The sequence below is a fragment of the Rhinolophus sinicus genome, linkage group LG10 (assembly GCF_036562045.2).
Source record: "Rhinolophus sinicus isolate RSC01 linkage group LG10, ASM3656204v1, whole genome shotgun sequence".
NCBI lineage: Eukaryota > Metazoa > Chordata > Mammalia > Chiroptera > Rhinolophidae > Rhinolophus > Rhinolophus sinicus.
The window spans coordinates 6030045-6097796 of NC_133759.1; the positions used below are offsets into that span (position 1 = coordinate 6030045).

The following is a 67752-nucleotide window of genomic DNA, read 5'->3' on the forward strand; positions in this document are numbered from 1 at the left end:
CCTAGAGATGGGAGCTCTGGCGAAATGTGTGTGTGTGTGGGGGGGGGGGGGTAGGGAAGGAGGCCGGTCACATATAACAGGGCTGAGCTTCCAGCAGGTTTAGGCTGGATAAGCCCCTTTCAGCCTTACCCACAGGCTTAGCCCCGCCTCCAAATGGACATTGCTCAAACATTTAAAGAAAACCAGTCTAAAGGGGTCCCCCACACCCCACCTGTGTGCACCTCCACTACTGGAGTTTCCATCCTATTTCTCCATCGATAGGAAGTCTTCCTAGCCCTGCCCCCAGGTCTTGGCCAGCGCCAGGTTCCCCAGGAACCCCACGACTGTATTTCACAAGGTAAAAGGCCAGGAGACTCAGGTGTGGGGCAGAGAGCCGTGCAGGGTGCAGCCTCGCAGACCAGGGCCTGTCCGTCCACCTTCCGCCTCCTGCCTTGGATCCCGCCCCTGCCCTGGGAACCCGCAACACTGCCTGCCCAAGGCCGCGGCCCACCTCAGTCCCCTACCACCCCCGCCTCCCTAAATTCTGGCACCCACGCCCCGCCCACGGCGGCCTCCCCCGACTCAGGCCTCCCAGGCCCAGCTGAAGCCGGAAGAGGCCTCTGAGCGCGCTACCCCGCCTCTTCCGGGGCCTCTCTAGGCCGCAGTGCGAGATTTCGGTGGCCCTGCAAGGCTTCGCGGGGCAACGGCGCCTCCTGGCGGGCCTGGGGCACAGCGCGGGAGCAGAGGCCGGCCCGTTCCCTCACCTCCCCGCAGCCATCTCCTCTCCTCCGGATTAGAATTTGCAATCACCCCCAGAAAGGCCTGTCCTCTCGCCTTGTTTGCCTTCGGTCCCGACACCGCCACCGCCGATCTGCCACTCGGTGGCCAGAGAGGCCCTCCCTGCACAGAGCAGCAGCCTTTCAGCGTCCTCTCGATCGGAGCTCTCCGTGGCGTATTAGCGCCCTCGCCCTGCCCTGACCCCAAGCCGTCAGGCTCTCCTCCAGCTGTAGCCACTCTGGGCCCATCCTAAGATCGTTCTATGACACCCGCCTTTCTGCTTCTTCTGGTCCTGGAATCTTCATACTCTCTGTTATAGGGCACTCTCTCGCCTCTACCTCACCAAATTCACAGCGGAGATTAGATGCTGATTTGGGTAATTATCCTGGTGGGAACTCCCCCTGCACCCTCAAGGTCCGGCGGTTCGGTGCTCAAAGCCTGCGCCCAGCCCGGAAGCGGGTGCGTAGTGGGGGCTCCGGCTGAGTTTGACCCCAAAGACGTGGGCAGGATAAGAAGAGGAGCTGGGTGATACTTGGGCTCTCAGAACGCTTGGTCAAGGATGAGTCTGGGAGTCCAGCCCCTTCCTCCGTCTGGAACCCCTCCAAAGTCAGGCAGCCCGTAGGGCTACGTGTCGGGTGGTTCAAGGGGCAACCCAGACTTCGGACGTTGACCGCCAGGGGGCAACAGAGGCCGCTTTCTACCGGTTTGGTAGGATTAGGTCGCTGTCTGTAATCCTGTCCATGTCTGGCAGGGCCTGGCAGGACAGGTTTGCAGCCTTGTGTGGTTTTGAAAGCAGTTTGTTCTTTCAGAATTTTTTCCGGGGCTACTCTTTCTTTCTAAGTAACTTTCAGTCCATTATTACTGTTTGAAAGTTAGTTGCTGGATGACTTTAAATTGAGGTCAAGACAGACATATGAAGATGATTCCTCCGAGGGTCCCTCCATAACGTTCTTGGCTGCATCTTCCACCCACGAGGTTCCTAGCTACCAGCACGTGGCCAGGCTGGGCAGTTGTCACCCTGCATTCTCCCTGATGCCAACTATCCAACCTCCATCTACTGTCTTCCAGCTCAGTTTCTTCAGGGCCCTGACCCCAAAGTGCTTTACCTATCCCCAACCCACCATCCTACCAGCTTCTTCCAATCTCTTATCCTCCATAGCTGCTTCTTCCTAGTCTTCCTTAAAAGCCTCTGTTGGCCCTGCTCCTCTCACTTCACACAAGTTGTCTTTTGAGTTCCTACCTCTCTCTCTTCCAACCATGCCAGTCAGGTTCGCCCTTCTCTCCACAAAACAGCCCTGGTCAAGTTCTTCAGCGGCCCACATCTTGGTCTGTTCTCTACCCTCACCTCCTTGAGCACTTGATGCTGGCCTGGCTCCCGGTGCCCCCATTCTGGGTTTCCTCCCATCTCCTGGCTGTTCCTGTTCCGCTCCTTTGCTGGTTCCGCCTCATCACTCCTACCTCCTACCAAGAATGTTCCAGGGCTCAGTCTTGACTGCTGCCCTCCTCTGTCTAAAGTCACCTCCCCCATCTCATCCAGGCCCCTGGCTTTAAGGGTCCCACTCGCTCTGCCTCCCAGATCCAAAGCTCCAGTGCTGGCTGCTATACTGAACTCAGGTTACACACCCAAGTCAACGTGACATCTCCCCTTTGATGTCCATTCAGTGTTTTAAATGTTTCATTGGTAAAACTAATTTTCCTCCCAAGCCTGCTCCCTCAGTGGATGCTGTGGCAGCTTGGTCCCTAGACAGGCTTGGTGTCACTTTCAACTTGTCTCTGCCCCTCCTCTCTTACCCAAACCGTCAGGACAAGCACCTCTGCCTTCGGGACAAGCCCAGAATTTTGCCCCAACTATGTCACCACCTGGGCTGAGCCCCTTAATATGTTTGTCTAGAACAACTACAGTAGCCCTTGTGTGGGTGTCACTCTTGGCTTCCCAACCCCCGCCCAGAGTCTAGTATCAAAGCAGCAGCCAGAATACTCCATTTAAAACTTAGAGTTGCTACTGACTCCGATTTTGCCCCCCAGGTGTTTGGGACCCTGCACTGACTCATGTTTCCCAGAGAAAAATCCAAAATCCTTAAGGTAGCTGACAACATCTGGGCCTCTCATTAGCCCCACTTGCCCCTTCTATCCTCTCCCACGGCACCTAACATCAGCTACAGTTGCTTCCTGACTGCTCCTCTCAATGCCAGGCACATTCTTCCTCAGGGCCTTGCGCTGGCTGATCCCTCTGGCTGGGACCATTCCCTGCAGGAATCCACGTGGCTTCCTCCCTCTCCAAATCTCTGATCAAATGTCCTTTTCTCTGTGAGGCCCACACTGACCCACCTTCAGAGCCTCTGTTCTCCATCGCCCATACCTTGCCTGTAGTACTGAGCTTCTTCTAACAAATGATATAATTTACGGATTATGTTTCATGTTTCTGATTCGAATCCAATCCCCCACCCAGAATATAAGTCTTCAATTTGTTCACCGCTGTGTGCACAAGTACTGGCACATAGGGAATCTTAATAAAAACATGTTGAATGAACTAATGAATCCCTTTTCAATTGATCGGTGAATGTGTGCTTGGGCACACAGGCGAGCTGGGTGCGGGCGGGGAGACCAAGGCCCAGGCTTTGGTCCCTTTTCCTAGTCTATATTTACTTACTTTTCTGTTATAAGCAGGCATAAGAAAAGCAGTGAAAAGAAACATAGAAGACGTCTATGCTGGACTTTCTGGCTGTTCTATCATGTCAATATTCCAAGCAGAGCAATTTTTTTTCAGCGCGATATTTTAAAAGAAAAAAGACCTGGGGAAAATTTCCAAACATACAAAAATGCTTCATGATGACCAAAGGCCTGTGGACCCATCCTCATGGAGGCCGAGTGTCTGGGACTTGATAGCTAGGGATGAAAGTTACTCATTTGAAGTCATGCAGACACTTGGTTTTTGGATAGAGTGGCCACATTGCCCGCAGCCTCCCCCCAAGAGTCTGGAGCAGACATTGCTGGGCAGGCAGAGACGGATGGCCTCCCAGGGCCAGGGTCCTTCCTCCACCTCAGTTGTGTGTATGTATGGTGAGGGCAAGAGCAGGGGGAACTACTGTCAGCACAACCCCCTGTCTGAGAGGCCTGAAGCCAGGTCTGGGGTCTTAAGAGACTTCCAGGCAGTCCTGCTGCTGCTCTGACCTGCAGCTTGCTTTGTGGGGAGGGAGTTTGAGAAAAGACCCCAGGGTTCTGTTTGCAGGAGGGACCCTGCACTGTATTGCCTCCCTCTCCCCAGGAGCCCAGGGCCCTCGGCAGGGCATAGACCCATCTGATGAGGAAGAAGCCAGAGATCCCCAGAGGGCAGCCCTTCATGCCAGGGCATTCTGGGCTGCAGCCACCTCTAGGCCAGTGTCCAGCGCTTTTCTAGGGCCATGGGTCTCCTGGGTGAGTCCCCAGGCTGGAGTCAGGCGCCGGGGCTGATGGGAACCAGACTCAGGAAGCTCCCCTCTGACCGGCTGGCACTGCCATGGGCCTAGCAGCCACCAACTTGAGGAAGTTCTTTCTTCAGGGGTTTCCCATGCTGGCAGCCTCCTTGCCAGTTCAAACTGGATTTTTCCTGCAGCTTTTTCCTTGGCGGCCTCGCCAGGCGCAGGGTCTCTCCTAATGAGAATTTGGTGCCAAGGCCTAAGCAGCTCCATCCCGCTGGGTCCCAGCTGGTTCAGGCCTGCCCCAGGCAATGGGCAGCTTCCCAGCCCCACCCAGGCCAGGGCACCTGAGGCTGCCCTGCGTCCTTGCAGCTCCTGCCCCGCTTTGGACTCCCCCATTCAAAATTCAGGCCCCACATACAGGGACACATTAACCCACCTTTATTCACAGTGAGTTTTACTATTAATAAAAAGATCAGACTGACAGGGTACAGGGTCCCTGGACTTTTGTTTCCAGACTCAAGGCATTGACAAAGGGTTGACATGGCAGCCAGGGGAGGGCAGGGGGCCCTTCCACAGAGCTTCCGCAGCTGCCCCCAGCTCAGACCCTCTGTGTAGCTGCTGGGGATGCACCTCACGTTGCCTCCTTCCGGAGGCCTCTCTCTGTCCCATTTCCTGGGGCCTCATTAATTCCTCCCCACCTCACCCGTGAGAAAGCAGGTCTGTGCTGAACGTGGCCCAGGCCTGAGCACACCACTGGTTGGTTTGGGAGGTAGGGGGTGGGGTGGGCTAGGGGATTCACACCCTGTCCCCAGCCTCATCCCGGGGAAGAAGCAGGAGTGGCCTCTATCACCATCCATGTCCTGGCTCTCACTCTACTTTCCAGGAATCCAGGGACCGTGGAGATTCACAATATAAAACACAGCTGGTCTTACGTATAATATTTATAAAAGGGGGTTTGCCAGCCAGCCTCTCCACCCCTGCCCAAGGCTGGCCTCTGGGGTCTTTGGCTCCCAGAGACAGAGCCGCTCTGGGCCCCGTCTCTCTCTTCTCCCCACAGTGGAATGTGAGCTATGGCCCAGGCTTGGGGTGGGGGGAGTCCCAGCCTCCCCAGGACTGGTGAAGGGGCAGGGTAGGGGTCCATTGGGGGTACCCACACCAGCTTCACCCTCAAAAGAGGCTGTTGGCTCCAGGTATAGGGTGGGGGTTCTGCTTCTGGTAGAGGGGATGGGAGAAGGGGACAAAAGTATCCAAGGACCTAAGCCCAAGTGCCTGTGCGGGACCTAGGGGACAGAAACAGGGAAGGCAAGGGCTGTGGGAGATGGGGCTCCAGGATGCAGACTGTGGCCCAGCAGCAAGGTGGGGGGATGGCTGCAGTCCTGGGTTTCAACTCTATGTGCCCCTACAGGCTGTGTGACCTCAGGAGGCAGCTGTCATGCCTCAGTGTGTACATCTGTGCAAAGAGGATAAGGGGCTTGGGTTTGGATCTGAGGCAAGAAGAGGGGAGCAGAGGCTCACCATGCTCCCAGCTCAGGAAGCCTCTGCAGCCTGGAAGCCCAGCAGGGTAGTGGCCCAAGGGCCTTGGTCCTGGCTCTTCAACAAAAACCTTTCACAGAGAGGATGTGGGGCAGGGCCAAATGCCATAGTGTTAATCACGTCTTTCTCCTCCCCCCGAATGGCCACTGGGTGAAAGAGTGTGGGCAGGGCTACTAGGATGAGTAGACAGAACAAGACTGGGTTGTCCTAGTGGCTTCCTCCATGCCGGCTGGTCCCCGAGAGCCAGTCAATGATGATGAAACTCAAGCTCATGGTCATCAGCAAGAGGCCAAGCACAGCAAAACAAAGGGCCTGTGGAGTGAGAAGTCAGGGTCAGGTCTGAGATCAGGGCAGCCCCCTCAGCCCATGCCAGCCCACTGGCCTCCAGGCCCCTCGCACCAGGATTTTGGGTGTGGACCTTGCAGGTTCCTTCTCCGTGGGCACGATGCGGAAGTAGAAGATAGCAGGGAAGATGAAGATGAGGCATGGGGCGGATGTGGCACCTGTGAAGAGCAAGGCATGGCCACTGAAGGCTCCCGGCCACCTATTGAATAAGGCTCGGGGGTGGACCCTTCAACGAGATCAAACACTCCTTGTTGGGGTTGGGGTCTCAGCTTGAGACTCCACTAGAAAGCCTCCCAGATTCTGGAAAGCCCACCAGCCCCTCCCCTTTTTCTTTGCCCACCAGGGTGGAAGGCTAGTGCCGTTGGTGTCAGAAGATTCCTGTCAGTGAATGAAGTCAGCAAAAAGGAAAGGCAAGCCACAAGATACAGAGCCTTGAGGATCCGGGGCTCCTGGGTAGAGCTATTCCTGAAGGCTTTTCCATTGTTTGAGCCCAAACATTCTTTCCTGCTTAATTCATTTTGAGTTGGATTTCGGACATACACAACCAAGACTCCTGTCTATGATATCCATGATACTCAGCCCCAGGTCTGTGTGTCAGTGCCAGCAGAACTGGGTTGGGGAGTCAGTCTCCTGAGTTGGGCTACCCCAAAGATATCTCAGAATTGCTGACCTTCCAGCTCAGAGCCCCAACTGATTTGGGACAGTGGACAGAGCACCAAAGCTATAGTCCCATTATCCTGGAGCTGAATCAGGGCTCCCCACTTATCAGCTCTATGGCTCTGCTACTCCCTTAATCACCCTGTACTTTAGTTTCCTCATATGTGAAATGGGGACAAGACCCAATGACAAGACCTTCCTTTGTGGAGGCCACTGACCCCTGGGCTCCACATCGTGCGCCAGCAAGGAGAACTGACTAAGTGGTTCTGAGACCTCAGAAAGGATTAGAATAGCCTAAGAACAATCTCAGACGGGAGAACAAGCCGTGCATATGGCCAAAAGTCATCACTTAGATATAAGATCTGAGCTCAGGAATCTGCCAGAATTTGCAGGAGGGAAATTCTGTGGGGCAATACCCAGCAGGGCCAGATCCTCACCAATGACCCCGAAGATGCCCAGGATGTTGGGGGCGAAGATGACCAGCAGGTTGATACAAGTGAGCAGGCCAGTGGCAATGAGTGTGTGCCGCAGCCAGCTGAACTCCCGGTTTGGAAATAGCATCTGCTGGATGGCGCGGCGCACCTGTGGCGGGTAGGGAGGTCATCAACCTGTCAGCCCCAATGGTCCAGCCACCCAGCCATCTGCCCACCGGCTCACCGGAAACAGAACGATTGGCACTGTGAGTGTGACTGCCGTCAGCACGGCCACGCGCACGCACAGGATCAGCACGTCAAATGGGTCCACCTTGTTGTAAGTGTGCAGCAGCTCCGACTCCACCCTGTCTGTGGCAGGCAGGGAGGGTGGTCAGCAGGCAGCCCAGGCAGGGTGGGCTCTGAGGCTGGGTGGACCCTGACACTGGGGGATGGGGGGGTGTTAACAGACTCACCTCCACAACTGCAGGGCACCATTAGGCATCACACACCTAATGAGCGCCTATAGTATGCAGGGTGCCATGGCCACTGGCCAGCCCCTTGCCCCCCAGCCTGGCCTCTGCCTCCGCCCCCAGTGCAGCCGTACCGTAGAAGGTGAGGTAGCCGAAGAGGGCAGCCAGGAAGTACATGACATACATGACGGCGATGGATAGGTTGGAGATGTGCTGCATCTTCCTCTTGGAGGGGCTACGAGGGGCAGAGGAGGGGAATTGGTGCCAAGCAGGGCCACGCTACAAGACCCCCACGTGCCCTGGGGTCTCTCTGGCACCACAACCTCCCCATCTGGCAGCGAGGAAGCCTCCTTCTTGCCCCCAATCACCACCCGCAGCAGCCATGGAGACCTTTGACAAAATGACTTGGCTCCTGTCACTCCCTTCCCCGCTTTCAGGACCACATCCATTTCCTGCAAACCAGCGCCAGGCAGCCCTGCTCCCTCTCCCAGCCACGGAACCTACTCCTTGAGCTCTGTGTAGATGGGCAGCACCTCTGGGTGGCAGACGAAGGCGAAGGCCATGATTGGGATGGTGTATGCCGTCTGGGGGAACATGGGGACTGAGTCAGGGCAGCCCCCACACTCTCACTGGGCCCTGCCCTGCCCCCAGCCTGTCAGAACCTGTATGTTGAGTGTGAAGTAGCTTGGGGTGCAGAGGTCTGCAGTGCTAGTCTCCCCATGCAGCTGCGTCTTCTTGGTGACCTCCAGGAGACTGATGTTGCCTGTGACGTTGGCAAAGTTGGGAGGCAGTGGGCAGGGCACCTGGAACTTTTTGTAGATGACCTGGTGGGAGGGTGAGGGTGAAGGTACAGGACCAGGCTAGGCTGCCTGGGAAATCACTCTGAAGCCACATCTAGATCAGGACCGAGGGAACTGCCTTCTGACCCAGGCTTCCCAGAGAGACCTGCCCCCTCCCTCTGACAGAGGACTCCCCTAGACCTGCCCCTTCCCTCCACCAGCACAGAGGGCGACTCACTGCAATTAAGAAGAACACCATGCAACTGAGAGAGAAGCCACTGGAATAACCCAGGTAGCCTGCAAAGTGGGGGTGCTGTGAGACTTGGGGTCCCCTCTGGTACATCCTTCCAACATCTCTCTCCAAGGCCCTGGCCCCATCACACTCACCGAGCTGCCGCATCAGTGCCAGGGGCAGAATGATGGTGACAGAGACGAGAATGACCAGGTAGTTACCATTCATGTACCAGTCCCTGAAGAATGGGAGTGGAAAGACCAGATTAGAGTGCCCACAACCTCGGGGGGGGGGGGGCTGGCCTGCCTCCACCTCCAGTCGGAGTCACCAGTGGTGCCACTGAATGACCTCCAAAGAATACTGGTCTACAGCTCTGAGTCTTCCTGTCCCCATCTGCAAAATGGGCATGTTTTCAGCACCCTCCTTCTGAGTGAGGAGGACTAAGGCACGCAGTTCCTGCTTGGTAATCGTCAAGATCAGACTCCCTGCTGTTGTCTTTCTCAGGTCACACAGGTCTGGGTCCAGCCTCCCCAAAAAGTGGCCCCGAGAGGCCCAGGGAGGTGGGTGGAATGAAAAAACCTTGGCTCTGGGAGGTGGGGCATTTTCCATGGGGGTCTCAGGGACTTGCCAATAACCTGTGCTCCTGTGGTCCCTCCTGCATGCTGCAGCATCCTGCCCCACCCTCCCATGGGAGAGGGGGTGCAGGCAACTAAAGGGAGAAGGAATGGGACCATCTTTCAAGGCAAGCCCAAAGGCCAACTCCTTGGGAAAGGCCCCCCAGGGAGGGGGGTTTCTGGCTGTTTCCCTCTTGCTCTCAGCCTTACAGACCCTCTACTTGCCTGGGCCATGTTGCCCCCACTCACTGTCTTCTCTGCTCCCACTCACAAAATGTGGCTGTCATCAATGCTGGCCAAACTAATGATGGGCAACTGGGACACCGTGGGCTTAATTTCTTGGTGGGAGGGCTAACACCCAAGCCACAGTCAGGAGCAGCAGGCGCTTAGAGCTAAGCCTGAGGTTCTCAGGTCCTTCCGTACTCACAGGTGGGGCCCAGGGCCAGGCGGGGCCCAGCTCCCTCAGCCTCGGCACAGCCCCACATGGCCCTCCTGGGGGTCCCCCTAGGTGCTTCATAAACGGAGGTGAACTGAATGTTAACTCTGGTGGCAGCTCTTTGCCCCTCTACCAGGCTCTGTCTCATCTCCCACTAGCCCAGTCTGGTCTCCCGGGGTCAGGGGTGGACTAGGGGTTAGGAGTGGACTAGGGCCTCCCACCCTAACCCAGCCCCGCCCCACCCTGGGGCTCACGAAGTTTGCTTCTCCAGGTTCAGGAAGGTCTGTATGACAAGGGGTAGCTCAGACTTGATGATGTACAGGTAGCTGGACATGGCTGGGGGGAGAGGGGTGGGCGGGTGCTGGGGTCAGTTGAACCAGCCAGCCCCCGGCCCCCCGTCTGCCTGTGTCTGCCCGCAGGCCGCACCTCCAATGTTCTGCAACGTGATGGCCAGGGCCGCTGCCAGCTTTCCTGGGGTCCCAAAGGCACGGTAGCCCAACTGCTCATAGGCACGGATGCCTGTGGGCACAGGGAATCAGGAGAGTCAAGACTGCCCCTCCCAGTCTGCTCCTCCCTCACTGCAGGCTGGCTTGAGGCTCACCCACGATCCCTGAGGACTTGAGTAGCAGGTGGATGGAGTAGCTGGAGAGCAGGGCAACGGACGTCAACAGGAACCTAGGGAAGATGGATGAAAAAAAGGCCACTGGGGCTCCCCTGGCTGGCAGGGGGCGATGAGCTCTGGGAGGCCTGGGTGGGCGAGGTCGGTGGCCAAGGTGTCTGGACTCCCAACATGTGTGTTTGCAAGCTCAGCCGGCCCCAGGGGTGGTGAACACCACCCAGTTTGACCCAGGATGGACCACGACCCAGAAGAGGCCCTCCAAGTACCACCTCCCCTTGAGTTCTTGGAACAAATATGTTTTCCATTTGGCCGCAGGGCAGAGCTCCCAGGTAAGGACACGTGTGCTCACACAAGCCTGGCCGTGGGGATTGGTCCGTCACGTGTAAATGTGGTAGAAGGACAGACTCAGGCCTGTAAGGCTGGCCCTGTGTCGTAATCGCAGTGGGTTTATTGGGAAGTGAGGTATATTTGTCTGGCTGTGGCTGTTTCTTTTAGCCATGGTTTGGATTGAATGTAAGTGCCCACCCACGGCAATCTGGGCCTTGGGACAGGAAACTAGTGGGTCCTGGGAGGTCATGGTTGGCGGCTTACTGAGGGCTCCTGTCATTAGAAGGTTTGTAGACAGCACTCACAGGAAAAGGATGATGCCCGTGTTGGCCATGGCGTAGGCGAGCCCCAGGATGCCACTGCCCATGATGGCATTGCTGAGGTTGAACACTGACATCCCAAACGATGTCTTCCCCTCGAACTGCGGGCACACAATGAGATGGGGAGGGATGGGGGAGTCAGCAGTTGTGGAGGGCTTCTCAGCGTTCCCCTCATTGTCCGTCAGCCGCCCATTGCTGCCCCCGAGCACCTCATTACTGCACCCGAGCTCCCAACGGTGTCCCCAAGCCCCCCTCCACTGCCCTGGCTCACGTCAGTGAAGTGTGGCTCCTTGCTGGGGCTTTTCCGCAGGAAGCCCTCACCCTCAACACAGCTCTGCCGGGGGCCCTCGACCCTGCAGGCACAGGCCAGGGCAGGCAGCTCAGCTCCAGCCCCTCACTCTGCACCCTGCCCTGAACCACAGCTGGGTCCCCCCTTTGCTCACCTCTGGTTGCCTGCTGCGGGGGTAGTGACTGGATGTAGTCCTTCCGAGTGTTTGCCGTTGGGCACCAGCTCCACCATCTCTGTCTGCAGAGGTGCCTCCATGGCTCAGGGATCACCACCAGGAGTGCTAGCTCACACACCAACACTCAGAAGTCTGCAGAGCGGACGGTCCCTCTGATTACCCCCGCCCTTGGGCCCACAGCACAGCCTCCCACCGGGAGGAAGGCCGTAGAACATCTCCCGGAGGGTCACTCAGGACAGACACGCACATGCCACTCTGCCTGCTGCCTCCCAAGGACGTGCCTTGGGGGGTAGAGTTCAGACACCTGAGTTCTCCAGGACATCCTGAGGGGACACCTTAGCCAGTACATAGCACTCCCCCCGTGACACACATGCCTAGACAAGCCCTTGAGGTCTCAGTTTCCCCACCTGTGAAGTGAAGGTCAGCTGGATGACCTGAGTTCAGAGCCCAGTGGCGCCAGGACCCTCGTATGCTGAGTCCCAGGCTTCCAGGCCCCACTCTGGGGGTGGGCCCTGGACTGACTATCCCTCCCTGACGTTAATACTGGGAGACGGTTTCCTGTGCTGGCCCTGTGTGCCAGGGGCCTCCTAGCCAACCTAGAATGGCATGGCCCGACGGCTGGAGGCCTTGGGAGAGGGTGAGGACTGTGGGCCCTGTTCCCAGCCGCCCGGCGGGCACTGCTGGCAGCCAGAACAAAGGGCCCTCTGTGGGCTGAGAGCTGGCGCTGGGAACGGCAGGCGCAGAGGCTACCCGCCCCCCTGGAGCCAGGAGGCCTGAGGCAGTGCTGGGTAGCTGGACACCTGGGCCCTGCTTGCCTGGCTGCAAAGGGCCCTCAGGGGGCCTTCCAGGAAAAGGGTGCCCCAGAGCCCAGTTCTCTAGACCACACAGGCCTCACTCTCTACACAACCCTGGCCTGAGGGCCACGTTCTCCTTCAAGCCTCTCCTCCCCTACGAGGGACCTCCCCACCCTTAGGTGCCCCAGGCCAGGAGCTCAGGGCCTGGACCACTGGATCAGTCCCCCTTCTCTGCTCTTAGGGCATAGCTCTGCTGGGTGTCAAAGGAAGCAACTCCCCTCCTTTCCATCCCTCAGCCCTGCCCACTGCCCAGACAGCTCATTGGCGCCTCTCCTGTCCCTGGGGCTGGGAGCCATCCACCCTAGGCTCAGAAGGTACCTGAACATAGTGTCCCCCAAGATCTACAAGGACAGTCTGAGGGCCAGATGAGCCAGCAAGGGAGCTGAGGCCAGAGTGGTGACCAGGAATGGGGCAGTACAGCTAGGCAGGTCAGCCAGAACCTCGTCTTGATGGCCTGGCACCCCGTCTGCTTGGGAACCCTGAATCCTGCCCTGAATTCCCCATCCCCACTCCACATCCTGATGGTCTCAGGTCTGCTCTTGAACTTGGAGCACCAGTGGTCTCAAAGTTAGCACTCGGGGCTGTGTGTGGGTAGGGGAGGCTAGGCTCCGGTCTTGAGCCTCAGGCCCGTGTCCCAGAGGCAGCAGCAACACAGAACTGACCAGATCACCCCCCTCCCCCACACTTTGCCCCAGATAGTCCCAGGTCAGAGTTCAGATCCCAGGCATGTCAGTCCTGGGGACCACACCCCTGGCACCCTTGGATGTCCTCAATCTGCCTCTTCTTCCTCTGATGCTGCCCTCTGAACCCTTCTCTCCTCTAGCCCTGCCCACTCAGCAGCATGACATGTGAACACCTCTTCTCATGCCCTCTTCCCCTGGACCAGGGTCCCAGAGGTCAGCCTGTCTTCATGCCCCTGCCCAGAGCCTCACCATCAGCATCCCTTCAAGGATCCCAGCTGGGTGTGGAGGTGCCAGCGCCTGGTCTCCAGAGTCACTCCGGAGGGCCCCCAGCTCTCAGCTGGAGTGTGTTTGCCGGGCCTCCTGCCCTGGGCAGGCTGGGACAGGCCCTCCGAGTGTGCTGAGTCAGCAGCCTAGACAAAGTACCCTTCTCTGCCTTAATATCCTTCCCTAGCAGCCAGGCACTGCCTCCAGGGAGACCACAGCCCATGGCCAAGGTACCTGAGGTCCTGGCTCCAGGTTGCCCATTCCCCCAGCAGGACTTGGGCTTAGATCTTCAGGGCCTGTCTACTATTGCTGGGTCTCAGGTTAGCCTGAGATCGCAGAGATGACATGGAATACCTTTCCTCCAGTGGCTTTCAGTCTGGGAGGCACAAAACCCCCAAACACATCCCTTATACTATGGCTCCTGCTACAAGTGAGTGTGAGCCACATAGTGCTGGGACTCAGAAAGGGGGAGAGTGAGGCATCAAGAAAGGCTTCCTGGAGGAGGAGGTGATGGAGCCAATTCTGAAATTCCAGTGAGAATCCCCAAGGTGTGAAAATAGGAACTAGTGACTCCAGCAGAGGGTATAACATGGGCAAAGGCCCTGAGGTGTGGTATGAGGCAGTCTGTGAGGGTAGAATGAAGGTTCTGTGGCCAGACAAGCCTGACAAAGCCTTGAAGGCTAGGTCAAGGAGTCTGTACTTCATTCTAGTGTAGGGCTAAAGGCTTGGGGGGCTGGGGGGGCCTGGCACATGGACCTTAGCGATTCCTTGAGGCTGGCAGCCCATTTTTGACAGTTCCCATCCCTCAGGCCTGCCACATCCCAGGCTCCTTTCTATCAGGGAGTCAGGGTGGACTCAGGGGATTGTCCCTGCCTAAGGAAAGCTGCCAGCAGACCCTGACCCACTGTGGGGAAATCCCAGAGTGGACACTCTGAGTATGAGGCTGGCCTAGCCCTGCCTCACTGTGTGACCATGGGCAGAGTATACCCCACTCACGACCTGTGTCTTCCTGTTCTCCCGGGGTTCCGTGAGGTTTGGTCAAAGCTGAGGACAGAGCAAGAAGCTCCTCTGACGCCTTTGCCCCCAGAGCAGTCCATGGGCTCCCAGAGTCAGGCTCTGGGGTGGGGAGATCACTGTGACCTTGGGTGGATCATCAGAATGGCATCTGTCATGGGTGCAGCATGGGTTTGAGCAGTAAATCGATGGCTCAGGCCACTGCCCTGGGGCCTGTTTGCTCTGCTGGGAGATAAGGGCCAGGAGGGAACAGGAGCCACAGGGTTAGTGCAGCAGGTAACGCCCGCCAACGCAGGCATCACAGGGTGAGAATTCGTCAGGCACACTTTGGCAGGTGTTGAGTTGGCTAATTAAAGATTTCAAGGCTCAGGAATCCAGGCCACCACATACTGTGTTTCCCTGAAAATAAGACCTAGCTGGACAATCAGCTCTAATGCATCTTTTGGAGCAAAAATTAATGTAAGACCCGGTATTATATTATGTTATATGTTATGTTATGTTATGTTGTATTATATTACATTTTACCTGGTCTTATAGTAAAATAAGACTGGGTCTTAATTAATTTTTGCTCCAAAAGACGCAGTAGAACTGATGGTCTGGCTTGATCTTATTTTCGGGAAACACGGTCGCAGCCAGTGCCTGCCTGCTATGGGATGCACACCGATCTGCTTTCTTCCCCAATTCTCAGGGGTGGAAGTGGGTCTGCAGTAGCGGGCCAGCTACAGGGGGGCATCCACACTGCCCTTCCCTCAGTCCTATGGCCACATGCGTTGGTGGAGGCACAGACCCCACAGAGCTTGCTGCCTTGGCCTCCAGTTTTCTTGTGCCTGGGCAGCCCTAACCTCAGCCCAGGTCTCAGAGGAGAGGCAGCTGGCCTGGCATTAGGGTCCATCACAGTTATCCCGGGGGGCTCAGGGATGAGGGCTGCGCCCAACCCCCGTTCCAGCTCACCCATCAGCACCACTCCCTTCCTCGACTGAGACAAGGTGCGCCTTCCAGCCTGGTACCTCTCTGCTCACCTACTTCTCTAGGCTTCAGAGGGAAAATGCCCTCCTAGGACAAGCTATCAGTCAACAGGGAAAGAGGATTTGGTGGACATGTCTGAATGGGCACAGCCACAGGGATTGGTGTGAAGCTCATTCCTGAGGTCAGGGGTCTGGTAACAGGGTGTGTGGGAGGGTGTTCAGAACACACCCTGTGCCCCTCCTCCAGATTTCGATCCCAGTAGACTCAGTTCGCCATCTACTACTTCTTCTTTGTCAACAACACTGTGTAAATGGCTAGTGTTTGGCCAACACCTGGCTGATACTGAGGGGTTGGCATACGGGAAGGGCACCTCCAGGGAAAGGCAGATGGCCCAGAACATTGTTCTATTGGCCACACTAATCCCTCATACCCTAGCTCCCGAGCCCTGGAGTCTGCGGTTGTGTTTCTGTGTTCCGGGAGACCGGAAGTGTCTAGGAGGATCTAAGGGGCCCAGCTGGAGCCGGAAGGTGGACTTTCCTGTGACAGAGTACATTTGCTAGACACCCAACAGATGCTTAGAGTTAGGCCTAGCCCCAGACACCTAGGCCTCCCCTCCCACCCTGGATCCTGCTTGCTCAGGCTGCCCCCGGGAGGGGTTGCAGCTGGAACCTCTTGGTTCCAGACTGAACCAGAGCCAGCAGCAGCCCCCTCCCCCATTGCCAGCCTGCTGAGAGGGACGTGCAGCCTGAGGTCCAGCTGAGGCAGAGGACAGGACATCACGTGCCCATGGCCCCCCAGGAACAGGGGAGACCCCGAGCCAGCCAGCCCATCCTCCTCCCTGCTGACCCGGAATCCCCTGGAGGCGGCCAAATATTTGGACAGCCGGACTTCTGGCCCCAAAGAAAGCTGGAGCAGGGGCCTGGGGCAGCTCAGGACTCATTGGAGACTCCGATGGGGGGGCTAAAGGCAAGGTCAGCCTGGAGGAAAGGCTCCATCCAACGTCAGGAAGAAATAGAGAGGCAGAGGGAGGGAAGAGAGAGACAGGGAGAGAAAACACACACACACACACACACACACACACACACACACACACACACAATCCATGCGTCATGCATACTGATCCAGGCAGAGAGGCACAGGGAGACAGAAATAATGATGGATGTGGAGGGACACAAACAGAGAAAACTACAGAGAGAGATAGGTGGATAGACATTCAGACAGGGAGAGAGACAGACAACCAGAAATGGCCAACCAGTCAGAGATAGCCAGATGGAGAAAGACAAGACAAGACAGCAAGAGATGACAACGGACAGCCAGTGAAACACAGAGAGAGCCCCGGAAGGAGCAGGCAGTGGGGAGGGAGCAGGCCCAGGTGATGGGGCAGCACTCAGTGGGCACTGCAGGGACGACCAGGCAGAACCCTGGAGGACCCCACAAGAAGGTGGCCGGAGCATTTCCAGGTTCCCACAGGGCAGGTTATGCCCCCATTAGCCAGGTGCAGGGACATGCAGAGGGTGGAACTGAGTCCACTAGGGCCACAACGTCAGGCCCAGCTAGAAAGAGCCCCCTAGTCCAGCACCCATGGTTTGTCTACCGACACAATGAAAAAGATGCATGGAGACAACAATCAGTTGGAGTGACCCCATCCTCAACAGCCACGCACGTGTGCAGACGTGCCAGCTAAGAGGCTGTGTACAGGACGTGGCCCGCAGAGCGGAAATTCAAAACCAAGCCACCACAGGCCACTGGCCGGAAAGCCCCTCCTGCCCCAGCAGCTGGTCCTTCCCTTTGGTCCCCAGAAGCCCCGCCTGATCCTTTGGAGCACCTCACCCACCCCACATAGATCCAGAGTCAAAGGCCCATCCTCCACACACCAGACTGAATATTCACAGCCACACAGTAGGTACTCAGTAAATGTTAAATGCATGAAATGGGTTCAAGGTCCCTGGCAAGCCCCCAGCCCATCTCATCCGCTCCAAGTGGCGCCCGACCCCCACCAGCCATGTCTGCCCTGGAACGTCCTCCTTCAGGGACCCTATCCTGCCACAGTACACACACCCCAGCTTTCTGTGTACACAGATTCCAAACTCCTCGAAAACATGTTTTCCCCTCAAATTGAGTGCCCGTCCCCACACCCAGCCCAGACTTTCAGGGTGCACTCAGTTCAGTTCAAAAACCTTCCCTGACCCCACCCAGAAATCATGAATCACCCAGCCTGTTCTGTTGTGCCTCAGTTTCTCCATTTGCTTGGGGCTCGAAGGCTACTTGCTAGGGCAGCAGGCACCAGAAACAAACTCTCATGGTCTGGTCACCTGGAGCCCTGAACTGGGGAGGTGTGTGTGTGTGTGTGTGTGTGTGTGTGTGTGTGCGTGTGTGTGTGATGTGGGCCAAAAGAACCAGTAATGAATAAAGGGGTGGCTCGAGAAGCCAGTGAGGACAGGAGCTCTATGGGCCCAGGCAGAATAAAGTTCTGACACATACACCACTACCTCCTCCAGAGACACAGTTCCCTGCCCCCCGACGCCAAGGAGTCAGAGATTCATTCCTACTTCCAGTCATTCCAGCCCTTTTGGAGATGTGCCAGGCCTGGCCTCATCCATTCCCAATTCCTCCCACCTTTGGTGCTTCCTGCAGGAAGCCTTCCATGGTTGTGCAGAACCCCCGCCCCCACAAATGGAACTGTCCTCAGATCGCTGCAGCTTTCTATGCTCCAGACTGAGAACCTCTGAGGGATTTGCTTCCTTTCCTGAAGCAACTGAGCCCCCATGCCAGACAAAGTACTGAAGAGGAAGAAGTGGAAGATCCAACGGCCTCTTCCAGACACAGCACAGTGGCCCAAGACAGTCATGGAAGGAAGGACAGTACTGGCAGCCTGCAGGAAGGATGAGCCTGGGTATAGGTGAACCCCACGGTGCAAGGACCTTTGACTTCCCCTCAGACCTGTCCTAGAACCTATATACCTGGGCTCAGGGCTCAGGTCACTGTGGGGGAGAGGGCGGATCCCCTTAGGCCCCGCCCCTGGCCTCCCCCTCCCCCGGTGTAAACAAACGCATGCATTCGTTGTGGCCAATCGCAGGGGCCAATGGGGAGGGGCGGGCTTCTGCAAACCGAGTCCAGATCCTTTCCCTCAGCTGGTGCGCGATGCCTCCTCTCACACCCCTGCTTCGCGCAGGGAGGAGAGGAGCGCACATCGAGCCCCGCCCTCAGGCCAGGCCTGAAAACCACATGTGCCCGGTGCCCGACGTGCCCGGTGCCCGACGTGCCCGCTGCAAATGGCACTGGCTCTGGGACCAATATGTGCTCCGTGGCCCCTCAGGCAGCCTGGCCGGATCTCTCCTCAAGCCCCTGCCCAACGCAACCGGGATAAATATACCCGGAGTCCCTGCGTGCCTGCCGGCAGATTTGCCTGTCAGGTGTCCGTCGGGGCAGCGCTCCAGGGCCTGCTCCCGGCCCCTTTTAGGCCCCCCTCTGGGGCCCTCTCCAGCCGGTCCCCTTGGGCCGTGCCTCGGAAAGTCCATCGTGTGCTGTCGACCTCCTGTTGTCCCACCCAGCCCTGCTAAGAGGCTCCGAGGCGACAAGGTGCCTCTCCTGGGACACCTGCTCAAGCTCGGAGCTGAGTCCTGACTGGCGGGTCCCCAGACTTGCGTCCCGAGCGCGCGGGGCTCTGGCTCGCAGGAGGCTGGGGCGCCTGCCCCGAGGCGGGGCTAGCGAAGGGAGCTGCCTAGAGCCAGGCCACTAGACGGGAGGGTGGACAGTAGGGCTTGGCCCGCCCGGTAACCCTGGACTGGGGGTCGGCGCCCCCAGCGGTACCTGGCCTCACGGGTGGGGACGCGCGGTGCTCCGCTCCGGCTGGCGCTGTCTTCTCTGCTCCCGGCGGAGTGCTGCGGCGGGGGATGAAGGGCGCCCGGCCCCGCCCCGGCCCGCCCCCCGCCCGCCAATCCCCAGCTGCCCGCAGGAGGAGGGGCTGGTCTGGGGAGAGGCGGGGGCCCGACCGGCGGAGCAAAGGGGGCAGCCCGAGCGCTAAGGAACCCCTAGGTAGAAGAGCAGCTGCTCCGTGAGGGCTTAGTTGAGTCTTGTGGGGAGAATGCTTCAATCCGAAGCAGATTCCCTCTGAGTGCCCCCTTAACCCCTGAAATGCTCTGCCCCAATCTCCCTGAGCCAGAAGGGGCTCTTCAGCCAAGGGGAGTGGGAACAGGGCAGTGCTTAACCTCAGGGAAAGTGCTTGAATGAGGGACTTTCAGGCATCACTCAGGCTACAAAATGTGTTTCTGCCTGCCTCACCCTTCCCAAGCAGAGGTGGGGTAGGGGTGAGGAGGGGGGCTCCCTGAATCAATTCAGTCTTCACCCGAGATATTCAGAAGTGATTGAGGCTGGAACATGGGGGTAGGGGCAGTGAGGAACAGAGAGGAACCAGGCGTGGCTTGTGCTGAACCTTGCCTGGGATCTCCCTGGCTGTGTCCCCCATTTCCTTATTTCTAAGGAGTAGGAGACAGCTGTCAGTCTGCTCAGGAGAAGTGGTGCTTGAGACTTGGTGTCCTGGGGCAAGGAGTTTTAGGGTGGCCCTGTTCTCAGCTGGGGCTCCTATCCCACCCCTGCCTGCTTCTCACCCAAGACCTTGGTGCTCAGAGGTGGGTGGTAGGTGTTAAGGCCTCCAGGCCCAGCCAGCAGGGAGCTGGGGGAGGCCTTGACCTTGGGAGTGAGCTGGGGGGGGGGGGTTTCCTAGAACAGCTGTGTCCCTTGCTTCTCAGCCACTGGCTCTGATCCGATTAATCCCGTGGCCTCTGCTGTTCCTAGTCAAGCTGAATGTCTCTGTGTCATGTCTGTTCCCCTCCCTGGTGCTGGAGGGAATGGCCCCAGGCGACAGGCCTAACCCCTTCCCTGCCCTGGGCTGGGAGTCAGGACTCCCAGACTCTCTTCCTACTGACTTACAACACTATCACAGCCAAGCCTTAGCGTACCTCAGTTTCCTTCTGTGTCACAAGGAAATGGCTCTGACTTTTCCACTGGCCTGAGGGGAGTAGGTGAAGGGGCAGCTGAGAGCCAAGGGCAGGGGACTCAGCTTTGGCTGGGAGTGCCAGAGGCCTGGGAGGACTAAAGAGAAAGGCATTAGGATGGCAATCCCTGAAAACTTCAACCACCCACGCTCCTGCCCTGCTGAAGGCTGAAAATGGAAGGAACTGGCTTTCCCTCTTGATCTGGGGCTGGTGTAATCCCCAAATCAGAGCTTACCTTGGTCATGAGGGACCCCAAGACTCTCATCCTCCAAAGGGGCTTGAAGACTGCTCACAGGACAAAGTCAGATAGGAAAGGTGCTGCCCAGGGTCTCAGGTCAGCTCCCACCTCCCACCTACAGACATCCTGGATGCTCACAGAAACCATTTACAAAAGGCTGGGTGCTCCCATGGCAGTTCATGAGGGGCCGGGCTTGGATTCAAGGTCACCCAGCATGGGAGTATTGAGGTCCTCAATCCAGCATGGAGGGAGCAGGGGCTGGCTGGGCTGGGCTGCTGTGCGAGGCCCAGAGGCACCATGATGTGGGGTCCCTGGGCCAGGCCAGTTGTGGCCAGGCTGGAGGAGGGGCTGCCTGTTTGTTGATGCTAGGCCTGGGCCCTGGCCAGGGCAAACACAGCTCCAAGGCCTTTCCCGCCACCTGCCGAATCTCCCAGCCCCGCCTGTGGTGGCCGGACAGCTAGCAGCCAGGATGAGGCTCTGAGAGCTGCCGGATGCCTTCTTCCATAGACCAGAGGGACTGTCCACCCAGGCAGCCTCAGTGTTGAGGGCAGCCACCTGGAGTGGCGGGTGGGGGAAGCTTTATCTTCGCCTTTAGTCCAACCCCCACCTCTATTCCTCCATCTTCGGAAACTGAGACATAGGCCCAAGAGACTGCCAGACATGTGAGGCAGAACTGAGCATCCCAGGATTGCTCAGACCCTCCTTCCAGGGTCCTGGCAGCCCTTTGCTCTCCTCCTCCCTCTTCAGTCACATCCTCTCAGCCTCCTCTCACCATGCCACCAACTCCTTTGGCACACCATCCACACAATGCGCCAAGACCCTCTCTACCAGCGAGGCCCTTCACCTCCAACCCAGTCCTGCCCAGAGCCCAGCATCTGTATCCACGGACTCCTTGGACACCCTGCCTTACACCCCGCTGGTCTCGCTGACTCCTCCCAACGCAGTCCTTCTCCCAGTCGGCCTCTCCACCCCACCCTACCCGCTGCCCGGTGGGCCACACACTTTTCTGCCTTCCCTTTCCTATGCCTCTGTCCTGGTTCCCCACACTGGCCCACCTCCTCAGCAAACTCTTAACTGTCCTTCAACGCCCAGGTTGGTGTCTGGGCCACTCCTCCTCAGACACGAGCAGGGATTTGGTTGGTACAATACAGAGGGTGGAAGTATAGAGGGGATCCTCCTCTCCAGCACTTCCCTGGCCTAGGTCCCCAGAGCTGGTGACCTCTGGCTGAGGCCTGCCCCCACAGTCCTAGGGTGCCCTCCCTCTCTCCCCTGAGATCTGGCCCCCAGCTTCTCTGGCCACTGAAGCGGCTTAATGAGCCCAGGTCACATGGGCAGAGCTACTGCCTGTGGGGAGTGCCCAAGCCCCCAGTGGTCACCCAACCAGGCCCTGACGTCAGTGGCATTAACCTTCTGCCAGGCCTGTCTAATCTCTGGTCGGTGGCTGGGCCAGGTTAGTCCCGTCAGAGCCAGAGCTGAAGGCTGTGAGGGCCCTCAGGGGCACCTTGAGATTGCAGGTTGGGAAGGGATGGTGGTGGCTGTAGGTGTCTGCAGTAAATGCTTCGGACCTGCAAGATTCGGGCGTGGCCATAGTGTGGACTCTGGGCCAGCTCTCTGATCCTCTGCCCTGGACCATGAATCAGGCTTTGGGCGCCCATTGCTTCTGCTCTTTAGGCTGTAATTACACTGGTGTGGTGAACAGGGCTGAAGAGGCTTGCCGGCCATGGATAGGGCAGCTTGAGGCCAGGCGGCGTCCCCAACCCATGGGATCCAGGAATTTGGGTCCTGAATCCGACTCTGGGGTCAGAATCATACATGGGAGGGTACTGCCTGGAGGGTGGAGTCAAGCCCCTGCATGGTGTTTGGGCTTCTCTCTGCCCCTTGCCTAGGAAGGCTGGGGAGCTCATCTCATTTCCTTTCTTCCAAGACAAGGTGGCTCTGCAGCAGACGGCATTAACCCACGTCTCCTGACAGCTTCCTCCCTCTCTAGCCCACCACCTCCGGCTCCTGAAAGCCTCCTTCTTCCTCCTTGCCTCTCTCCATTGAATCCTGCTGTCATTCTCCCCTGCCCCATCTCACTCCAGTAAACTGCTCAGGCAGAAGGTCCTTAGTTGAGAGGAGCAGCCTCAGCTCAGCCAGGCCCAAGACCACCCAGTGGGGGGCCTAAATCATTGTCCAGAGCCTCATCCACCCTTCAGGCCTCTGAGCAGCACCAGCGTGGCTGCCCATACATGTCCTGGGCTCCCTAACCTAGCCTGTATCCCCCCACACCCTGTCTTGGGTCTGGGCACCCTCACTCTCCTTTTAAGCCACCCCCCTAAGGCTCACAACTCTATCCTCCACCTGGACGTTGAGGATGCTGCCACTGCTACCTTTTGCCCAGCCCCACGGATCTGTCTGCCTCCTGGACCTCTCCCCCAATGGTGGGTCACAGGTCTGGAAAACTCAGACCCTTCAACATTCCTCTGTAGTCCCAGCTTGGTGGGGGGGGCATCTCATACCCTTGGTCAACCGCACAGATCTGCACTCCTGTCGTTGAGCCTCACTGCTTGCAGATCCTGGCCCCATGGGGTAATGAGGACTTAAGTCTTCCTCATGGATCCCATGGGTCTCTCCTTCCCTTGCACACTCACACCAGCCCCCAGGAAAACTGTGCACCTATATACGTTTCTATGACAATTTTTTTTTCTATGACAATTTTTAATGATTATTTTTTCCAGAAGCAGTTTGGATAAATATTGATGATTTTATTTCCATTAAAGTCAGGAAAATAAAATTATAAATTCTGTTTAGGTATAAGTAAAATATTTCAGGTTAAAACAATGCTTTGAGTTTTAATATACCTACTGTCAATTATTTCAATGTTTTTTCAACTACTTTAAAGTTCTGTAAAAAAAAATTAACCATTAAAAATACATAAAACCATATATAGGAGTGGACATTTTTGCTTTTGCTTCAGGATCCAATGTGGCACCAACATGGCTTGGCAGGGCTCTCTAAGATCTCGTCTGTATTTAGAATTTTGATATTTTGTGCAGCATGGACTTCTTTTTTTGCAATTGTTTTGATTTATTTTTTAAGTATGGCATTAATATATTATTAATCTTGATTACTGAAACTTTTGGCACCACCCCAAATTTTGCATCAAATGATGCCTCATTTGCCTCACCCTAATCCCAGCCCTGCAATTATGTCTTAACTTCAAGCGCTTCCAAAACCCATCATCTTATGGAGGAAGCCCAGGCCCTCAGGTTGGCATTTGGCATTTGCCTACTATCTCTCCATCCCACGTCCCCCTTTCCTGCTCTTGTTCTCCTGAACTCCTGTGGCCCCCAAGCCTGTGTTCCTGGATCTTGTACACTCTACTGTTCTGGCTAGAATGACCTTCCATGTCAAAACTTCCTCTCAATCCAAGACTGTCCCTGCGAACATTTTCCATGGCTCTTCTCCCCCTTCACCTCCACCAAGAGGCACAAGTTGACCACATGCTTCCAACAGTGCCCCCTGCCATGTCAAGTAAGGTGCCTTAGCGTAGGAGGAACCATCTTCCCACTCGTGGCCAGCCTGGCACTGGACACTCCATCAATGCTCATGAGAGTAATAATTAACACTAGCCCTCTTCCCCCAAGAAAGGACAGCTGGGGCCTGATGCAAAGGTTTATTGCTGAGTCTGCATTTAGCTGAGGATGAGTGCGAATCGTTCTCAGGCCTTGCTGGACAGAAGCTCCTGTTCTCGCCTGCAGCACAGGCCCTGGCCCATGGACATCAGCAAGGACTTGGTGATTGATGAGAAGTAGGGAGTGGGGATGTGGGGACATGGGCCTTTGTCCCTGACAGTTCAGGCATGGCCCTCCGTTTTTCCTGCTAGGGGATGGGCCCTGAATAGAAAGGGTGAGAGAAGCTGCTGGCAGGGACAAATGTCACCTGGGTTTGCTTGTGACCCCACCTGAGGTAGACCCCTCTGGGCACGACCTGGTCTCCGTCCTGTCCCAAATTCTCTTCCTGGGGCTGATCGATGGGAGCTGGACTCTGCCCCCAGCCACCCTTCAGGACAGTTTGACCATTGGCTACAGCTGGTGTCAACAGTACCTGCCCTCAACAGACCCTCCCTTTGGCTGGCCTGCAGTACTGTGGGTGGGTGGGTGAGCGGATCTTGTGTTCAAGGACAGAGGGGGCAGAGCCTGTGGGGGAAGGGGTTAGGGGGCTACTGTGAGCCTGGTATGAGGGGAAGGGTCCAGCTTGATTCTCTCTCTGGCATCCAGGGGCTCCCAGGCCTGCCCCCACTCACTAATTCATCTATGTAGGAACTGCACAGGCCAGAGCTGGCTTGGACTTTGGACCCCTGAAGCTGCTGGGGTAGACAGGTGTCAGACTTGTCACATGGAGGTGGTACAGCTGGAACGAGTTGATGGCAAGCATCAGGCCGGCTTGGAGGAGGGATCCTTGCCTGCCCCTCTGCCCTTCATGAGACTCTGGGAGGGAGGGCTGTTTGCTGAGCCCAGACCCACCAAGGTGAGTCAGGGGCCCCCTGGGGCGGGAAAGCTGCAGGAAATTGGTCAGTTGGGCACTGCTGAGTCACTGTGTGCTCGAGCTGCCCCAAGTCCTGCCTGCTCCTAGCTGGAGCTGGCTGTGTTGGGTCTTGGAGGCCAGGGCAACCAGGCCGTGAAGGGCAGCGCTGGGGTTGGGGGCACCTGGCTCTGGGAGGCCTAGGAATCACAGGGAAGTGTCAGGGCCTCAAGGCTAGTGGGGCTCAGGGTTTTGGATCTGTGGTTGGTGGGGCCACAGGCTGGGGCCCAGAAGTCCTGGGGAGATGATAGGGTCCTATTGGCTGGGACTACAAGGCAGCTAGAGCTACAGGGTCTTAGGATGCACATGGGTTCAGGAACCTGGGAAAACAAGAAAGAATCTGTCAACATCCCTAGCCCCAAAATAATTGAGTTTAGGCTGAGAGATATTGTGGAGGAGAATTTGGAAGCAGCGACACCTGGGGAATTGGGCCTGTCAGAGATTAAGTGGGTGGGAGTTGTGAGTCAGGGGCGGGGCCTGTGACAGTGGGTGGAGCCTGAGGAGCCAGGATGGGGCAGAGGGGTTTGGGAGTTGGGGGTCAGGCGGTGGAGTGGGTCTGGAAAGCTGGGGCGGGACATGGGGTGGGTCTGCTGTAGTGAGGTGGGGTGGGGAGCTTGGGATGGGGCTGGGGTACTGAGACCAAGGGGCAAGGCAGGGGAGCATCCGGGCTGGGAGAAGCCCACCTCAGAAGAGGCCACAGTCTTTGAGGTTCTCCTTGATGATGATGTCCGTGACAGCGTCGAAGACAAACTTGACGTTCTGCGTGTCGGTGGCGCACGTCATGTGGGAATAAATCTCCTTCACGTCGCGTCGCATGTTGAGCTCGAGGAACTGCACCTTGATGTAGTTGCCCGCGTCCTCGTATGTGTTGGGTCCTGGCGAGGAAGGGGGCTCTTACTCCCTACCGCAAATCCTTCAGGGCAGGAGGAGGCAGCCCGAGATCGTGGGGGTGGGTCGCCGCCTGGCGGCCGGGCCCGGAGTCTCACCATCGTAGTCCGGGAAGCAGATGCTGAGATGCGCCTTTTTAATCTTCTCGGAAAAAACGTCCTTCTTGTTGAGGAAGAGCACGATAGACGTGGTGGCGAAGTAGCGGTGGTTGCAGATGCTGTTGAACAGGTGCAGGCTCTCGTGCATGCGGTTCTGAAGAGGGCAGAAGCTGTCGGGCACCGGGGAACAACGGCGGCAGCGACACCTCCCCTCTGGGCTCCAGGGCACCGGGGGCCTCCCCGCTGACAGCTTCAGGCCAGTCTCCCCACAACACCTCTCAGTGGGGCTGCTGGCTGCCTCCTCTACTCCTTCGGACCACTCTGAAACGAATGCCCCTCCCAGACACTCCCCACTCTCGCAGCGCTGTCTCCTGCTTCCCGCGGGCCTCACTCAGGCCCTGCGTGGCACTCACCACTTCGTCGTCCTCCACCAGCACCATGTCATAGGCACTCAGCGCCGCGATGAAGATGATGCAGGTCACACCCTCGAAGCAGTGGATCCACTTCTTGCGCTCCGAGCGCTGCCCACCCACATCGAACATCCTGCGGGTCAGAAGGGACCTGAACCGGCGCGTCGAGCCCCCGGCCTCCCCTAGCTTCCCAGTGCTGGCTAGGGCTCACTCAGACCGCTCTGGCACCTGGAGGGGCCGGGCCTTTCCGCCTGCGGGCTATCCGAGAACCCGAAGTGTCTCCTGTAGGGATGGGGCCACTGGGACGCGAGGGGCCTCGGGGCGGTGAACTCGCTGGCAGGGCCCCAGAGCGAGGACGCGGGCCCAGGGTCGTACCGGAAGTTGAGGTCCTTGAAGGAGAACTGCGTCTCGATAATGCCGGTAGTCTTGACACGCGAGCGCAGCACGTCCTGCTCAGTGGGCACGTAGCCCGGGGTTACCAGGCGCTCCAGGTCGGAGAGGTAGCTGCGGGAGACGCCTGGGTGTGGGTGGGTGGAAAGCAGGAGTGTCGCAGAGCCCCGCCCGCGCCCCCACGCCCCGCCTGCGCGCTCACTAGCCGGCGGAATCGTTGAGCTGGTACTCCGAGGCGCGATCGAAACAGGCCTGGATACCAGAGTCCTTCCACAGCCGCTGGATGATGTCCGACATCTCTTTAGGCATCGTGCCCTCCTCGATGGTGTCCGCCATGTGCATCAGCTTCCGGGCATCGTCCTGGGGACAGGTGGGAATGGTAGGTGGTGATTAGGGCTTGGGCCCAGCTCGGCGCCTCGAGTCCCCAGAGGTCCGCTCAGCCCGCCTCCTGGCACACCTGGCGCGCAGAATCTCCGTACTGGATGTTGAGTGTAGTCATAGCGCGGACTATGGCCAGGATGGACTGCAGCGTGTTGCCATAGATGATGGCAATGAACTCGAGACACTCTTCCAGCGAGTACCCATCCTGGTGGATGATCCTGCAGCCAGGGAGAGCAGCGGTCAGCGCCTCGTGGTCGGGTGGGGAAGGACAGGCCCTGTGCGCAAGGCTCCCTTCCCCTCCCCCCTCCCAAGGCCTCCCAACCGGCAAGGGCACTCACTTCATCTGCTTGACAATGGTGCTCTTCCCGGATTCACCGGCACCTGGAAGGGAAGCCCTACCTCAGAGCCGCGCTGATCGCATCTCTCCCCTACTCGCCTTACTGCCCCTGGAAACAAGGCCTGGAAAATGGCTAGGCAGACCCAGAGCACCAGCCCAGCCCCTAGTTCCATCTGTTTCCCCCCCATTCTCCAAGGTAAGGTCCTGACACTCTGGCAGAAAAACGTTTGTTAATGTCAGCAGTGACAGAAGAGAGCTGACCAGGGGAATCATCGACCTCAGCTGTGCTGAGGAACCTCCAAGACCCTGATATACAGCCTTTATCAGCCTGAGACGAAAATAAAGACAACCTAGGGCGCCACCTTGTGGACATATATGGTACCGCACGCAGGGGATTATTATGAGTAGGGTCAACCTAGCTTTTCACCTGAGGTGGGAGGGGAGTGTCTCCAAGAGGCTCAGAGGGGATTAGCGCCTTTGGGTGGGGGAAGAGACGGAGCTGATAGCCCCTCTAAGCCTGCTCTCCCGAGGGTGCTGGGCACAGTTAATGGGATTTCTGGCTTAGCCTCTCTGTCTTCCCCGGCACTCTGACTTGGCCTGTCTGCCCACATCCCGCTGCCTGACTGGACCCTGGAGAGCCTGGGTGGAGCCTGACTGCCCTCTCAGAACAGCTCCTTCTTCCCGTTGGGGGAAGCAGTGGCCTCGAGGCACTGGCTCAGCCTCATCTCCCCTCACTTCCATGAGACCATGGGCATGGCCTTATCTATTCTCCACTGGGCCTTAGTACCCCTCCTCACCCTGGAGCTGCTTTTCAGGTCTGCCAACAGTAAAGCTCTGGAAACTGAGGGCCATTGTGTGTGGCTCTGGATGGTCCTAGAGCCTGCCCACTCTCAGGACGACTGTGACCCTCTCCTTCCCAAGGGCGCAGCCCTAGCGGTGCTCCCAAGGAGGCCCCTGGTTTCTGAGCCCTGCCCAGCACACCCATCAAGCCAAAGGCTGGAGCTCCACGAGCCCAGCCAGAGCAAAAGTGCCTCATACCCACACCTCTGTAAGAGCGGCTGACACAAACTTCTCGGGAGGAGCGGCTGCCTGAGGCGGGACCTCTGGAGAGGAGTTCCATGGCATACTCAGACTTGGGGAGCTGGGGTATCACCTGTCAGGCTGGGCCTTGCCTGGCCGCCGGGGCTCCCACTCTGTAACCTGCCCTGTTGCAGGCTCATTCTGCTCACCCCTGCTTCACACAAAGGTCACATGCCTGCCCCCAGCCTCTGACCTGGGCCCACATCCCTACCCAGAAGCAGCAGCTTCACAGTTCGAGCATCCTTCTCAGCATCTTCTTTCAGTTTCTTTTCTAGCTCCCTTGAGTGCTTCTCTTCTGCGCTGGCCCCAGCCCCCATGGCCCCGCAGCGGGTGAAGGAACAGGTTGGTCAGTTGGCTTTTCTGGATGGAGGGATCCCCAGAGTCAGGCTCAGGCCAGTCTCTGGCCTCCCTGGACAGCCTCCTGGTCCCAGGACTGGCAATCAACTGGCTCTCCACAGACCTGTGCAGGCCCTGGTAGGGCTGCTTAGTGGAATTTGGGTACTGGAGGTACCCAAGAGCCAACCAGAGACAAGGACAGGTGAATCCAGCTCAGCCTCCAGCTCTTCTAATCAGGCCAGCATGGCCCCAATCCCTCAACTGCTGACTCTGCACCCCTTCTGCCACCCACCCCTCACCAACCCTCCTGGAGGCAATCCTGCCCCTGCCCTGGAGCAAGGAGACATGTTTGGTAAGGTCCAGCTTAGAAAGGGGAGGACAGGGCTTCAAGCCCCGGGGGTGGGGACCACGGAGGGTTGGCGCTGACAGCAGGGAGTAGAGGAAGAAGCATGCATCCAGCACCTGGTCTGTGCCCAGCACTGGGTTCAGCACTGCTCCGTATCTTGTGAGCTCACACCGGTCCTGGGGGAGGGTACCCACGTCAGCAGCCCCATTGTACTGAGGAAGCAGAGGCTCAGGGGGCTATACAGCAGGAGGTGGTTGAGAAGGGCCGAGTGACTCGGGACCAGAGTTCTATACTCTGCAGGAAATCAAGACGCAAAGGTAGACATTGCATTTGCGCCATAGTGAGGGCTGGATCTGACCTGAGCAGGGCTTCTACATGCCTCCATGATGCCAGGGGACTTGGGTGTGCGTGCATGTCTGCTATTGTGCCTGGTGGGGGGTGTCTATCCTTTACTGGCACCAAGCAAGCCAATGACATGACAACACATTTGTCCGTGTACACGTGTGTGTACACATGTACATGTGTGTGCGACTATGTACATGTCTTGTACATGTGTACAGGTATGTATGTGCTTCTGTACATTTCTCTGTGTGCACATGTGCATGCTTGTGTGGATTAACATGCGTGTGTGTGAATGTATAAATGCACGGACATGTGCAATGCATTAGTGTGGTTTCCTGTATTTGTGTCTGAGCATGTGCCTGTGTACATGTACATTTACGCGTGTACCTGTATATGTGCACACTTTCACTTGTGTCTACCTATTTGTATGTACTGGGGAGCAACAAAGTCTCTGACCTGCAGAGGTGGCTAGGCTCCTCCAGAGAATGTTTTGCAGGCCTGTTGTCAGATGGGGAAACAGTCCCAGAGCAGGTCTGGCACTCTGGGGCAAGCAGGGGTGGGGCTCTTCTGCTCTGCTCTTGTTCTGTCCCCTGTGCGTGCTCTGGGACCTGCCTAGGGGTATTTCTGGGGCATGCCTGCCTCACCTTAGGGATCTCTGTGTGGGTTCCAGTAGGATGGGGAGTGCTGATGAGTGGAAGTTGTTAATTGAGCCCATAGTTTTGAGTTTCCAGGCTCTGGACCTCTCATCAGATCTAAACCCTGGGCTCCCGAGGCCCCATCTAGGGGCCCTGAGCCTTCTGGTTTAACTACTGGAAACCTGGATGCCTTTTAATATCCAACTGTTTGCAACCCAAGATACCACGAGGGGGTGCCAAGGCCCCAGACACTGAGCACTGAAGTTTGTCTCTAACATGTGGCTCTCCTCTGTGGGGGTGGGGGGGGGACACGGAGATCTGTCCAGAAGCAAGATCATTTACGCCTCCACATTGTAAGTGGTCTGGGGAAGGGTGGTCTCTGCAGCCCCTTACACACTTCCCAGGGGGCGGGGTGTTGCAGGAGCCCAGGTTTGTTAAACCAATGAAAACCTGGTTTCTGCTTATTGGGTTTATTTAAAGTGGGGCCAGTCTACTGTTTTCCAGTCGCCACCTGGCTCCCCTTGCTATCAGGTATGGCCCTAAGCCCTGCTGGGTTCATGGGACTCCCCAGCTCCTAGCTTCCCCGACCAGGGCCGAACTCATTCTATTTGGCCCAGGGTGCCCAGCCCCACTTCCTCCTCTAGCAGCTCCTCACCTACGCTGGTCTCCCTACTCTGCTCATTTGCTCATGCTGGGCCCTCTGTGGAGAGCTGGCTGGAAGGAGGCAGGAAGGATGGGAATTTTGTTGGGAATCTCAGGGTGGGGGCAACTAGATTGTGAGGGCTGTGGCTGTGTCTTGCCAATTCCGAGTCCTTAGTGCCAGCACCAGGCTGCACACAAAGCCAGGTGAGGAAGGAATGGTGAACAAATGATCAAACAATTGAATGAGCGAATGGAAGGTAAAAGAGAACGTGTGGGAACTGGTGGCCAGGACCCATGGAGTTTGGGGGGCAGGAGACACAGAATCTGGGCATGGCTGAACCCCCATCCTTCCTCCCCTGCCAAGGAGAAAAGCCAAAGTCCAGTCCCAGAGCCAGTGTTTATTAACAAGATGGAACCCAAGGGCGGCTGTGGCCTGGGCAGCAGAGGGCCGCTAGGAGCCCCCATCCACCTACCCAACTGCCCCACCAGAGCTATTTACACCCATCATCTGAAGTGGTGGGCAGAAGGGAGCCCTGGGGAGCCCCTGTAGGCCCCAGGCCTCCACCATGGCCTCCTCTCCCCTCAGCCCTGGTTCCGCCTGGCCCCTCTGCTATTCTCCCAGCCCCTGAGTCACAGTGGCACAGAAAAAGCGAAGAGGAGGTAGAGTGACCAGGCAGGGAGGGAAGGAGGGGCTGGAGGGGTTGCCCCACCCATGCAGGGCTCCTCTTCTCTAGTCCCCAATAAATAGAGAATAAATACCCAGGAAGGGGCTGGCCTTGACTGAGTGCCCCGCTCCCAGGCAGGGGCCGGCATTCTGTGACGGCCCCTTCTTCCTCTCTGAGTGCATCTGAGCCCCCCTCCCACCCCCAGTCTCCAAAGCAGTCCTCGTATTCATGTCTATGCCGATGGCTCAGGTTGACAGCACACATTGGCAAAGGTGGAGTCCGTGCCCCGTCCACGCGGAGCTCGCTCCCTCCCTGTGTCCTGTAGATCCCAGTGGTGGCTGTCCAGCAGGTGGACTCCCAGCTGAGTCTGGGGCTGTACAGTCCTAGTCTGACCCTGCCAACTGACTGGGCCTCATTAGGTGGGCTCTGCTTTCTGCCGTCTCTGACCAGCATGGGTCAAAGTTTTGGATGATGCTGCCGACGAGGCAGGCTATATACAACCCACCAATAAATACTGTCTTTGCAGGGGCAGGGTGTGTATAGAATATAGATATTTTTATATATATATATATCTATATATCTTTTATATTAAAAGGGACAAGGGCGAGGCTGGCCCATTGCAGGGCTTAGACAGCTGGCCTCATGTGTCCGGCGGGTGGTGGCGGCGGTTCCGGGGCTTTTTCTGGTCCTGGGATTCAGGAGGCCGGGGTGCCCCCGGGGCCTCCCTGGGGCTGGGGGGCACGTGGCGCCAGTAGCCCTGGCAGTACTGGTGGATGAGGCCCACTTCTGGCTGGGCCAGCAGCTGGGCCAATTCCTGGTATGGTGGTGTGGGGGGGCCGGCACCTGGGGGCGGTGGGGCGCTCACAGCTGGTGGTGGGAAGAGGGCAGCGTGGACAGCGTCCCGGCCCAGTACATGCAGCTGCACCCGCGTGACGATGTGCTTGAAGTTGTTCTCAGTGGCCGTGCAGGAGTACAGGCCGCGATCGCTGAGCTGCAGGGCACGAAGCAGCAAGCCTTGCTCTGTGCGCAGGAAACGGTCCTCTGCACGAATCTGAGGGGCAGAGAGTGGGGGCTCAGGGGCTATGTGACCACCCTGCTGCCCCAGCCAGCTCCTAGATCACACCACCTCTGTGGCCATCCCATGTAAGGGCACCCATCTGGAATTTCCATATACCAAGAAACACCCACAGGAAGGTTTCACATAACATCTGAATGAAGCATCCACACATATTTCCATTTCAGGAGGGGTGACCATAAGGGGATTCTGTACAATGAGAAAATGTTGGAGCACGCCCACATAGAATTTCTATTTAATGAGAATACCCAATTGGAGCTCTCTCATAGAACATCCATGTAAGGAGGGAATGCCTGGAAGGCATTTCCACAAAATGAGGGCTACCCTACAGAATTTCCATATACTGGAGCCCACCCAATGACATTTCCCTACAAGGAGGTACACTTCCAATGGATACACATATGAAGCTTTCACGGAAAGAGGCATTGCCTAGCAAAGGTTTCATATAACACGGAAACCCCACAGAGCTTCCATATAACTAGATTCACCCAAATGATTTCCTCGTAGGTAAGGGAGTTTGGAAGTGCTTTCTTAGAATGAGGGCTGCCCCAGATTGGCTCCTACCCCACCTTTCACCCACATGGAATTTCTACTGTACAAGGGACTCCCACATCCACAGGAAGACTGTGGGACAAAGGAAATCACCTCGCGGCGCCGGTCACTGGGATCTCGCTGGAACAGCCACTTAACAGTGGCCTGGGGCGAGCGGGGCTGGCACTCAAGAAAGGCAGCGCTGCCTGCCACGCCATACTGCACCGACTCCACGGCATTCTTATTGGCTGTCAGACAAGAGGGCGCTGTGTGAAAGCAGCAGTGCCTCTGGGCAGACTGCAGGCCAGTGGGGGCAGGCACCGAGTAGCACATACAGGGACACCCACCCAGAAAGGCAGAGATGAGCCATTGGGCATCCATCTCCAAAACCCCAAGCCCTTACACCCCCACGGGCCATGTGAGAATCCTTCTAGTGGAGGCCCTGTGAGCAGCTCAGTGGGCTGCATGGGGCTCGGAGCTGCGAGGAGCACCCAGCGGGGAGGCCCAGCACACTCACGGTTGGAGTTGAAGCCACGGCACTGCCTAATGGGGTTCCCGTGCCGGACGTCCTGCCGGCGGCTCCGCCTAGATGAGGATAGCTCCTGAAGGAGTATGCCTAAAGAGGCATGCCCCTCCCACGTCCCTGTACCCTCCAGAATCCAGGGCTCATAGATTTTTCCCTGGGTAATATTGCATCCACCTCCAGACTCCCAGGACAGCGCCCTGGGTCTGGTGGCCAAAATTCCAAAGGTCGGCAGGTCCATACCTCTTGGAGGACGCTGTGTAGCGAGAACAGGCCTGACCATCCCAGGCACAGTAGGGGTCCCGGGCAAGGCAGCAGTCAGCACAGGCGGCCCCATACGCCTGACAGCGGTGCAGGCTCAGGTGTGTGACACCCACGGCTGAGGCCACATACAGTTGTTGCTGGGGGAGGGTTAGGGCACATCAGTTCCCTCCCATCGTCAGCCCCCATCAGGAGCCAAGTGGGCCAGGCTCCTTCCCTTCCTGTTCCATGCCTCAGTTTCCCCACCCCTGCACCGAGGGCATGACCCCAAGGGGTAGCAGGCTCCATCCCGACCCCCAGCCCACTTTGCCAAAACTCACCCTCTTGGAAGAGATGGTCATGGTCTTAACAGGTGCTGGGTCCTGGAAGAAAATAGGGATCAGCGTTGGACCCTGGGCACTCCCTCCCTGCCCTGCCCTGGAGGTCTGAGGTCAGGAGCTGGTACGGACAGGAGCTGGTACGGACAGGGCCTGGGTGCAGACAGGACTAGGTGGTCACACCCACCTTGAAGACTTCCACCTCCTCCAGCATGAGCTCCTCCATCTCCTGGTCGTCCTTGGGCAGCACAATGACCTTCTGCACTGTCCCGCGGTCTGGAACGGGCCGGGCAGGGCCTCAGTGAGGCTGAGGATGCTGGGGAAGGGGCACCAGCCTCAGCCCCTTCCCCCACCAGGGCCCAAACCCCAGAGGGCAGTGGAGCAGCAGCTCTGTGCCAAGACTGAAGAGTTTCGCCCAGTGATGGGAAGAGGTCTGAGGGGACTGGCCCAGGATAAGGGGCATCAGGGCCAGGGCCTGGCCCTCCCACCCCAGACCCTTGTCTGGGCACTGCTCAGAACAGGACGTGGGAGTAGTCCCCCGTGGTGAGGGCTACTGGAACGGTGGTGGGTGCACTTGTATGTGTGCCTATGAGCATATGTGTGTTAGCATTTGGACCCACCTATCCTGGAGGTGTCTGCCATCTGTCCCCCCTTTCCTACATGGGTCCCCAGGCACCCAGTGTCCTTGGTCTCCTGGCCCCTAGGGATGACGACGAGGTTTGCCCACCCCTAGTCTGTTATCCTGGCAACAGGGAGAAGGCTCCAAAGGAGGACGGTGGCAGAGTTGACCTTGACCAGCCTGCAGCAACCCCTAGCAGCGTAGGTCCCAGCCCCATGGATCAGCACCCTCCACCCAGCGGGCCCAGCGCGGGAGGGGCCGGGAGCAGCAGTGGGTACCTGTGCCCAGGAAAAGCACCTCATAGCGCCCATCGGCTGCATCCACCTGGTCCACGGCGACAGTGGTGAGACGGTAGGGAGCGCCCGTGCGGACCACCAGGGGCCGCCGCTGCAGCGGGTACACGGCCTGGTACATGAGTGGGTGGCTGCGCATGAAGTTGATCACGTCATCAGGATAGTCTTTGGTGGACTTCATGGACGGTGTAAAGGTTCCACCAGGGCACTGTAGGCAGGTGAGAGTGTCAGGTCCAGGCCTCCCACGTGGGGCTCGCTGGACCCACGAGCTCCAAGAGAAGATGCTGTTCTGTCTGTCCCCACCACCTCTGCCAGCTCCACTCCTCAGAACCCCCAGTCAGGTTTTTGCCCTTCACCCAGCCTCTGCAGGTCCTACTCCCGCTGAAGTCCCAAGGTCTCCCACAGCCACCTCCCTGGCTTCATGAGCTGTGACCTTGTGGCAGCATTCAGCAAAGCTGACCACTCCCTTTCCATGGCCTCCACCCTGATGTCTCCTTCCTCTCTGGATGTTCCTCCACTTCCTGCCACACACACCCTCACCTCCTCCATGTTGGATGATGCTCAGCGAGATTGTAGGCTCCTTTAACACTCTGGCCATACTTCCCCCACCCCTGCCAGCTTCACTCCAGCCCAGCATCCAACTTCACCTCTGGGGGATGCCTTCCCTGACCTCTGCTGAGACCAGCTTCTCCATCCCAGTCCTGACCACATGAGCCACAACTGCCCACTGCATTTGTTCAGATCATGTTGCTCTCCTGCTTAGACTCCTAGTGTGGCCCATGTCACACCAAGATCAAATAAATCACCTCCTACCACCACCGAGGCCCTGCAGGTCAGCCCCTGCCCACCTCCACCTCCTTGCCTAGTTAGTGGCTACACTGACCTCCAGCCCTGCCTCTTAGCTTCTGCCTTGAAGACTCTTTCCTCCAACCTTCGGCTCCCAAACAGCCCCCCAGACGGAGCAGCCTGCCATACCTAGCCTGCCATCTTTGTTTCAGGATCCTGGCTGGGTTCCTTCACAGCCTGATGCCGTGTGTACATGGTTTTATTTGTTTTCAAATTTCAGCTTTACTAAGGATAAATGGAGGGTTTATATGTGTATGATCCACCTCCCCCATATGCCTGTGAGCACCATGATGGTGGGGCCCATGTCTGCTAAGGGTTGACTCGGAACAGGCCTTGCAGGAGAGGAAAGGAAAAGGCAGAGTGAGAAGGGTCCTCACCGTGCCAGGCCGTGGGTAGGGCATCTTCCCCGAGAAGGGCATCCACTGGTAGTTGGGGCCCTCCTTGTGGGCAAAGGGCCCGTTGAAGACCATGCGAATGTCTGCCATGGAGTAAACGCACACGGCAGAGCCTCGGAACACGGAGCTGTGGGCAGGGCAGGCTACTGAGATGGACTGGGCAGACCCTCGGCCCAGGCCCCTCCTAGCCTGCCCCCCTCCCCACAGCTCGCCACCAGGCTGGGGTCCTCCACAAGTCATAGCCCCCCTCCAGCCACACCATGCCACTGTGGTCCCGGCCTCAGCCTCACCCCGAGGAAGTAAAGACAGCATAAATGACGGGGTTCCTCACATCCTGGGTCTGCTGGACAAACACATCCTCTGGGGACAGAGGGAGAAGGTGCTGGGAGGGTGCCTTAGCCAGGCGCCCCTGGGCCCTGCCCACTCCTGCTCAGCGGGGCCCACCAAAGGTGCCCTGACCTGACCAGCCAGCCAGCCTCCATCCCTCCAGTAGTAGCCACAAGGCCCCACCTATCTGCTGGGTACTCACGGAGCTCATCGAAGTGAGTCTCAATGCCATCCTCGCCTGGCACAGAGCACACCAGCCGGGCCTTCAGGAACGTGCTCCATTTGTTGACCAGGCAGCAGTGGCCGCCGTCATCATTCTGGGGGGGAGGGGACAAAGAGCCAAGTCAGATCAGCCCACTCATCCCCAAACCGCCGGCAGAGAAGGGCTGAAAGACCCAGGGCAGCATGGGCCCAGCAACGCCTACCAGGCAGATACGGCCGATGCGCGCATACACCGCAGGGCTCTGTGGCGCCTCCGCCGACCGCTCACGGAAGAAGAAGTAGAGCTTGTCGTCATTGCGCTCGGCGCTGTCGGGGATGAGCTCAGCATGGATGAAAGAAGGGTCTGCAGGTGGGCAGGGGTCAGCGAGGCGATCCTGCTCTGCCAGTGCCTCTTCCCAACAGAATCCCCACCATGCACAGGAACCCCCATCCCCACCCCCACCCCAGCCAGTCAAAGGGCCGGAATCCCCTAGGACTGCTTCCTTACGCAACGTTCCACATCCCAGACATGCTGCGCCCCCGGGGCTGGCAGGCTATGCTCACCATTGAGCCACCGGGAGTTGTACTGATCAGTGCGCATGGCCGTCTGCTTTCCAAGCGTGCGGAAGATGGCTGCGTCCGTGCCCATGAAGTCGATGTACACGCCAGCATAGAGCTCCTCATCTGTGGGGGGGCCGGTGGGTCAGTCAAGAGGACCGCCCTTTGCTAGGACCAGGGCACAGCCCAAATGACCTCCAGGGTGGGTCCTGTCTCCCCCTCAGCCTCCCCAGGGCACAAGCGTATCACCAGTGGGGTGCCGGTAAATGTTTAACTGGCTCTGGGAGGGCTGGGATTAGTAGCAATGAGCTCTGATTGGTAGCAAGACCCGATTTCTGTGGGTAAATAGTCCCACCATGGCTGACTGCAAGCTACTAACCTGAGGTCCCTGAAAGTGGAGTTGGGAAGAGCTGCCAACACCACTGTATAGTATTTCCACCCCACAGATACAAGATAGATGTAAATAACCTCAAGACCATGGGTAATAATAAAATGCAGTTAAAATAATTAGGCAGTAATGAGTTTTGAGTATGTATTTAATTTTTTTAATAATAGCTGTGTTTAACAGCTGGCTCATAAGACACCTGAAAATGTAACAACTGTGCTGCCTCCATGTATTCTCTCTAGACTCCCCTAGGGCGGGCTCTGCTGTCAGGCTAGGACCTTCTCATTTGCCAAGACAGGGCAGGTAATGCCCACCCCTGCCCTGGGGGCCTTTCCCAGGTTTAGAGGTGGCATGTTGCCCAGCAGCTGCTCTGAGAGGCAGACTGAGTTGGGCAGCCAGAAGGCAGGCACAGCGCAGGGACCAGGGTCAGCGGTGGGTTCACCCAACCTGTGGGTAGGGGAAGCAGCTGCTCCTGAGGTCCCAGACGGGACCCCTCCTTAGAGAACATTCCCCCAACCCTCCCAGACACCTGGAAGACCAGAAACAAATTCTCCCCAGCTGGTCACAGGGCCAGGACTCTCCATTGGTGCTTTCTGTGGGCCTGTCCCAGCCTCTCAGACAAACAAGAAAATGCTAGGGGACCACCCCTTGCACACACTTGGCTTGTCTCCTCCTCTAGGCAGCCTGTGGCTGGGAGGGTTTTGGCCTTTGCATGGACCATACTGTGGATTTCAGGGTAGGATCTGAGGGGCTGAATAGAAACTCACACCCCTAGTATCTGCTCCTCAGCTCACACTGGGGTGTGTCTGTACCCCACCCCCTGCCAGGTGGGGCTCCACTGTGGGGCTTCCGGGCTACATGTGCACCCTGGGTCAGTGTTGGGGCCACGCCCCCTACTCCAGAGGCAGAGGCCACACTTTCAGGCTGTAGAAGCAGGATGGGGTGGGGGCACTCACTGATGAGGGCTGAGGCTGTGTCCAGCTTGGGGTCGTATGGACACTTGCCCTTCCCTGACTCGAGTCTCTCAGGCTCCAGGTAGAAGATGTAATCCTGCAGGGCAGAGGGGGGCTCAGCATGGTCCAGGCTGGTCAGCCAGGAAGGGCAAGGGCCCCAGGGACACCCTGAAACCACCCCCTTCACTCCCCAGTTCTTGGGTTTTAACTGTCTCCCAGGGCAGGGCCACACTGTAGGTTCTAAGGGAGGTGCTGCCTGGTCCCAAGTCTCAGATAAAACCTGGGAATCAGGTCTCAGAGGGCTCTGCTTTGGGGCCATGAGAGGGGCGTGGGGTGGGTTTATAGAGGCTGAAGCCGCTCCACGCCATCTGGTTCAGGAAGACGCTGGCTAGGGTCCCCTTGGTCCATACAGGTACAACTCTGAGCTGTGGCTGCCTGTCCTGGGCCAAGAAAGGGCTGCCAATGGCATGGGGTTCTGTCCTTTGCCATCAGGTTCCACCAAGTCAGAGGGCTCTGAGGTCACTATGTCCCCAGGCTTTGTGCCCTATGCCCTACCTGTGGTTCTCAGGACAGATTGATAGGCCATGGCCTTTTTCCTGCCCCTCAGCAGAGCCCCCAGCTCCACGTCTCCCCAGGGAGCCAGGAGTTGAGGGGTTCAGCCCAGACCACACAGAATTTACAAAGTCCCCTGTGCCTCCCAGCCCAGTCCTGGAGATGCTCGGAGGAAGGCTGGTGAAAGCCCTGGGGCTAGGATGAGCTCATGGGGAAAAGGGAGGGAAAGGCAAGAGGCAAAGAGGCAGAAAGGAGGGGGCAGCGGGTGGCAGGGATGGTGATGGGAAGGCGTACACAGGCCTGCTTCCAGTTACACTCTGCACACATGATTTCCTGCACACACGGGGCTGCACACACAACTTGGCACACATCACTGCCAGCACACAGAACACACGGTTCACACCCTGGGCACACACAGAGTCTGAGCAGTCCCACTTTTCAGCATTCCCCACCACAAACACAGGCTCAACTGATCACTTGCTCTCATTCACCGGCAGCCCCTGCCCCCCTGCCCGCCCCTACCCAGCCCCAGCGCCCCCAGCCCAGTCCCAGTTCATGACTAGTGGGCAGACAGCTCCCCCCCTCCCACCCAGGAGAAGAGAGCCCCAAGCTTGCAAGTGTGCAGACACCTGTGCCAACTGATGACCACAGGCGGCCTGGGGCATGGAAACCTGACAGTAATGTGTCAGACTGCACACATGGGCCATGGCCCCACTCTGGGGGCTGAATAAAGTGTTGGCTTGAGTGTGCACTGCAGGTGCCAAGTGTATGTGGGTGCGTGTGCATGCACGTCTACACACATGTTCTGAGGGCTGAGGCATGGCTGTCCCCAGGGCTCGTCTTCCCCACCTAATGGCTTTATGATTTCTTGCCTGCAGGGGTCACACTGAGGCTGACATGAATCCAGCTGGGACTGCCTTCAGAGTCACTGCAGGGGAAGGGCTGGGAGGGGGCACAGAGACAGGGGGGAACCCCCGGGGAGGCTGGCCTGGAAGGCCAGGCCCAGGGTGAGTTCGGCTCAGAGGCAGTGCTGCCTGGCAAGGGCCTGGAGGGAGAGGCCCACCTGGCGTGGGGCTGTAGGCGTCGGGTGGAGGGCACCATCCGTGGCTCTGCTGCCTCGGCCTCTGACCACCTGCATCTGGGTCCAGGGCGTGGCCTGAGAAGATGAGGAACAGGGGTTAGAGCCAGGGGTGGCAGGGGCTGGGGGAGCGGGCTCGGGCTGCCAGCCTCTCACACCACACATGCCAGGAACACACGTGAGCACCTGGGCACCCAGAGTCCATATATGCACCTGTGCGTGCACACATACACACACAGCTTGGTGCACACCTGCATACACATGTGACCCCTAGGTCCAATCACTCTTACACACGCCCTACAAGGTCACGCCAGCTCATACATGCCCACATGGAAATGGAAAAGGGCAGAAGCAGGCAGGGGCGGGCAGAGCTGGGGAAGGGGCAGCTCTCCCCAGGCCGTGTAGCAGAAGCTGACCCAGGTGTCCAGCCTCCTAATGCTGAGGCCCCCGCCAGACCCTCTGGCTTGGCTGCAGGGGCATGGTCCACAGGCATAGCCAAGAGAACTGTTGCCACGTATGGAGTGAGCGCTTACTATGTGCCAGGCACAGTACTAAGACCTTTGGGAGTGTTAGCTCACTGCCTCTTCCTCACACCAACCTGTGAGAAAGGCAGCTGAAATTAGCCCCATTTTCAGGTGAGGAAACTGAGGCTCTGAGAGGTGAAAGAAGTCACTCACCCACGGTCACACGGCCGGGAAGTGGCCCATCCTCCCATCAGAACCCTGGAATGTGGCCAACAATGGGGGCAGCAAAGGGTGGGGGTGGCTGGGACTTACCTGAGCCCGGCGGCCTCGGTTTACATAGGTGCACATGGGGTTGTAGGCGCCCGTCCCACACACGTACAGGTGTGTTCGGTTCCAGGGCTGGATGAGCCTGACGAAGTTCCCGCACTCACCCTGGGACCAGAGGGAAAGACGGGCAGGTACCCAGATGCCTGCCGGCCCCAGTGCCTCCCTGGGGTCACCTGGCCCCTGTCCCCCAGCCCACCTGTGCACCCCACTGTACTCACGTTGCCATCCTTGCCTGAGAGTACGCACTCTTCAATGCGTTGTGGGGAGGCCGCCCAGTGGATCTGCCAGAGATGGGGGTCAGAGGGTACAGCCTGCTGGACGGGGCCCCAGACTTGGGGCCCTGTGTCCCTTACCCCACCGCCCCACATCTGGGCGGGCTCTTACAATGAGGGGCTCGCGGTTGATGTCGTGCAGGTCCAGGGACAGCACGTAGTCCTTGCTGCCCACGTACATGCGGTCGTGGTCCTCGTCCTTGAGCAGGATGCGGTAGTCAGTGGTGTTGAGCAGGAAGTTGAAGAAGTGGGCGGTGCCTGTGGCCTTCAGCTCTGTGGGTGGAGGGCAGGGCAGCCGTGAGGACACTTGGAGACCATCCAGCCATACCCCCACCCCCGTTGGCGAGGTTCCCCACCGCACGGTCACCTTAAACGCCCAGCTTCCCCTCCAGGGAATACTTAGCTCCCTCTCCAGTCCCTGATTACTGGGAAGAGAAAGTGGGACAGGTGGGTAGGTCAGAGAGGGGCCACACCCAAAGCTAAAGCTTCTGGGTCCCCATGAAAGGGCAGTGGGTAAGAGCCAGGGAGTCTGACAGCATCAAAGAGTCTTTGCTCAGGTGGGGCTCCCACTCTCAGGGTGGGCCAGCGTCCCACAGGGGCCTAAAATGGTTAATAAGTAGAGAGGTGGAGGCAGATGCATCCAGGACAGCTCCCAGCTGCTGGTACAGAGCTGGGGTGCTCTGTCCTTACCCCAGTTGCCCACCAGACAGAAGGCAGAGCTGGCACACAGCAAGATCCCCACCTGGTCTGAGTGGGTTAGCCATGACACCGGCAAGCCCTGCTAGAGCCATATTACCCAGCAGAGCCGGGCTTCCCCCAGGCCCCACTGGGCTGCTAATGGTGGAATTCTCAGGCCACTTTGAAGCAGCCAGGAACAGTCTTTCCTAGGGGAGAGGCCCTTCCGGAGTGCGGCAGTTTCCCTGGGGCTGGGCAAGGGTCTAGTTGAGTCCTCAGTTTCTCTTCTGCGTGAGTCTAGCAGCTTGGCCCTCCCACCCTCGAGTTACAGGGGAAAGTCCTCCTCCCTGAGGATGAAGGACTGGAAGGAACTTGTCCAGTGATAGTCCAGTCAATGACAGACCCAGGACTCCAGGAAACTTAGGAACCTTCCTCTGGCAGGGGGAGAGCCCAGGGGTTCCCCTGGCGAGCCCCTTCTCCACCCACCTCTAGTTATTTTTAACTCAGCAAGAGAGGGAAGGTTGTAATGAGAGCAATGAATATTCACAGCACAGGCTTGAGATGGCAGCACACAGAAGAGCATACGCATGTCTGCACAGGGCCCAGGTATGCACATTTGTGCGCACCTGTCCTGCATCAGATGAGGCATTCACCCATCCCATCTCCCCGACCCACAGCTGCTAACCCCTCTCACAGCGGGTTACCCCTCTCAGGGCTGGTTACCCCTCTCATGGCTGGTAACCCATCTCATGGCTGGTAACCCATCTCACAGATGGTAACCCATCTCACAACTGGTTACCCATCTCACAGCTGGTTACTCCTCTCACAGCTGGTTACCCATCTCACAGATGGTAACCCATCTCACAGCTGGTAACCCATCTCACAGGTGGTTACCCTTCTCACAGGTGGTTACCCCTCTCACAACTGGTTACCCCTCTCACAACTGGTTACCCATCTCACAGATGGTAACCCATCTCACAACTGGTTACCTATCTCACAGGTGGTTACCCTTCTCACAGCTGGTTACCCATCTCACAGCTGGTTACCCATCTCACAGCTGGTTACCCATCTCACAGATGGTAACCCATCTCACAGGTGGTTACCCATCTCACAAGTGGTTACCCATATGACAGCTGCTTATCCCTTTCACAGCTGGTTACCCATCTCACAGGTGGGGCAGTCAAGGAGGAGGCCTGGGGAGAGAGAACAGCTGGGATCCAAGGCCCTAGATGCTGCCTGAGGTGGGACTAGCAGGTGGCCTCATCCTCAGTCAAGGTCACCCTCCACTCAGGCAGCCGTCTGGGACTGGCCTGGCTGACCCTGACCCCTGCTGTGAGCTAGGGATCCAGGAGTGGAGCTGGAGGGGCTGTGCCTGAGTGCAGCTTTGGACAGAGCTTCCGGATATGCTAGGATGGGTGTGTGAGGCGGGCTGGCAGCCAGGGGATGCACACAGCAGATCCAGAGCCCATGTCTGAGGGGCTGGGGGGCAAGCAAAGGCCTTGCCCTGCCCAGTCCTGACTGTGGGGCGACAAGAGAATACAGGTGATGACCTTGGCCAACCTCTGGGACGCAGGGACGCCGAGGGATCAAAGGGCCGATCCCTGCCTGGCTACAGCCTCGCCCGCCTGTCCGGCGGCGCCTCTGAAGTCCTGGGCAGGGCAGCCTGGGCACCTGTCCTGCACCTGTTGTTGGGCCACTCGGAGTCCCCTGCCTGGCCACCCAGCCATAGTGACAACAGGAAAGTAAACACTCCCCCACCTCCATGCCCATCTGTGAGAAAGGTGGGGACAGATCATTCATTCAGTAGATGAGGAAACGGAGACGTGCTAGGCAGCAGGAGACTAGCCTTGATCTGACATCCTACCTCTCAACCCTCCATGCCCCCTTATCCCTGGGCAGAGGTGAGGATTGAGCGAGTCTCTCACTTAGTCATCAAGCACGTATTTATGATGTATAACGCCAAGCACTCACAACATCCAATGTACAGGTGAGGACATCAAGGCACAGGGAAGGGTGACAACGTGCCGGAGTGCGTGCGGGGAGGGATTCCCACCTAGGTCCATGGCCTTTTGGAGGGAAGCAGGGGAGGCCCAGGCAAGGCCAGCCCTGGTGGTGAAGGCCAGAGCGGGAAGGTGACTCGTCCTCTACCAACAGGGCACATGACTCAGAACCCTCGGGACTCCTCCCAGTAGCCAAGGCTATGGCGTCAATGGCTCTGTTGTCACAGGACATGATGTTTTGGTCACAGTGGAAACTGGGGCAGGGAAAGGGTGCCCCATGAAGCCATGTGGGGTGGGGGAGATGTGGGACCAAGGGTCAGAAATTAGGGTCTGACGTGGGCTTCATGACCCTGACCAGGGCACTCTGTTCCTACCTAGACCATCTCCTGAGCCTTCTTAGTACTGACATTTAGGTGATCCTGGGGTGGGCGTCCTGCTCTGATCTCAGGGAAATGCTACAGCTGAGCATCTGTCCTTGCCCCCCCCACCCATCCTTCCCGGGCCATCTCTGCTTTGGCGGCGAGAGAATAGGCTGGGCGCCCAAGTTCTTTTCCCATGGAAGCTGGCATCTCAGACATCACCCTTTCTTGGAGGACATCAACCCTTAGTCCCATCCCTGCCTCCCCATTTCCTAGTGGGGAGCAGAGAGGGCAATGACTCAGCCCCAACCCTCCCCTAACTCCAGTCTGTCTCCATCCCATCCCCCACCCACAGGAGCAGAGCTAACCCCCAAATCATCCATCTGAAGCCAGCCTACTGATGGGGAAACAGGCGGGGAGGGTGGGAGTTTCCCAGGGTTCCAGAGTGAATTAGATAGAGCTCTGGCCTTATCAACCCAGCTGCAGTGCTCATCTCAGTGATGCCAAATTGTAGGAAAGAACTAAAACAAGGGGTCCTATGACAGCCCTGCACCCCCAGCTCCAGGGGAGAGGGGTGCTCACCTCAGGCTACAGGGTGAGGGGTGAAACTGGTGTCCTGTCCCCCTTTTCCACCCTGCCATAGGACAAAGGAACTAGGGGCTTTCATTCCTCCAAGAAGCCTGGGGCAGGGCAGGAGGTAGTTAAGTAACGCTTGCTGTCCTGTTCTGATACCTGCAGCTTCAGCAGGACTAGATCCTACTGGTCCTCAGCCCCTCTGAGGAGCAGAGACTTAGACCAAGGATCTGGGGCATCGGGGTGTGAGTGTGTGGGGGGGGCTGATGTGGACCCAGCCTGGCCATGTCCTCAGGCCAGTCCCCCTCCACCTCTGCTTCACTAGTCCCGGGCGCAGCTGATAGAGGGAGGGTCACCCCTCCCCCATCCCCACGGCCACACTGAGGGAGGGGCTGGGGCACAATGGGTTCTGAGAGTGTTGGGACTCAAGTTGGATAAGCTTTGACCTTGGGGAGGGAGGGCGGTGCGGGTGGGTAATGCCTCCTGGGAAAGGCGCCCCACCCCCATACCATCACCCAGGCTGGGCACAGGTTGGGTGGGGTGACATCCGGGAAGGCTTTTCCCGTCATGGGGAAGGAAGGGCCTTTTCTGGCATCAGACACCTCATTTCCGCAGCAGTTCCCAGCCTCTAGCCCTCCCCCATGGCCATTAGATACTCAGGGTCCTGGCCCAGGAGGGTCTGGCGAAGATCCAGAGGCAGGAACATTCTCAGTGTGTCAGGGGTTTAGTCCAGGGGTCTCCAGTTCCTCCCCTCTGGAAACAGCTGATAATGCTTTAAAGGAGGTAGTGGACAAGGGCAGCACTGAGGAGGCGTGTCCACAGCCCTCACCCGTGGACCCCGAGAGGGCGGGCCGACCCCTGCTGATGGCCATTAGATACTCAGGGTCCTGGCCCAGGAGGGTCTGGCGAAGATCCAGAGGCAGGAACATTCTCAGTGTGTAGGGGGTTTAGTCCAGGGGTCTCCAGTTCCTCCCCTCTGGAAACAGCTGATAATGCTTTAAAGGAGGTAGTGGACAAGGGCAGCACTGAGGAGGCGTGTCCACAGCCCTCACCCGTGGACCCCGAGAGGGCGGGCCGACCCCTGCTGCCCCGTCTCTAGGACACCAGGCCTGTTGCTAGTGAGGAAGGGACTGCTGCCAAAAGGGGGCTCCCGGAGCAGAGATAGGTGCCCGCCCCCTTGGTTACAGCTCCACAAAGCAGCAGCCCTGACTGACAGTGTGCTTGGGTCCTGGGGGGTGATAGACAGGTCCCTGCAGCCACTCCTGACCTCTGACCTCACGTGGGCTGGTGCAGGCCTACTCCCTGAGCTGAGGGAGAGAAGTGAGGCTGGGGGCCAGGGGCAGGGGTGCTGGCCAGGGTCTTCATCAGTCCTTCATCCTCCTGCTCTTCTGAGGAGGGAAATTGAGGTGGCAGTAGTGGCAACAGCAGGAGTGGTGAGTCCAGATGGTTCTAACTGGATACGCCCATGGGCTCTGGGGAAGGGTGGCCCCCAGCCCCTTTCTCACTCCCCTAAAGCTGTGAGGGGCCCCAGAGGAAGGCCCAGGGGTTGGGCTGGCCCCCTGGCTCCAGGCCTAATCCTCTTTTAATGAGCGGCCAACCGGAAGGTCTCAGCCCCTGGTCACAGCCATGCAACCCTGGGAGCCCCAGCCAGGCTGAGCTGGGGGCAGGGCAGCCCCAAAGCCTGTGTACATACCTTCCCCCTGCATAGCACACCCACCTCACTAATACCCCAAGGCCAAAACTCCCACACTGGCCAGGCTAGCCAGGGCGCCAGCGTTGGCAGGGATATACCAGGGTGTCACCGGCCTTGTGTTCCTTTGTTGACCGTCTCTTGGGCATTTCCCATTTGTTCAAGTCCCACATGGGGCTGGGCAGGAAAGGCTGTCACTGCTGATTTGGGGCTGGCTCTCGCAGTGCCTTTCCCAACCACCCCAGGATGTTCTGGATGGAAACCCCTAGAAGCCAGATCCAAGGTTTTGCCTTGGGCTTAAGCTACCTCCTTCCTCCCTAGGGAGTCGGCTCCAGGCTCCTCTGGACCCAAGCACCTCAATATCTGTCCCCTCCAATCCCATCCTTGGGCCAGGCTCTACAGATTGGAGACCCAGGGGCCTCCCCAGGAGCTATCCACACTCGCCCCCCTTTCCACAGGCAGGTGAGCCAGGTCGATGCCAACAAAACCAATTACAGCTGCTCTCACCCAATTAGCAACTAATTATGGCCTCATAGTCCATTCAACATAATTAACATGTAAATGACTTGGAGTGTTTATATTCAATAACGGCTCTGATTGAATTTAATTTAAATGTCTGAACTGGAAACCCAGTACCGTATTTCACCACCTAGAGTTGCCACTCCTGGGAATGTCCACCCCTCCAGGAGAGGGACCTGAGGTCTGAATGGAGAGTGAGGGGCCAACACCTGGACACCAGCCCAGCCCTGGAGAGGGTGGAAGTGGGTGCTGCCCCTACATTCCAGACAGGCCTCTCCCAGGGGTGTGGGGAGGTGGTGAGTTGGAAGAGTCCCCAGTAGAATCCTCAATATAGGAAACCCTCTGGAATGAGGGGCCCCTTCTTAAAGGCTGCTGTAAACATCCCAGCTGTTCAGTAAACACCAAGCTGGACAGGAGCCAGAGCTGGAGGAACCACCCAGCTGGGCAGGGGGCAGGGGCTGGGGGACTGGGGCTGGGGGAACTGGGGCTGGAAGGGGGCTGAGGCTAGAAGGGGGCTGGGGCTGGGAGGGTTGGGGCTCGGGGGACTGGGGCCAGCAGAACCTGGCATGCTGTTCCCACGCCCGTTCCGCCCCAGCGCCCACCTGCTCCGCCCAGGAGAGGACAGGCTGGGGGCACAGCTCATCATACGCAGGAAAAGCCAGGAGGCAAGGGGCAGCAGGGACACTCCCTGGCACATAAGCCAGCTGGAACCAGAGGTTCCCCAGCGGGAGGTTAGTGACTTTCAACCATTTTGTCCCAGCAGTTGGGGGGGCTCTCTAGCCTCGGGATCCCTGCCCATCCCCCAGCCCATGGTGCCTGATAGTTCCATCTGGGCTGGTGGCTCAGGGCGCCAAGAAGTCCTCTATGGACGCTAGCGGTGTGCACAGCTGAGTATGAGAACCCCTCCGGACACTCACTGGTCAGGCCATGTTCAGAGCTCTGGCTCAGCCTGGAAAGGACACAATGCAGTGGAGGGATGTCTGAAGGGGCAGAGCCGCCCGGGCAAGCAGCTCACACAGGAATGTGCCCCAGAAGTGTGGCGGGGTGGGGGTGAGGGTGGGGAGGGAAGAGGGGTGAGGCCTGAGGGGGAGGGCTGCTCTGACCCACTTCTCAGGTGGGGAGAGGGAAAGGGCCATCAGTGCCTCCAGTTCCACAGGCCTGGGGGCCCACCCCTCCTCCCACATTCCAGACCTGGCCCGGAAACCCCTTACTCCTTCCTCTGCCACCTCCTCCACCCTGTGACTGCAAAAGACAACAAACTCTCCATGGCTCATTTACTCCCATAAATCAACCAGACGGACAGGTCAGGATAGGAGCGACAGGCTCGTGGGTGTCAGGCCCCTCCCCCTGCCCTGGGCTCAGCCCCCATCTCTGCTGCCCTCCTCTGACTCCTGGGGTCCCTGCAGCCCCTTCATATCACACACCCGAAGATTCCCAGGATGTCCCGGCCAGTCTTAGCTCCTATCCCAACACATTTGGGTGGAAAAACTGAGGCACTACCCAAACAGATGTGCGCTCAGGGCCAGCCTTGGGGGTGCAGCGAGGCTGAGTCAGGAGCCAGGGCAGGAAGGCAGCAAGTACTCCACGAAGACCTGTGCTGGGACAGGCAGGTGTTGAACAGAATGACAATGCAGACCTCCCTGGCAGACCTCCTGGAGTGCCACCCACTCGCCTTGACCTCAGGTGATGCAGGAGCCCACCAGGCCCCCACATTCTAGCTGCTGTTCTGCCAATGAAGGTTGACTCACAGGAGCTAACCATGCTGGCTGACCAGCAGGAACAGAGGGAGTGGACTCTTCCCTAGAGGGAAATGAGGGCATCAGCACTGAGCCTTAAGTGGGAAGAAACAAGGCTCTTGGCTAGGTGCAGAGACCTCAGAGGAAAGAACATGTCCGGGTAGGAAGCCAAGGAGGGGTCAGGGTGGTGATGGGAGAGGGTGGAGGCAAGGAAGGACCAGGGGAGGAAGGAAGGAAGCAAGAAGAGCGGGGGAAGGGGGGTCTGCAGCTGAGGCCTCACACTCCAAAGGCTTCCTGGTCCCCAGAGGCGCCTGTTGCTTTGGGGCTGTTCCTGCCTGCAGAGGTAAGGCAGATAGGCAGGACTTGCAGGGTGGCCCCCCTGAGAATGCCACAAGTCAGCCTAGCTGAGGCCACCCTCCCCACCCAGGCTGGCCTCCTGGGTGTTCCACACCCGCTACCCGGGCCCGATTCTATGCTGGGTCGGGACCAGTGGTCAGGGTCTGGAGTCCAGGAGGCGTCCGCCCTCTCCCTGGGGCTGCTCAGCCGCCTTGGGGGTGGGGGGTGGCTGCAGGCCTGCCAAGCTCAGGCGCCCACGTGAGCTAGGCTTGGGATTCAGACTGGAGCCTTCTGGCATCCAGGCCTTTGGCAAGGGCCCTCTTGCTATTTCTAAGAAAAATGCAGCAGGAATCTTCTCTGCTTCTCCAAAGCGCCAAGGGCCCCCTTGAGGCGGGGCTCAGATTCCCAGGCCAGTGCCAGGCCAGGCCAGGCCAGGCCAACATGCTCCCGGCCCAGCTGTGTAGATGTCCAAGTGAGCAGCCCAAATCTGGTCAACCCAGCACAAGCTGCAGGAGCCAGAGGAGGGGACATTGCAACTGATCGTGGGCTCCAACCAGACTGGGGAGCTCATCTTAGAGAGATCCCCCTCCAAGGTATCCCCTCCACAAATGCATCTCTTATCTTTGGATTTACAATATGTATGCGGTACCTCTGCTGGGATTAAAAGGGGCTTAAAAATCACAAGGAGAAAGTGCAAACTATATCCTGGCACCCTGCCCTTTCCCCAGGTGCTACACCACAAACACCTTGCCTCTGCTTCTGCTCTTCCCTCTCCCACAATCTCTCTTCCCCTGCTGGAGATGTAGCCTCCTCCACGAAGCCTGTCCAGATGCCCATGGTACCCTTCTCCTCCTCCTGACCCCACGCCACCACAGGGCTCAGGGTCCCTCCTGCAGTCTTCTCCAAATACCGTCTCGCTCACCAAAGGTTAGAAATCCAGAGGGTGGGGTGAGGCAGTGTGGGGTTCCTTGGGCAGCCTCCAGGATCAGCCCTCACCTGTCTGCTACCCTCAGCGGAGCTTCTGGTTACTAAGAGTTCTTTGCTGGGGCCGCAACTACACTCACAAAGTGAATCCTCCTGAAAACATGATGATGTCGGCACCATCCATATCCGCATTTTACAGATGAGGTAGCAGGGACACAGATGAGGTAGCAGGGACCAGTGAGGTCAAGGTCCACCCAAGTCCAGGATGCAAGCAGCGTAGCCGGAAACCTCAGGATGCTGCTTCCACAGGAAGAGACCAGAGCTTGGAGAGGCTAAGCCACTTGTCAGAGGTCACCCAGCTGGTGAGGGTAGAATGGGGTTTGTCTGCCTTCAGGGCCAGTCCTTCCAACCACCACCTGTGCATTCTACCAAATTTCAGTGCCCTACTCCGTGCCCTGGAGCCTTGAGGAGCTGGAGCCTGGGGCCCGGTACCCACAGCTCTGAAGACACCCTCTGGGCCCCTATCACCTCCAGAGGGGTCACAGGGTTGGGGGTGCACATATACAGGTGCAGACAGCCGGGAGCCCAGTCTGAGACTGTTGCCTCCTAAGCCACAGGGTGAAAGATGCTTTTATGGGCCAGGATGAGATTTTTATCTTGGCGGTTTCTCTTTAAATTCTTTACGATTACGAAGCAGCGGGGGCTGCCAAGGAACATGATTTACTCCTTGAGCATGCACCAGCTCCTCACTCGGTGCCAAGGGAAGCTGGAGCCAGGGAGGGAGGGGCAGGCATAGTGCCAGGGAACCAGAGACAAGGCCTGTGCCGCTGAGGCCCAGCCGGTGGCGGTCCCATCCGACGCTTGGCTGGACCTGGAAGGACCACAGCTGAAGGCCCCAGCCCCTGGCCTGGCTGACTCAGGCTGGACCTCAGGCAGGTCCTCTGCAAGCACAAGGACATATCCCCATTCTCTCTGAGGGCCGATTCCGGGCAGCTGAGGGGTGGGCAGCCAGCCCACAGGACTTCCCAACTCCCTAAGTGGCCAGTTCCAAGTCCCCTGTTAGGAGTGAGGCAGCTCCCATTTCCAGGAAAACTGATCCCAAATGCAGAGATTGGGGCTCAAGTTCACGCTTTGGATCTTCCTTCCTCCCTCCTCCTGGCTCATCCTAGAATACCCACCCATCCTGGTTTGCTAGATTCAGATCCCCCTGTAGCTATCCAAGCCACCTGACCGCTGCCCAGCTCCCTAATGCCACCCCTGGCCTCAAGCTCCCAGAGCTCCTCACCTCCTCTGCAATCTGAAACTAGCCAGGGAGACCCTGGGGGGCAAGGGTGGGTCCTCCAGCTCCCCAGCCCCACCCCCATACCTGTGCAGTCAGGCCTGGGGGTGGGGCAATGCTCCATCAAGGCTTACACAACCTCCTACCCCTACCCCCACCAACTGTGACCCCTCCTAACTTCCAAATCTCATCTTTTCCTAACAAAGAAACCTGGAAACTGGCTCTCTGATGCCACATGCAAATGCTGTAAGTGGTGGCACTGTTCTGGGCCATTAGCTCCCCCCAACCAAGCTCAGAGGCAGGACTGACCAGCATGCACCCATTCCCCTTCCACCTGCAGAATATCCTTCTGCAGTGAGCAAGCCAATGACACCAGAGTCACAGAAGGTCCAAACCCCAAGGCTCCTCTGGACACAGGAGCACTTTCCTCTGCAGGACCCTGGTTTTCCTTCTCTGAAGGGAGAGCTCCCTAGGGGCACCAGAAGCCGCAACCCTATCCCTTCCCTTGGGAAAACTAAAGCTGGCACCGCAGGATCCTGGAACCCTGTCCCTCGCTCATGGGACCGGGCTGTGCATCCCCCATCCCACCCTCCACACTCAGTCCCGAGATAAGCTAAGGCATCAGGCAGAGCCAGGCTGCATCTTGGTCCTGGCTCCTGAGTGACACAGGAAGCCTCTAGGTCTCATGCCTCACAGGACATCCAGGGAGGCCCCGTCAGGCCTTGGAGGGACCACTCCTTGGTCATCACCATGCACACCTACTATTACTTTTATTATTCGTATCTTTCCTGACCTCCTTTGGCAAGATGACCTTCTGCTCCATCTCCCTACTTCTGCCTCAATTTCCCAAGTAGCCCAGCCACCTCATGTCATCACAAGACCCCTTTCCCCCACCAAAAAACCTCTTGGCCAAAGCCAGCCCAGGCAGCAGCAGTGTATTATGGGATGGCTTCCTGGGAAAAAATAAACATTCCCCAAGCTTAACAAAAGCCCTGGCAGGGCCCTGGCACCTCCCTGCAGCAGCTGAGGTGGTGCCCTTTCAGGGTGGGGGAAGGAGAGCGTTTTCTCTCAGACTTGGCCCGTGACTCTGGGGTTAAGAGGACTCCAGGCCCACGCAAGGGGTGGGGGGGGGGGGTGGAGGAAAGAGGGATTTGCTGTCCAGGCTCTCTAGTCCCAAGTACCCTGAGCTCTCAAAGAATACCTTGCCTGCTTCTAGCCATCTTTTCTACGTGATCCCTCACTTGTGGCTGACCTGGGCTGTGCAGCTGATGGAAGCTCAGGAGGTGAGTCCCAAGAGCCACACACACACACACACACACACACACACTTTCACTGAACCCTGAGTCCCTTCTCCCTTACATCCTCTCGGCTTTAGGCCCGGCTGGGGCAGGCAGCAAACCCAAGTCTGGCCCAGTTCCTGCCTTTGTTCCTTTATCTGCCCTGGGCAGTATGGCCCCTCATGCCAGCACCTCCGCCTTAGAGCCTGGCCCCCCCAGAGTGGAACTAGCACCTGCAGCAAGACTCAGGTAGGGAGCTCATGAGCCAAGGCTGAGTCCCTGAGGCCTGGCTTACCAGTGACTATGTCCACCCAAGGCACAGATGGAGAAACTGAGGCATGGGGCCAGAGAGACCACCAATGCCTCTGTGCCCCTCTCGTGTACTCGGCGGAGAAGCCCCCTCCTTCCCAGTCTCTGGCCTGGCTGTAGGATGGCAGTTTCTGTAGGTGTGGGTCTCCATTCTCACGCCACAAACACTTGGTGAGGTCTTCCTCCTCACTGAGGGCCACTTTGTGTATATGACCCGGCGGAGACCACCCAGCACAGGGCCTGGGAAGTGCTGGGCTCCCAGGTGGCACTGACCAACTGGGTGTCCGCTGTCTTTCAGTCAATTTCACTGTAAGTACCTGACTGTGTTCGCTGCAGAGCCCCCAGTACTCAGCACAAGGCCTGGTGCATAGTAGGTTCTCGAGTATCTGCTCAACTAAGTGACATCTAAGCATACAATTAGGATATGAGATTAAGTGGGGAACAGGAAGGGCCATTCAGGGCAGAGAAACCTGCGTGTGCAAAGGCACCAAGGCCCAGGGAGGGGGTGGGGCCCCAGGTAACACACAACCCCACCCCAGGCTGCCAGGCAGTCAGCACCACCATAGGCTGGCTGCCAGGAGTTGGGCTTTTAGTCACCGCGGGTGTCGGCTTCAGAGCTAACCGAGAGGGAATCGACCTGACTGATGTGGGAGTCAGGCGACAACAAGGCCAGGACACCAGGGTTCTATTTCTGGCCTCGCCTCTGCCTCCCGCCTGACCTTGGCCCTGCCCTTGCCCGAGCCTCGGTTTCTCTCTGGAAAACTGGAACAAAAGCCTTTACCCCTTTGGCCCTGGAGTTCCAAGAAGGCTTAAAAGGAGCATACGGAGGAGCTCCCTATGTTTTGTCCCTCCTGCTTCCTCTCATGGGTCTCCAGGGTGATGACAAAAATAACACCCAGAATGTATGTCTGGGCTCCAGGGTCCCAGGGGTGTGGAGACCAAGCCACCCCTCCTTCCCATGGGGGGAAGGGGATGCTCTACTCCCTCTCCCTGCACCCTGGGCTGGGAAGGGGGTAGGAAGGGAGATCAGGTCCCATCAAGACTAACTAATCAATCTGCTCTGAGGAATTCCACCAATGAAGGGTGGGGATATCAGCAGAATAAATATCTCATCTTCCAGGCCTAGGAGAAGAGGGCTGCTTTTACAAACCAAACTGATGCACTCTTCTGCCCATTTCTCAGTTTCTTCCAGGCACATCCTCATAAATTCAATCCCCACTAACGCCAGCAAGTTGCAGGGGTGGGATGAGGGCAAGGGAAGGGCTCTGCTGGGGAACATGTGAACTTGGTGAGGTGAGGGCTGGGCCTCGGCCAAGCCTGAGGAAGGAAAGAGGTCAGCCCAGCCTTTCACCCCAACATGTGTGCCCGGAAATCTAGCCAGCCATCGCAAAGTCAGCCCCACCCATGACAGGCGGCTGGACAAAGTGACCTCGGGCCAGAGGAGGGCCCAGGCTGAGAATTCAGCAGTGACCCCAGGTCCCCAGGCCCCAGTATGGCCACTGCCCCTTACCCCAGGCCGAGGGTAGACTCTAATCACACACCCTCGAGGAAGTGGCTAGTGGGTGAGCCATGTGTACAGCTGAGTGTACGTGTCATGTGTGTTCCCCTGCCCAGTGGGGTTAGGTGCAAAGGTGATGGAGCTGGGGGACCAGCGTCTCACTCTGCAGACCACAGCCCATCACTATAACCTTCCAGGGACTTCCGAGGCAAAGTGCTCACTGGGGATCGCAGGGGCTCAGGCTTGTCACTATAGCATGTGTTCTCTCAGAACTTACCAGCCGGCCTACCCAGTCACAGCCTCCCCAAGTCCTGGGCATCCCTCCCCCCTGGAGGCCCACAGCAAGGTTACTCAAGCACCCACACCCCAGTAGAGTAGGTCCTGCTCCTCCTGCTTCCTGAGCCCTCAGGGTCTGCATGACTATCTGACCCTCCACTCCAGGGACTACCCAGGGCAAGACCAGACGCATAGCAGTGGCAAGAAAGGGCTTCTACAAACACAGAGGGAAACAGCCTGCAGAGCCGAGGCCACCCAGCCTGAGACCTCACATGCTAGCTCTAGAAGGGGCCGACTCAGGACCCTTCTCCACGATGTCTAAGTGGCCCAGTCTCTAGCCCTTCCCAGCAGGCCACCACCTCCCTGTCCCCACCACACACACCCAGGGAGACCCATGTGGCTGCACAACTTGTCCTTTTTTTGCCCTGACTTCTCCTCTCTCCTGTGCAATGGGGCCAAGTGCTATGCATGACGAATAGCAAGGTGGCCTCTTACCTTTGAATGAGAGCTGGACCCGGGGTGTGGCTGGGAGGTGGTCCTGGGTGGGGGTGGCTGGCCAGGCCCCAGTCAGTAGGGAAGCCCAGAGGAGGAAACCAGCGACAGGCATCGTGGGAGGGGCCGAGGGCCCAGGAAGCAGGCTCGGCAGTCTGGACACCTGCGAGGGGGGAATCAAGATTGGAATGTGAAGCAGATAAGGGAGTCCTGCCCTTACCCGCATTTCCCACGTGTAATTCTGACCAAGGTACCTTAGTTTCCCTAGCTGAACAAATAGGGTGATGGGGGTCTCCTTGCTCACACACTCAGCCTGGGGCCATGAATGCCCCAGTGTGGAAACCTCATATACTTTCCTGTCCCTGCCTCTGTCTGGGGAGGTGTAACAAATAGGCCTAAAAACCAATCAGGTGTAGCCTGGGGTCAGCAGAGCTAACAGGGGCCCCTGGAGACTCAAACCCCCAACCTCCGGCCCCCAGACTCCCAAATTCCACTCACAGGAGCCAGACCAAGCAGGTGAACTACAGCCCTCTCCGTTCCCAACGAGCCCTTCCTTGCACCACCCCTAACCACATGGACTGCCCCTTCCCTCTGCCATCTCAAGGAATGTGGGAAAGAGGTGGGTCCAGCCCTGCCTGCTCCAACAAAACCTCTCCTCCAAGTACAGGAAAATCTGGACCTGATTATTGGGGTGGGGTGCATGGGAGAGAGTGGAGGATGAGTGAGACACACGTAGACAGCCTAAAGTGAAAGAGCGACAGCAGCCAGAAAAGGAGAGGCAAAGAATAGCAGTGTATACTTTTACTGAAATCACAGCAGGAGGGATCCAGGTCAGACATACGGAAGGACTTCCTGCCAGGAAAAGTTCCAGCTCTACCTCTAGAGGATGAAGAAGGGGAGCTAGGATGGCCAGCTGGCCTGGGCAGGCCTGCAGTCTCCCCTGCAAAACTCCCACACCCCCAGCAGGTCCAAGTTTGGATACTGTTTTTCAAATATTGTCTCCCGTGGCAGGCTGGCTGTTGGGTAAACGCAGCCTAGCACCAGTTGTCGCAACATATTGCTCCCTCCCAGCAAAAGCCAGCGCCAACTCCCAACCCCCCCACCCAGATGCACTGGAGGTGGGGGCACCAAGAATGACAGTGTGAGCCCCATCCCCCAGATCTGGCCTGTCTATTACCTTCTCACTTGGGAGGCAGGAACTCTGGCCAATGTTAGGACCTTGGGGCGGGGTGAGGGGTACTATGGCCTGTTACTCCTGCACTGGCTGATATACGCTGAGGCAAGGCCCAGGTTCCGCATCTGACTCTCAGGGCTCCCTAGATAGACCCCGGGGCCCTCCCTAGGCCCACCTCCCCAGAGCCCTTGCCTCTCCGGCCTAGGCAAACCACTCATGGTTCCTCAGGCAGGAAATGCAGCTTCAGGCCTCCTGGCCCATTCCCCATGTGGTGACCTCTGTGGAAACACCCCCTCCAGAGTGCCTGACACACCTCTCAGGTTCCTTCAAAATCCCCCATCACAGATGCGCCCTCCTGGGGAGGCTGGCTGGGGGAGGGCAGAATCAGAACCAGCCCCTCCCCCTGTCTGCTTGGGGCACCAAGAAGGTGCTGATGAATGGCAAGCTGTGATGAGGGAGGCAGGTGGGAGAAAGGGCTTTGCAGCCACCACCACCCTCGGGGTACACCTAGGAGGCCCCCACTAACAGTTGTGGATGCATACACACGTCCACATGCCCGCACACGTCCTCACAGGCATGTTTGCTCAAGAACTTGACCTGCTAGTGGGGTGGGGCTCAAGGAAGCTGGGAGACACTGTCCTGGCTTTGGGAGGGTAAGATGCAGTCTGGGTCCCTCAGAGAGCTTTGATCCTATGTATCAGGGTGCTCGGGTTGACTCACTTCCCCCCTCCTTGTAACCTCATTTCTCCTGCATCCATTTTCACAGTGACAAGGTCAGGGTCACCAAGGACAGTTGGAGTCCCCCAAGGTGTCCAGGAAGGTGGAGGGCCTTACCCTAAGGATCCCTACAGGGACCTCCCACAGTGCTCTGGCCCTTTAAAGGGGTGAATGGGGAATGTTCAAGTCTGTTGGGGCCTCCAAGCCCCCTCTTTAGCAGCCTGGGGGATGGAGGAGAGGAGAGGAAGGAAGGAGAGGAGGAGGACAGAGGGTGGGAAGGGGAGGGCATTTCTATAGTTGCCTCCCTTCTGCCAGCCCCTAGCTGCATTCCACTCAGCCCCGGCCCCAGAGAAGCCCCCAGTCAGCAGGCCCAGGTGGGTGGACAGAGAAGGAACAGCCACCGCCACCTGGGAGCCCACCAGGAGGAGAGCAGAGAAGGAAGGAAAGAAGGCTGGCTGGGAGGGAGCAAGGGAGGCAGGCGGGAGGGAGGAGGAGAGAGGGAGGAGAGAGGGAGGGACGGAGGAGAGACGCGAACAAAGAACCGAGGAGCTGGGGCTGGCAAGGGGTGCAGGAAAGGGGCTGCCGATCGAGGGGGTCCGGAGGCACCTGGGGGCGGGGCAGGGGGCTAGGTGGTCGAATCGTCCAGCCTGCTCCAGACCTCCCAGGCTTAGAGTGGGGGTGGAGGGGTAGACAGCCTCAGGGAAGGGAGGTTTACTCCTCTGAGCTGAGAACTGCCAGGATGGAAGGGAGACAGAAGCAGGGGCTACGGGGGAACATGGGGAAGAAATTATTAACAGCACATCACCCTCTATCCAGCCCCTCAGATACTCTCCGTTAGAGGCCAGAGCTCCTTCCTGGCTCCTTGGTTTTCCCCCTCCCCCAACACCCCATGGACCAGGAAGCAGAGCCACCCTAGCACAGCTGGGATTGAAACTCCTCCTTTCGTGGTGGTCGGGGGTTTCCCAGTCAAGGTCACCTGGGTTAGGCTCCATCCTCCCCCTTAAGGTAGGCCTAGCAGAGCAGGGTGGGGGTGCTGAGGCTAGGCTGCTGGCCTTCTCTCCCCCACACACACACTTCCGGAGGACCTGACTCCTTCAGAACTGAGGGGCTGCAGTAGGGGTAGGCATGCCCAGTGCCCTCGCCTTCCAGGACACCATTCCAGGACATGGGTCCAGGCACAATCCTTTTGCAGCCTGGTATAAAGCCCCAGCTTCAAACAACCCCCTAGGCTGGGATGAGCCTCCCAAACCCTGGGTACAGTTTCCCTATCTCTGCAACTAGGACAGGGGCTTCTGGGAGACAATCTGGGTGAATTCAAGAGGACAGCAACCCCCAACCTGGTCAGCTCCAGGGCAGACACAGCAGTGCCTTCAATTCCATCCCTCCCCCAGGTGTTCATGGGCTGGTGCTCACAAGACAGTTATCTCAAGAATGAGAAGTTATTTATCCAGCCAGGCCCCCACCCCTAGCCCCAGATGACCCCTCCTGCCATGCCTGCCTTGTTCCTGGGCCACCTTGACACTCCCTGGTCCCACCTGCTCTAGGAGAGCCCACCAAGCTCCTCGTGTCCCTTGCCCACTTCACCACTGGGGCCCAGCCTGCCCAAACGTGGGCTTGACTGCAGGCTTTCCCAGCTACCTACACCCCACATACTGCCGGCCCCTAACTAACAAGACTCCCTGCTGGCAAAGAAACCCAAGCTGGTAGCTGGAGGTCAGGGGGCCGGCACAGTGCTGGGAGAAAAGCCTGGGGGCCGGCAGTCCTCCTGCCCTGCAGATCCGGGAGACCCTCCACGTGGGGGCAGCCAGGATAGCGCTTCCTTTCCGGCAGACGATCGTGAGATCGGGACACTGAGGCAGGAACACTGAGGCAGGGCGGGCGCACCTACCGGGGAAGAGCGCTGCCTGAAGCGTTAGTGAGTGAAAGAGCTGAGCCAGGAGAAGGGGCATCCGGACTCCCGCTCCAGAAACGTGGGGGTGGGGGTGTAAGGGAGCACCCACCCACCAAGAACCTTACGGGGAAAAAGTTGCTTTACACACTGATGACCCCGCAGGCCACCTCATCCACACAACCCCATGTCGCCCCGATGCAAAGGGTCCGGGCACGCCAGACAGGTACAGCGCCCACTCTAGACCTGTCGCCCCTGCGTCTGCGGGAAGCTCCCTGGCTCTCCATGCCCCGTGCCACGCACACTTCCGCAGAGTTGCAGTGCCGCGGGTCTCAGAGGGATCGCGGGGTGGCCCGGCCGCTTGCCCGCTCCCTCCCGGTTCCCTGCCGCACTCACCTCTTCCGCGGCGGCGGGGCCTGGGCTCCCGGGCGTCGGCGGCTACCGCGGCGGCAGAGCGGCTCCGGGTTGGGCCGGCCCGCGCTAGCGGCCCCCCGGGGCCATGGCCCTGCCCGCGCCCTCTCGCCGCTGTGCCTGAGCCCGGGTCGGCGCCGCGGCCCGGGCTTAACCGGTTCCGAGGGTTTCGAGCGCGTCAGCAGCCGAGGCCCCGGGCTCCAGCCCGGGCCATGGGAAGGCTCAGGGGCGCTCGGGGCCGCCTCCCCCCGGGTGGGCTGCGGGCGCCCCCTGGCCGGCGCACCGAGGGCGCATTCCCCGGCGCAGGGAGCGGGGCGCGGGCGACCGTGCGCTCGGCTTCGGGGCGCTGCGCTCGGTTCGGCCCGGTGGCGCTGTGCCCGCCTGGTTGCTGCGCTGGGGCCGGGCGGCCGTGCCGGGCTGCGCCGTTCCTCGCCGAGCACCCTGGCCCTGCGCTGCGCTCGGGAATCGGCGGACCGCGGCCGTTCGCTCGCTCCCTGGGTCTGGTCTCGCGGCCGCCGGCGGGACGGGGCGCTAGGAACCGCGCGGGGAGCGCCCGCAATTGGCCGCCCGTGGGCGACATTTGCATAGCGCGGCCCCGCCCCACCCGCCCCGCCCGGCCCCACCCCCGGGGCGGGACCCGCCCGTCCGCCGCCCCGCCCCCCCTCCACCTGTCGGCGGGCTGGGTTGGGGTCCCTCAGGCGGTGGGGCAGCACGCCTCGGGAGAGGGTTGTCTGCACTCTGCGCCCCTGTCCCGGCCTCGCGGGCGGCGCCCCCGCCCCGCCCTGGCTTTGTCTCTCCGTGGATACACCGCGCACACCGCGCCTGGTGTTTACCCGGGCACTCAACTCCCAGGCGGGAAGGGTAGATGCGCCGGGGAGCAACGAGCCTGCGCTCACCTGCGCACCCCTGCCGTGTGGCTCCTTCCCACTCGCTGCCAGTTGCGGCTGGCCGCTCGCGTGAGCCCCTCAGCGCGGGACCTAGGACTGCCCCGGCCGCTCAGCAGGTGGCGGTGCAGCTCCTGGGACGGCTGACACCGCTGGACCTGCCTGCCCCCCCCCAGCCCAGGCCAGGTTGCGGCAGCCCAGCCTCACAGCTCTGTCCAGCCACTCAAGGGTCCCTGTGATTCCCCGAACCACCAGTCTTACTTCAAGCCAGCAGCCTCAGGGACCCACCCATTATAGGTCCATAACCCAGAGAAGCCAGAGAGGCTTGGCCTCCTCTCCTGAAAGGGACATTTGCTTTCAAATGGCTTCCTGATGACCCCAGGGCCCAGCCACCGAGCTGGAAGGGACCTCTACCCAACCCAGCCCAACCCCCAAGGCCAGGACCACAGTCTCAGCCCTGCCCCCTGCACTTTGCTGAGGTCCCAAGGGGCATGGACCCTCTCTGTCCTCTCCCCCCTCCCTCTTCTCCTATTCTTTCCTCTTCCTCCTCTCTCCTATCTCCTCTTTTTCCTCCCTCCTTCTTTTCCCTCCTCTCCTCCCCCCCCCACCCTTCTCCTCCTGGCTAACCAGACCCTCTAGAGAAGGCATCTCTCCCTCTGACCCATTGCCTGGTTGACTGCAAATGTGGGGGCAGGGGATGTTAGGTATCCTGCTGACCCACCTTGGAGTGCTGGCCCACATGCTGCAGGCAAAAAACCCAGCCTGGAGTCATGTGGCTGCGGTGACAGTGCCTGCCTCCTCTCTCTGTTGTGCCTCCTTTAAAATACTAGGACAGTTATGCCTCCTCCGTACACTCCTCCGTACCAGGGTGACCCCTAATCACCACCACTGACTCACCATCACCAATGCAGCTTATGCCACCATCACTACGGTTTCTAATGCCACCCTTTCCACCAGCCTCCCTTTTCCCCTCATAGCCTGGCCACCTCTGTTACCACTGCCAGCATGATCATCGTGGTCACTCACTAAAGCAGAACTGTTAGGCTTTGCCAAAGACTCTAGGGTGCTTGGTTGGGAAGCAAAGAAACTCAGTTGATTTGTCCCAGGAGCTCCACTCACACACACAGAATAGGCCTTGGAGGGCGGGATGGAGGGGTGGGGGGAGAAGAGGACAGGGAGAGGGAACAGAGCTAGAGCTGAGCCTGGCTATGCAGAGTGGAATGCTAAGCCTCTCCTAAACAATCTGAGAAGGCTGAGTAATCAATATAAATAAGAACAATTATGGCTACAGCAGTGAGTCTGCACTACACCCTTGCCCTGTGTCCGGGCTGGGCTGAGCATTTTGAATCACTATATATGTTATGTATATAAAATATGCGTTATTGGGAGGAAATTGTAGAGCCTCCCATGATTTTGCCTTCCATTTTGGGGGCTCCAAAGATCCCTCGAAACCAGCCCCAGATGCCAGGTTGGGAGGCCCTGTCTGCCAACAGGGTTTGTGGTTATTCACCCTGAGGCACTTCACGATCCTGCCATGAAGCTGGTCCTGGCGTCCTCATTGTACAAATGAGGAAGAGGTGACTGGAAGAAGAAGGCTGTGCTGTCAGAAGAAAGCTGCTATAGGAAGGCTCCAGGGGGGAAGGGCCAGGCCATGGGGCCCATATAGAGCCAAGGGCCTGCAACCCAGAGAGGTGCTCGGGGCTGGCAATGAGTGTGGAGCCCCATATGGCACTTATGGAGGTCAATATGTCTTTATTGAATGAATAAGAGAGCAAATCTCTGTAGCACCAGATCTGAGAGGGAACCTGATCCAAAAGCCAAGAGGCCAGTAGCCAACAACTATCCATCCCTACTATCCATCCCCTCTGGACTGGCTGTCCCCACCTGACGCTCTCCCTGCCACTCAGAGTCTTCTGTCTTCCCCTCCAAAAGCCACTCAGCTATGCTAGCTCCACCTGAGAGCCAGCCAGGATGCTCTATGGGGTCGCCTCTGCCAGGCCTCCTTCCCTTTTCTGTGGACACTCAGATACCAGGCATGCTTCCGCAGCTCCCCCATGGCCCAGCCTGATACTCGTCTGGACACAAGGTGGTAGGGGGTGCAGAGATGATTAGGCCAGGTCTGATTTCCCCACCGACGCAACGTCTGGGGTCCCACTCCTGGAGCAGTCCCCTCTCCTTTTCCAGATGGACACTGAATGCCTACAAGATGGGCTCTTGGAGTGACATCCTGACTATGTAGCCGTGGGCTCATGGCTCAGTCTCCAGGAACTTCTGAGGTGCCACAGAACCTAAGAGTAGGGGTTGCAATTGGGAAGGAATTGGCCCCCTTTGTCCCACCCTGGGTGGTAGTGCTGGCAGCAGGCAGGAGAGCTTTGAAGGTCTTCTCCCACCAAGCCCCCACCCTTTCCCCCTGGCCAGCCTTTGTTTCTGGCGGTGCTCATGCCTGTTTCTTTTCCTTCTGGCTCTTCCAGGTTATGCTGTGGGGCACTGAAGTGCAGCCCTGGCCTCCTGCTGCCCGTCTGTCTTCTGTCTACCTTACAACCTCTATCCTCAGGTGGGGAGAGGGAGCCCACTACACTGGGTAACCTTGAGAAAGACTTCTTTTCTGGCCTCTGCATATGGAAGGCCAGACTTGGAAGTCTGGATTTGGTAGGCCTGGGGCTCAGAGGCCAGCCATGCCCCCCTGGATGAAGGTGGAGGCTAAACCAGCACTCCCTCCTCTGGCTCTATCTCTGGGGAACCTGTTTCCCGGGCCTAGCAGGCTGAGCAAGCCCTGGCCCGCCCAGCCCCAGCGTTGCTGGCTCAGGTTTCCCCACTTTCTGGTTTTCTCATCTCTCCTGCCCCAGGCGCTGCCTGCTCTCTGGCCCAGCCCCCACCCGCCCGGAACTGGATCCCAGAGAGAGGGAGTATTGGAAAGGGGGCCAGGGAGGGGGTACAGGGAGGCAGCTCAGGCAGCAGCAGGAGGGGGCGGGCATTGTGGAGTCACCCGCAGCCCAGGATGGGGTTCGGCTCAGCCTTCTCCTGCCCAGCCTGCCCCAGGGGTTGGCTCTGAGCCGATCAAAAGCTGGAATGACCCACCTCTCTGGCTGCTCCCCAAAGCTGCCTCTAGGCCTTTTCTGCTTTGTCCCCTCTACCAGGAATGCTCTTCCCAGACTTCAGCGCCAGTGTAAACCCTGTGTTTCCTCTAGACCAGAGAGAGCCCTTGGCCACCTCCCTCACCCACAAACACTGTCCCTTTCTGCACAAGGATCTGGCCTTTCTTCCTGAGGCTGCCTCATCCTCCCCTTCAACACTCTAGCTCAGCCAGCACCCCACGCTTCTTCAAGGAGCTCACCACTCTCATCTGTGGGTCTTTGCACATGCTGTTTCCCTGTGCCTGCAACGCTTGTCCAGTTTCCTTTTAGATCCTTCAAGCCTCCAGGAAGACATTACCTCCCAGAAAGCCAATCCCAATAGTTGGGTCAGGAATTTCCTTGGGGCCCTGCAGGTTCTGCATCCCTCCAGACACTAAGAGAACCTAGGCCCCTCTGGGTTCTCCCAGGGGGCCCCACATGGACTATCAGCAATTATTTCTCATGTGAGTTCAGAGTGAACAAGTGTGGGGGACACAGAGCTCTGATCCTCACATGTTACCCCACACCCCCTCATCCTGTGTATGTATTTGTGTGGCAGGGGAGTGAGGGAGGTGGGGGCTGGGTGGGCCCAAGCTTGGCTGGCTGCCAAGTGACCCATGACCGTCCGCCGACCTAAGCTTATCCTGTTTAGACAGAGGCCAGACAGCTGTCCCTCACCTCCTGGGCCTACCCAGCCCCTGCTGGGGATTCCAGGTCTTGGGCTTAGAGCTCAATCATTATCCGGTTCCAGAAAGGCCTCCTCACAGAGGTAGGGATTCTGGGTTTCCTTTGCCTTGTCGCTGGGTGCCTGGGCCCTGGTCAATAATGGTTGGGCATCTCTAGCCACGGGGGCTCAAGTGGAGCTATGGAGACAGGGTCTGTGTGGAAAAGACCTTGGATCTGGAGCCCAACCTGCGAGCCCCTACCAGCACCCGCTTGGCGTCTCCCAACTTATTGGGGACAGCTCCATGCTTCTAGCTGCTCGGGCCAAAAAGCCTTCGAATCAGCCTGGACTTTTTCACTCACATCCACATTCAAAGCATCAGCACGTACTTTCAATTTTACCTTCAAAATATGTGGAATGTCAGGTGACCACTTCCTGCTTGCTCCCTGGCCACCAACTCTGCAGCCAATGTCTGTGCAGCCACCACTTGCACAGGCGACATCGGTCTCTCTCCTGACAAGTACACCAGCCTCCATACTAGAATCCTAGCTTCTGCTCTTGCACAATCTACAATCTAGTTAACCAGCATCCAGAGAGACCCTGTTAAAACAGAAGCCACGTCATGTTTCTCTCTTGCCCGAAATTCTCAATGGCTCCCACTTCCTTGAGCGTCAAAGCCAAATCCTTACAGCGGCCGTTCCCTCAGCCCCCTGCCCACCTCTCTGACTCTGAGTCCTGCTTTTGGCTGCATCCTCCTCACTCTTTCTCCCCTACCAGGCACATTCCAGCCTCAGGGCTCCTGCTGACTACATGGGAGGAGGCACAGCCCAGGGCTCCTCTGTACTTTAATCAGGGGCTGGGAGCTGCTTTTTACCTTCATCTTGGAGCCTCTGCTCACACTCACCTGGAGCTCAGGATGGAGCAGGCGTGGGTGCCTACTTGCTGCTGCTACTGCCTCTACCTGAGAGCTGGGCTGAGGAGAGAGTGTCTCCAGCTGCAGCAGCAGGGACTTGAGGTAGACTTGGCCTTCACTTAAAAGGCAGTGAAGCTCTAGCTGTGAGCCCCCCAGGGACAGGCATAGTCCCTTAGCAGAGGTGGGGAGAGCTGGGGGAGACCTGTGCAGCTCCCTGAGGAGGCTGAGTGTGATGGGCTCTGATCCTGTGGGGTTTCTGGCTGCCTCCCAGGCCAGCATCTGCTGTACACACCCCCTCCATGTGTCTGTGTGGCCACAGTCCTGGGGGAGGGAGGCCCAAGGAAGGTCCTACAGCTAGGCCTGCAAACTGGGATCTGGACTTACTTAGTTCCAAATGACTGGGGAATGTCCCTTCCGTGACAGTGGTGGCTGGCCTCCCCTGGTCCTTCACTCCCAGCAGGGAAGTGGGGCCTCGATAAAGGCAGACCCCCGGAAGGGGGAGGGGCTGGTGGGCAGACCCTGGGCACCTTGCCATCCTGATCCTCTTCTCTCAGCCTGGCTCCAGGTCCTCTCCAAGGAAGGGCTGTACTAGGAGGTGACTGTCTGTACCCTCAGACCAGAGATCTAAAGCCAGAGCATCCCACCTTGGTCTCCATCCCCCTTGAGTCAGGAAATTCAGGATCTTGGCCAGCACTATCACCTGCTCTGGGCTGCAAGTCTTTTGTGGCAGAGAAGCATGGGGACTTGTCAAGGAGGAGTGCTCATTGCAAAGAATCCCCCTTCCAGCTCATGGCCTCTGCCTTGGAGGAAGGTTGGGTAGCAGGTAATGCCAGGTGATGGGGAGCTGAGCCTGCCCTGGCCAACCTGTGCTGAATAAGCACTCCATCCAGGTGATGAGAACCTCTTTGTTCTCTGTGTTGAGGTTGGCAGGGCAGCAAAGCTGAGCCCATGCACCCTATCCCGGGATAGGGTGCCTTCCTGTCCTATCAGGGTTTGATTTCCAAACATAGCTGGACAGAGTGGACCCCTTGGCCATCCCCGGCCTCTGACCCTGCACCCAGGGATTGGGCATCCACCTGTGCTATCTGTGGAGGCCTAGGAAGGATCAGGCCTCTGGCTCAGCTGGGCCAGAGCATCATGTGTGTCCGTTTAACAGAAGGGAATACTGAGACCTTGAGGAGTAGGGGCCTGGGCAACCTTGTCTGGGGATTCCAGACACGGGTACCCTTGGATCTATCAGCAATTGCTTCTCAGATGAGTTCTGAATGAACCAGGGTGGGGACACAAAAGGCTCTGATCCCTTGAATGTTGGGGTGCAGCCTCTGATTGAGAAAAGACTGGGACTGACCCAAGGGTGATGAAGTAAAGATTTTAAAGGATTCCTTTGGCTCCTGGGGAGGGTGGGGGGAGCACAAATGAAGCTATGGGTTCAGGAGACAGAGCACAGGGACCTGGCCTGATCACTGGGCGTGCTGCTGGGTATTCCCAGACTCAGCCAGGGTCCCCTCGTCTTTCCCTTGGAGCTCATCCATTGGGTCTGACCTGAGATTTTGGGGTGGGGAGAGAGGCCTCTTCCCTGGCCCTGGTACACCCCCAACATGTGGCCTGGCTGGCCTCCCTGCCCCCTCTCCTGAGACAGTGGTTTAAGCTTTAATCCAAGGACAAGTTTCCACAAAGCTCCTGTTTGCTGCAGGAAGGAACAGGGACCAGCTTAGATGGACGGATAAGGGGGTGAGGGAGGGAGGGAGCAGGGCCTGCAAAGGAGAGCTCAGAAATCTACACTCTGCCCTCTGCCCTGTTTGTCTCCAGCACCCCAAGACTAACTTGCAGGACCTTGCTCTTGCCACCGAGAAGGATTCACTCATGTGTGCACAGTCTGCCTGAGCACCTACTGTGTGCCACCTCCATCTCAGTCATGGCCACACAAGTTGCCCCCACTTCCTTCCAGCCCAGCCTGCATCTGATTCCCCTGAGGCATGTCCCATAGATTATGTCTCAGCTCCCTCCCTGACAGCAGTCTGTCTCCAGCATGCCTTGCTCTCCCTGCAGCTGCTCCACCAGCAAGCAGAGCCTCCCAGCCAAGGACATCTATCTATACCCTAGACTGAGAGGGGTCTGAATCCCTGGAGGGGTGGGTGGGGGGTGGCAACCATGGGATCTTAGGCAGTACCCCAAGGCCCTGGAAGCCCACATTTCCCAGACAAGGATCTGGTTGGGCCCAGGCTAGCTCTGGGGGCCCAGTTCCCCCAGGAGGGGCCAGGCAAGGCTGGCTGGGGCCCATTCTCTGAATAACATTGGTGTTTCTTACTGGTATTAGTTACCCCGACAGGAGACACAGTCCTGGACCATTGGCTTGCTCAGGTCTCAGGTTCTGTGGCCTGGGGTTGCACAAGGTGGTCCAGGCTGGGTCCCCATCATCCTGGGGCCTTCAACTGGGAAAGGAGCCTTGGAGGAGGCGGTGAGGGCTGAGCTAGGGAGGGCATAAGGCGCGTGCCCCCACCAGCCAGAGTTTAGGACACATTCTTTTGAACCCCTGAACACCACCTCTTCCTCCTCTGCGCCCTTGGACCTGGTGTTTT

The 67752-nt window shown here is 58.2% G+C and overlaps 3 protein-coding genes and 1 long non-coding RNA gene across 8 annotated transcripts; 1 reads left to right on the top strand and 3 right to left on the bottom strand.

Moving 5' to 3' along the window:
* Positions 1-4577: 4577 nt before the first annotated feature.
* Positions 4578-19088, bottom strand: SLC38A3 (solute carrier family 38 member 3). The gene is made up of 16 exons (XM_019723799.2): positions 18955-19088; positions 11343-11495; positions 11171-11252; positions 10885-11000; positions 10235-10308; positions 10060-10152; positions 9888-9969; positions 8739-8821; positions 8590-8648; positions 8235-8396; positions 8077-8156; positions 7707-7807; positions 7347-7471; positions 7127-7271; positions 6087-6190; positions 4578-5999 (listed from the first exon to the last, which is right to left on the bottom strand). Exons 2-16 carry the CDS (start codon positions 11441-11443, stop codon positions 5895-5897), a joined length of 1512 nt encoding a protein of 503 aa, XP_019579358.2. The 5' UTR covers positions 11444-11495; positions 18955-19088; the 3' UTR covers positions 4578-5894.
* Positions 19089-24017: 4929 nt separating this feature from the next.
* On the bottom strand, positions 24018-31051 carry GNAT1 (G protein subunit alpha transducin 1). 3 transcript variants are annotated; one of them, XM_019723802.2, is made up of 8 exons: positions 28735-31051; positions 27445-27487; positions 27183-27324; positions 26928-27085; positions 26711-26839; positions 26339-26468; positions 25926-26079; positions 24018-25814 (listed from the first exon to the last, which is right to left on the bottom strand). In XM_019723802.2, the coding sequence occupies exons 1-8, from the start codon at positions 28838-28840 to the stop codon at positions 25624-25626; spliced, it is 1053 nt and encodes a 350-aa protein (XP_019579361.1). In that variant the 5' UTR covers positions 28841-31051; the 3' UTR covers positions 24018-25623. The 3 variants fall into 3 exon arrangements, with proteins under 3 accessions (XP_019579361.1, XP_074168402.1, XP_074168401.1); XM_074312301.1 differs by lacking the exon at positions 28735-31051 and having other exon boundaries at positions 24018-25259; positions 25623-25814; positions 26339-26486; positions 26564-26839; positions 27445-27583; XM_074312300.1 differs by lacking the exon at positions 28735-31051 and having other exon boundaries at positions 26339-26486; positions 26564-26839; positions 27445-27583.
* Positions 24746-27813, top strand: LOC141567148 (uncharacterized). 2 transcript variants are annotated; one of them, XR_012489559.1, is made up of 2 exons: positions 24746-24885; positions 25677-27813. It is a non-coding gene; the product is annotated as an uncharacterized LOC141567148 (long non-coding RNA). The 2 variants fall into 2 exon arrangements; XR_012489558.1 differs by having other exon boundaries at positions 24749-24885; positions 25859-27813.
* A 151-nt stretch (positions 31052-31202) lies between the features above and the next one.
* SEMA3F (semaphorin 3F) lies at positions 31203-60154 on the bottom strand. 2 transcript variants are annotated; one of them, XM_019723800.2, is made up of 19 exons: positions 59585-60154; positions 55413-55572; positions 41579-41739; positions 41413-41475; positions 41180-41299; positions 40389-40481; positions 38777-38870; positions 37442-37561; positions 37102-37241; positions 36879-36993; positions 36640-36709; positions 36332-36476; positions 35094-35316; positions 34384-34472; positions 34200-34241; positions 33862-34019; positions 33613-33680; positions 33210-33343; positions 31203-32540 (listed from the first exon to the last, which is right to left on the bottom strand). In XM_019723800.2, the coding sequence occupies exons 2-19, from the start codon at positions 55522-55524 to the stop codon at positions 32130-32132; spliced, it is 2358 nt and encodes a 785-aa protein (XP_019579359.2). In that variant the 5' UTR covers positions 55525-55572; positions 59585-60154; the 3' UTR covers positions 31203-32129. The 2 variants fall into 2 exon arrangements, with proteins under 2 accessions (XP_019579359.2, XP_074168400.1); XM_074312299.1 differs by lacking the exons at positions 40389-40481; positions 59585-60154.
* Between the last annotated feature and the right edge of the window lie 7598 nt (positions 60155-67752).

Bases quoted from the DNA above. Each gene is read 5' to 3' on its own strand.
- SLC38A3 (XM_019723799.2), bottom strand. From the start codon at position 11,443: ATGGAGGCACCTCTGCAGACAGAGATGGTGGAGCTGGTGCCCAACGGC. The intron at 11,253-11,342 runs GTGAGCAAAGGG...CTGTGCCTGCAG, and splicing joins CCCGCAGCAGGCAACCAGAG to GGTCGAGGGCCCCCGGCAGA. The intron at 7,472-7,706 runs GTACGGCTGCAC...TGCCTGCCACAG, and splicing joins CGGCTACCTCACCTTCTACG to ACAGGGTGGAGTCGGAGCTG.
- GNAT1 (XM_074312301.1), bottom strand. The intron at 26,840-26,927 runs GTGAGCGCGCAG...CGTCTCCCGCAG, and splicing joins CTCAACGATTCCGCCGGCTA to CTACCTCTCCGACCTGGAGC. The intron at 25,815-25,925 runs GTGAGACTCCGG...CTTCCTCGCCAG, and splicing joins CTGCTTCCCGGACTACGATG to GACCCAACACATACGAGGAC.
- SEMA3F (XM_019723800.2), bottom strand. From the start codon at position 55,524: ATGCCTGTCGCTGGTTTCCTCCTCTGGGCTTCCCTACTGACTGGGGCC. The intron at 41,300-41,412 runs GTGAGTACAGTG...CTCTGGTCCCAG, and splicing joins TCTCAGGCAAGGATGGCAAC to GGTGAGTGCGGGAACTTCGT. The intron at 33,681-33,861 runs GTATGGACCTGC...ATCCTCATCTAG, and splicing joins TACACAGCGTCCTCCAAGAG to GCGGAGCCGCCGGCAGGACG.